The 71,158-nt window shown below is 34.8% G+C and overlaps 7 protein-coding genes and 1 pseudogene across 19 annotated transcripts in view; 5 read left to right on the top strand and 3 right to left on the bottom strand.

Annotated features, from left to right (window-relative positions):
- The window catches only part of LOC126698304 (DIS3-like exonuclease 2), a 7,593-nt gene extending 3,498 nt beyond the window's left edge, over positions 1-4,095 (top strand). For both annotated transcript variants that reach the window (XM_050395444.1, XM_050395443.1), the window contains 3 exons: positions 1-1,151; positions 2,822-2,893; positions 3,017-4,095. The exon at positions 1-1,151 is cut by the window's left edge. In XM_050395444.1, coding sequence (XP_050251401.1) covers positions 1-1,151; positions 2,822-2,893; positions 3,017-3,430 — 1,637 coding nt within the window. In that variant the 3' untranslated portion in view covers positions 3,431-4,095. The remainder of the gene's footprint in view (positions 1,152-2,821; positions 2,894-3,016) is intronic.
- Positions 4,096-15,654: 11,559 nt separating this feature from the next.
- On the top strand, positions 15,655-19,979 carry LOC126698302 (uncharacterized). 2 transcript variants are annotated; one of them, XM_050395442.1, is made up of 8 exons: positions 15,655-15,873; positions 15,959-16,112; positions 16,655-16,756; positions 16,904-17,028; positions 17,822-18,108; positions 18,184-18,277; positions 18,952-18,997; positions 19,452-19,617. In XM_050395442.1, the coding sequence occupies exons 1-7, from the start codon at positions 15,757-15,759 to the stop codon at positions 18,958-18,960; spliced, it is 888 nt and encodes a 295-aa protein (XP_050251399.1). In that variant the 5' UTR covers positions 15,655-15,756; the 3' UTR covers positions 18,961-18,997; positions 19,452-19,617. The 2 variants fall into 2 exon arrangements, with proteins under 2 accessions (XP_050251399.1, XP_050251398.1); XM_050395441.1 differs by lacking the exon at positions 18,952-18,997 and having other exon boundaries at positions 15,658-15,873; positions 19,452-19,979.
- A 1,406-nt stretch (positions 19,980-21,385) lies between these two features.
- LOC126701030 (uncharacterized) lies at positions 21,386-26,163 on the bottom strand. The gene is made up of 4 exons (XM_050399177.1): positions 26,159-26,163; positions 25,007-25,244; positions 24,892-24,935; positions 21,386-21,849 (listed from the first exon to the last, which is right to left on the bottom strand). Exons 1-4 carry the CDS (start codon positions 26,161-26,163, stop codon positions 21,615-21,617), a joined length of 522 nt encoding a protein of 173 aa, XP_050255134.1. The 3' UTR covers positions 21,386-21,614.
- A 5,437-nt stretch (positions 26,164-31,600) lies between these two features.
- On the top strand, positions 31,601-41,381 carry LOC126698301 (kinesin-like protein KIN-4C). Of its 11 annotated transcripts, XM_050395440.1 has the most exons (17): positions 31,601-31,933; positions 32,017-32,166; positions 32,257-32,409; positions 32,490-32,692; positions 32,866-33,044; positions 33,254-33,366; positions 33,641-33,677; positions 33,776-33,867; positions 34,340-34,435; positions 34,508-34,582; positions 34,670-35,050; positions 35,715-35,810; positions 35,912-35,957; positions 37,080-37,133; positions 37,246-37,314; positions 39,972-40,067; positions 40,888-41,381. In XM_050395440.1, the coding sequence occupies exons 4-11, from the start codon at positions 32,622-32,624 to the stop codon at positions 34,997-34,999; spliced, it is 993 nt and encodes a 330-aa protein (XP_050251397.1). In that variant the 5' UTR covers positions 31,601-31,933; positions 32,017-32,166; positions 32,257-32,409; positions 32,490-32,621; the 3' UTR covers positions 35,000-35,050; positions 35,715-35,810; positions 35,912-35,957; positions 37,080-37,133; positions 37,246-37,314; positions 39,972-40,067; positions 40,888-41,381. The 11 variants fall into 11 exon arrangements, with proteins under 11 accessions (XP_050251397.1, XP_050251391.1, XP_050251393.1 ...); XM_050395434.1 differs by having other exon boundaries at positions 31,602-31,933; positions 34,340-34,582; positions 35,788-35,810; XM_050395436.1 differs by having other exon boundaries at positions 31,602-31,933; positions 34,340-34,582; positions 35,788-35,810; positions 35,893-35,957.
- LOC126701028 (general transcription and DNA repair factor IIH subunit TFB4-like) lies at positions 35,731-40,960 on the top strand. The gene is made up of 6 exons (XM_050399176.1): positions 35,731-35,810; positions 35,912-35,957; positions 37,080-37,133; positions 37,246-37,314; positions 40,484-40,509; positions 40,864-40,960. Exons 1-6 carry the CDS (start codon positions 35,731-35,733, stop codon positions 40,958-40,960), a joined length of 372 nt encoding a protein of 123 aa, XP_050255133.1.
- A 1,096-nt stretch (positions 41,382-42,477) lies between the features above and the next one.
- LOC126701027 (zinc finger CCCH domain-containing protein 57) lies at positions 42,478-43,287 on the bottom strand (the record flags this gene model as incomplete). The annotated part of the gene is made up of 2 exons (XM_050399175.1): positions 42,478-42,861; positions 43,087-43,287. Coding segments are annotated over 2 exons (414 nt in total), but the record flags the coding sequence as incomplete, so codon positions are not given.
- A 945-nt stretch (positions 43,288-44,232) lies between these two features.
- LOC126698300 (uncharacterized) lies at positions 44,233-49,084 on the bottom strand (annotated as a pseudogene).
- Positions 49,085-61,835: 12,751 nt separating this feature from the next.
- LOC126698299 (cold shock protein 2-like) lies at positions 61,836-62,836 on the top strand. Its single transcript, XM_050395429.1, has one exon. It carries the CDS (start codon positions 62,002-62,004, stop codon positions 62,557-62,559), a length of 558 nt encoding a protein of 185 aa, XP_050251386.1. The 5' UTR covers positions 61,836-62,001; the 3' UTR covers positions 62,560-62,836.
- The last annotated feature ends 8,322 nt before the right edge of the window (positions 62,837-71,158 follow it).

Raw genomic sequence — 71,158 nt, 5'->3', positions numbered from 1 at the left:
ATCTGTCACAATACAAATTACCAATGTTGCCCCCAATGTTTTCAGAGAATCTGTGTTCTCTTAACCCTGGAGTAGATAGACTTGCATTTTCTATTTTTATGGACATCAACTATGCTGGGGATGTTGTTGACCATTGGATTGGCCGCTCTGTGATACAATCTTGTTGCAAGCTTTCATACAAACAGGCTCAGGACATTATTGATGAAATAAGTAATGTGGATGGTTCTAATATCACTGAAAATGGGAATCCCCAGTTGTATGGCCATTTCAAGTGGCCTGATGTTGTTAGATCTGTTAAAAGCCTTCATGAAATCTCCAAAATTTTGAAGGAGAAGAGATTTAGTGATGGGGCTTTACGTCTGGAGAGCTCCAAAGTTGTTTATCTATTTGATGATCATGGTATTCCATATGATAGCATGCTTTGTGGACAGAAGGAGTCAAACTTTTTGGTTGAGGAGTTTATGCTTTTGGCAAATAGGACAGCTGCGGAAATCATATCTAGAGCTTTTCCTGATAGTGCATTACTGCGGAGGCATCCTGAACCAAATATGCGAAAGCTCAGAGAGTTTGAAGCATTTTGTTGCAAACATGGTTTGGAATTGGACACTTCTTCTTCTGGTCGGTTTAATCAATCGCTGGAGCAAATCAGGGAAAAGCTCAAGGATGATACTGTGCTGTTTGACATTCTGATCTCATATGCTTCGAGACCAATGCAAGTGGCTACTTACTTTTGTAGTGGAGATCAGAAAAACGGTGAAAATGATTGGGGTCATTATGCACTGGCTGTTCCTCACTACACTCATTTTACTTCACCACTGCGTCGGTATCCTGATATTATAGTGCACCGGACACTGGCTGCAGCCATAGAGGCTGAGGAGTTGTACTTGAAGTATCGAGGATCTTTGCCAAAAGTTAGCAGGGGAGAGAAAGTAGCAAGAAGATGTTTCACTTGTATTCATTTTGATAGAGATGCTGCGGAATCCCTGGAAGGTAAGAAAGCACTGTCAGCTGCAGCAGTAAAGCATGGAGTTCCCTGCTCTGAATCACTTGCAGATGTTGCTGCTTATTGCAATGAAAGAAAGCAGGCTAGCGGGCATGTGAAGGATGCCTGTGACAAGCTCTACATGTGGGTTCTGCTAAAGAAAAAAAAGGTATTTTTTATTCTTCCTTCAGCGCAATTTTAATTTGCAGTCCTCTTTCGTTAACCTTTAAAAACAAATTATTACCACTGGTGGATTGTGATTGTGGAAAGATATTAGTGCATCACTAAGGTGCTACATTGTCCTACATTAAATGCCGCATTCACTTTGGGATTTGTTATCTATGTCTGCTTTTGTCATACCTCCTGCCACCATACTCTGTATATTACATATTTCATATCATATACTTGCATCATGATTTTTGTTATCTTTAACTTGAATTCCAGTGTGTGTGTATATATATATAGATCCTTAGTATTTGGCAGGAATGCTACAACCAAGTACCCTCACTATGTGAAATGTGTTCACCCTCATTCTCTTCATGAGTAGCTTTCTATCAGACTTGATAGTTTAATAATTCAAAGCATTGTACTGTAACTACTGTTCCAATCTTGAAGTGTGCATTCTTAATTAGAAGCTTAATGTAAAATCTAAGAAGCACAGACACTGACATGACATGAGACAAGGCAACATTGCAATTCTTAAAAAACTAGGACATGACATTGTAGGGACATGGTAACTAATTAATTATTTTTAGGTATTTTAGGGTGTAATTTATTAGTAGCAATCACATTTTTATTAATTTTATCTACAAATAATTCAACTTCAAACATAAATAAAAAATGCAACTAAATGATAATTTTTGACAATAAAATATTGTATTTTTAACAGTAAATTGACCATAATGTACTAATAAATAATAATTTTAACGGAAGATTTATATTTTATAACAATTAATAATAAAAAATGAATAAAATCCAAAAACTTAACCAGACTATAATTTATTGGTAACTAACAATCTTAAGGATTTAACCAAAAAAGAAATTACAATTTAAAACCCCTTGTCTTGATAGATACGAGAGAATAGAACTCTCTAGAAACAAAAACAAAAATAAAATAAAATATATATATTTTTTTTTTAAAAGTCAAAAACATTAGAGTAGAGAACAAGGCCAGGTGGGCAAGACCGCAAGAGAGATGTAAAGTTGGTGGTGAGGAGTGATCTGCAACAACTTTGAGAAATCTGATGGAGGTGCAATGGTCCTTTTGGGTCACCGATCTGACACTGAGGATGGCCAACAAGGTGTGATGCTGCTGTTTGGATGATCTGGCAGTGAGAAAGCCAAGGATGGCTGGTAGCGCAACACAGAGAGAGTGTGTGAGAGAACTGGGGAGCTGTTTGAGAGTGTGAAAGAGAGGGAAGTTTGTTTTGAAAAGTTTTTTTCTACAGATCGATGATTGTTTTCATGGTAGACTGGTAGGGAAGAAAATCATTGATTTTTTAGTTATTTATTTTTTTAATTGTCAGCTGTGTTGAGAGTGGGCTGCAACCATGTCAAGCCCGTGTCCCAATTAAAAAATAATTTTTTTGGTCGGACACTCCACAGGCGGGCATGTAAAGCAGCCATGTCTGACACACATACACACTACCATTTTCGTCACGTCCATGCGTCCTAGTATAAAATAACCAGTAAAATTTTATCAGTCTGATTGAGCCAAATACTTTGAATTCGAGTTGGTATTATGGTTGTTTAGGCATTGCTCTCTTTGTTATGTTCATCCTGAGTGTTTCAGTGTTTGGATTGTGCTTCATGTTTGGCCTATCTATTGTCCTACTGCAGATTTTATTTTCAGAAGCAAGAGTATTGGGTCTTGGGCCAAGATTCATGTCCATTTATATTCAAAAGCTAGCTGTAAGTTGTTTCTGACTTCTATCTTCCTTAATTAAAAACCCTCTCTCTCTCACTCTCCCCCTTTTTTTTTCCCATTTGTTTTTCTCTGTGCTGCCCTTAATTTTTATCCTGTCATTCTATCAGATTGAGCGTCGGATATATTATGATGAAGTAGAAGGCTTGACTGTAGAATGGCTGGAGACTACTTCCACATTGGTGCTTAGTTTAGCTAACAAACGCTCTTCTAGGAGAGGTGGCCCTGGTAAATGGAGGGCACTTGAAGACATTGCATTTGTTGTAAGTCCATGTGATGTGAAAATTGAACGGTGGGTGTTTGGAGGGAGTTCTAGTGAACAGGTAGGTGATACTGGTGTTGCTGCTCAGGCTTCAGAGCCCATTTGCAAATCTGTCATTTCAAATACTGAAGTTGATCCTGGAGTTTTCCCCCTCACAGTGCATCTCCTTTCAACCATTCCTGTAGTACTTCATGCAGTAGGTGGGGATGATGGTCCCCTTGATATTGGGGCAAGGCTTTACCTGAGCTCATATCTAAGGTAACTTGGGTGTTTGGTAGTGTCAAACTACTGCAACTGAAGGAGACTCTGGAGATGAAGATAACAGAGCTTTGTATGGAATGGGCAAGCTCTGTTGTAGATATGAATTAGTGTATAGTTCACAAGAGTTTTAGAAGAGTGAAAAATTTGTGGTTCAAGTCTGGTGATGCTCTATGAATCTATGATGCTAAAATGGTGGCGTAGCTGTAGATAATGGTGGAGGTTTTCGTTGTGGCTTTAACTTAAGTGGTTTTTCTGTTTTTTTAACAGATGCAGCTTGCTGGAATAGGCCCTTGTTTTTGTAGGCCAGTTCCATCCAATATTTTACTTATTGAAAATCTACCTTCAACTTGGGATTTGAGCTTCGAAGCCAAATTCATGCTGTATTTTTCCCCTTCTGACTGCAGCCCAATATATTTTTTGATTTTGGGTGGTCGGATCTAGTAACTTCAATTTGGTATGTTATTGCCTTTATTGTATTTTGAACTGTTAAAACTGGGTGACTGGCAGTAGCTCCCAGTCAGAATAATGTGTTGTCATCTTTCCCTAGGTGAAAACTTGAACTGGAACTGTAATCATCTTTTGAAGTGCTGCTTGGCTTGTATTTCAGCTCAAGCGTGCAGCAGCACATAGATCTCTTATTAATGGATATTTTTTGTTGGGTATTAATTTAACAGTTTCTTTGAAATAGTAGGGGTGACAAATGGGCAGGTTGGGTCATAAATGGTTTGAGTGTATAATTATCTATTTATTCATTTATGACTCGTTTATATATAAATTAATTATCCATTACTAACCCAATTCATTTAATTAGTAGTAATCCACCTACTTAACCTAATATGACCCAAATATCTCTTAAACTACTTGAATACCCTCTTGACCTCCAAAATTACCAAAATACTCATAAATACCCAAAATGACACAAATATCCTTACGAGCTTCCAAAATTACCAATATACCTTTGGACATCCAAAATTATCTCCAAAGTCTCTAAAATGAGCAAAATATTGTCAAAATCTTTAAAATGAGTAAAATACCTATGAAATATCTAAAATAATCAAAATACCCTTGATATCTCTAAAATTACCAAATATGCTCAAAAACCACTAAAATAATCAAAATACTCTCAAAATCTCTAAAATGAGCAAAATACTTATAAAACTTCTAAAATGATTAAAATGCTCCCGATATCTCTAAAATTACCAAATATAGTTAAAAACCACTAAAATGACCAAAATATCTCCAAAATCTTTAAAATGAGCAAAATGCCCTCTAAAATCTCTAAAATGTCCAAAATATCCCCAAAACTTAAAAAATTACCAAAATACCTCAAAAACCTGAAAATGACCAAAATACCCCTTAAACCTAAAAAAAGATCGAAATACCCCCTAAACCTAGAAAATGACCGAAGTACCTTTGAAACCTTAATATTACGAAAAATACCCGTAAAATCTAAAAGATGACCAAAATACCTCCGATACCTAGAAAATGACTAAAATACCCCCGAAACTTGAGAAAATTACCAAATTACCTGTAACCTAAAAAATGACCGAAAAACCCCCGAAATCTATAAAATGACCAAAATACCCCCTAAACTTAAAAATGACCAAAATGCCCTAAAAACTAAAAAATGACTAAAATGCCCCCTAAAATCTAAAAATGACCAAAATACCCTAAAAATAATCGAAATATCCCTAAAACTTAAAAATTAGCAAAATACACCCTAAAACTAAAAATTACCAAAATCCTCCCTAAACCTAAAAAATGACCGAAATACCTTCGAAACCTAAAAAATGACTGAAATACTTTCAAAACCTAAAAAATTTCCAAAATACCCTGAAACCTAAAAAATGATCGAAATACTCCAAAAACTAAAAAATGACCAAAATAACCCTAAAACCTAAAAAATCGATCGATAAAAACCCCTGAAACCTAAATTATGACCAAAATACCCCTAAACATGTAAGATGACCAAAATACACCTGAAACATCTAAAACTACCAAAATAGAGGTTTGGGGTATTTTGGATGTTTTGAGAATATGTTCGACAAATTAAAGGTTCTAAGAGTATTTCAATCATTTTATAGGTTTCGAGGGAATTTCGGTAATTTTTTAGGTTACAAGGGAATTTCAATAATTTTTTAGGTTTTGGGGTTATTTTGATCATTTTTTCGATTTTAAGGGTATTTCAATAATTTTTTTAGGTTATGAGGGTATTTCTGTCATCTTTTAGGGTTTTAGGGGTATTTCAATAATTTTTAGATTTTTTTGGTTATTTCGGTAAATTTCTAGGTTTCAGAAGTATTTTGGTAATTTTTAGGTTTTGGGGTATTTCAGTAATTTTTTAGGGTTCAAGGGTATTTTGGTCATTTTCTTGGATTTTGGATTTTGTGGGTATTTTGGTAATTTTTAAGTTTTGGGGGTATTTTGGTAATTTCTAGGTTTTGGGGGGGATTTTGGTCATTTTTTGGGTTTCAGGAGTATTTTGGTCAATTTTTAGGTTTTGGGGGGGTACTTTTGTAATTTTTAGGTTTCGAGGGGGTATTTTGGTCACTTTTTAGGTTTTAGGGGTATTTTTGTCATTTTTTGGGGTTTGGGGTATCTTGGTAATTTTAGGTTTCAGGATATTTTGGTCATTTTTTAGGTTTCGAGGGTATTTTGGTCATTTTTTTAGGTTTTGGGGGGGTACTTTGGTTAATTTTTAGGTTTTGAGGGGGTATTTTGGTCACTTTCTAGGTTTTAGGGGTATTTTTGTCATTTTTTGGGGTTTGGGGTATCTTGGTAATTTTAGGTTTCAGGATATTTTGGTCATTTTTTAGGTTTCGAGGGTATTTTGGTCATTTTTTTGGGTTTTTAGAGTATTTTGGTAATTTTTAGGTTTTGAGGGTATTTTGGTCATTTTCTAGGTTCCAAGAGTATTTTGATCATTTTCAAGAAATTTAGATTTTATGTTGTTTATTTTAAATTTTAGATGGGTTTTAGTGGGTATTGGTGGGCTTATCCATTAAGATCTATATAATTAAATAACCTAATGGGTCTGTACCAATTTAGCCCAAATATTCAAATGCATTGGGTTAAGACTTATCCAAATTAGGTGAGTAATGATGGGTGGGTTCATGGATATGGATAAAAATTACCACCTCTACTGAATAGTGATTCACTATTACCTTGTATGACATTGTACCAAAGATAAAAAGCAATTCTAATTAGTTTTTTATGCCAAGTTTTTGAAGAAGATACTTGTAGGTTGTAGTTTCCACCTCAAGCTTCTTGTTTATGAGGTCCTACAAAGCTTGGGGTATTATTTGGACACCCCCCCCCCCCCCCCTTTTCTCAAAAGAGATAGATGAACGAAAACTCAAATATTTTACTCTCCTTAATCGTAAGTTGTGTAATATGAAATTTATAGAAGGCATGAATTAATCAATATCAAATGGATATGTGGAGAACCCCCCACCCCTACTCTCCAAAACTCCTAGCCTCCAAAAGAGGTGGAAAAAAGAGAGAATATTATTTCAAAATATCTAAAGGTTTTTGCTGAGTTGGGGGCACTAGTTAAGTATGAATAATCTTGTTTTTTGGTTTCGTGCTTGTATATTAATGTGGTAATAAATATGAGAATAAATTAGAACGTGTAAATACACTGGTTTACACCCTCTAATAATAATGTGACATGTCATATTTTTACTATATAAAATATAGAGCACGACGCACACAAATACACAATTACACCCTCAAAAATACATAATATAATAAAAATTAAAACCCACATGACCAGAAAATCAAAACTCAAACTCATTGTGTGGACAACCAGCCCAACAATGAGCCGTTGGTGATGATGACGGTGACGCTGCCAAGCTTTGCTTACTTTGGAGAGTCATAAGAACCTAGGTACTGGCATTGGGGGGGGGGGGGGGGGGGGGGTGTAAACACCCTTCAGTTGCTATTTTACAACTCAAGACATTAAAAACACACTCCATCTGGGTTTTATACTTTAAAAAAATTGCAACCTATGAATAATAAGGTTGCAACAATGAATGTTCTAAATTGCGTCCCCAAAGTAATCAGGTGATGGAAAGAGACGGAAGCACAGTAATATTGTAAATAAAATAATGTACGTAACTTGAAAAGTAAAATAGCTTGAAAGTAAGAACAATAAATAGCTTGAATATAAGAACAATAATAAGGCGGTAGAACCAGCCAAGCAGTATGTCAAAATAATTCAAAGTAAATGAAAGTAATTTAGAACCGTCCGGTATGGCAGTAATCCATCCAAGGTGGCGGTAGCAACAAGTAAAATAATGAACATAAAACTTAAAATACTTGTTATTGAAAGTAGGATAAACACTTACAGTAGTAGTAGTGAATATAAGATTTCAACAGTTACAGGTTAACAGTTACAAAGCTTGAACTAGTCCTAGTTACAAGATTTGTAGGATTACAAGGCTTGTAGTGAACAAAGGTGAACAAGGTAGTAGAAGTAGAAGTAAGGTGGGTTCTCTCTCTAAGAAGGCTAGTTCTAAGGGAAGAGAAATCAGAACTAAAACTTAACTTGAAAAGCCCTTAAACATAAGGGACAACCCCCCTTAAATAGGCATTCAGAGTGAACAGTGTCATGAACAGTAACGGATGAATAGTGACAGTGAATAGTGACAGATGAATAGTGACAGGTGAATAGTGATTGAATAGTAAAATAGAATTTCTCCTCTTTTTTGACTCAAGATTGTAGGGAACCCAAAAGATTATGGGAATCCTCTGTAGAGATCAGCAATAGGCCTATAAGTATAGGGACAAGTTCTCATTATTGGTGTCCTTTAGTGACAAAAGAAACCAATAAGAAAAAAAAACCAACAAAAGGAACCAACAAGCATGCACTTCCATTGTCTTCACGTGAACAATAATCGTTGGGATTCTTTAGAAGCATCATATTGGTGGGAAACAAGCTTCTAGTAGTAGTAAATATTGAAGCATTGGCCATTGTGCAGGCCAGACAAATAAGAGAATCAAAATCTCCCGCAAAATCCGAAGAATCATGAAACAGTTCCAGATTTTCAGCAACATATTCGCTCAAGGACAGAGAAATATTTTGGCTTTTGTGCAAGCCAAACAAATAAAATAGCATCTTACAACAGTAGTGACCTCATCAATCAGTAGAGGGAAACATAGGGAAACATACTCATCAATCAGTAGAGGGAGCATCGGATGGATAACCATTAAAAGGATCAAAAGGACCTTGCGGAGAATCACATTCATGCTCATGGTAAATAGAATACTTATTACAAAATCCGCAATATAAAATTGGCTCAAACTTTGAAGTTTTCCCTGGAATGAGAAGACTTTTTAGGTTAGGATGATCTTCTGTTTGTAGGTGAACAAGGGCATCAGCGTAGGATTTAGGACCAAAAACAACAATTCTATCTGTGCTTCTTATGAAATGATAGTTTTTCCATAGATTATGAGCAACTTCATGAATTTTATTATTAAAATAATTTCTCCAACAATTTGCAAGACCAATAGGATCTTTAAAGGATAATTAAGAATTTCCTTTAAACCATGGCCATTGGTGAGTGTAACCATTAATGAGAATGAGATGCTTTGAGGGTTTAACATTCATCCAGTTATTCCTTTCCCATTTTGGCAGAGTGCTCCAGCATCTAATAGTAACAAAAGATCTAGTGGAAGAGTTTTCAAACCCTTTAATAGCATTCTGAATGATCTATGGAAGTTGAACTAGTCCTAGTTACAAGGTTTGTATGATTACAAGGCTTGTAGTGAACAAAGGTGAACAAGGTAGTAGTAGTAGAAGCAAGGTGGGTTCTCTCTCTAAGAAGGCTAGTTCTAAGGGAAAAGAAATCAGAACTAAAATTTGACTTGAAAAGCTCCTTAAATATAAGGGACAACCCCCCTTAAATAGGCAAAATTCGGAGTGAATAGTGTTATGAACAGTAACAGTGAATAGTGACAGATGAATAGTGACAGGTGAATAGTGACTGAATAGTAAAATAGAATTTTTCTTCTCTTTTTGACCTAAGATTGTGGGGAATCTTCAAGATTGCAAGAATCCACCGTAGAGATCAGCAATAGACTTATAAGTTTAGGGACAAGTCCTCATTATTGGTGTCCTTTAGTGACAAAAGAGACCAATAAGAAAGAAACCAATAAAAGGAACTAACAAGCATGCTCTTACATTGTCTTCACATGAGCACTAGTCTTTAGTAACCTTTAAAAGCATCATATTGGTGGGAAACAAGCTTCTAATAGTAGAAAATATCGGAGCATTGGCCATTGTGCAGGCCAGACAAACACAAGAATCAAAATCTTCCACAAAATCCAGAGTATCTTGAAACAGTTCCAGATTTTCATATCCGTCATGGACAATGAAATATTTTGGTTTTTGTGCAAGCCAAACAAATAAAGTAGTATCAGTCTTGTAACAGTAGTGACCTCATCAATCAGTAGAGGAGCATCGAATGGATAACCATCAAAAGGATTAAAAGGACCTTGTGGAGAATCACATTCATGCTCATGGTAAATAGCATACTTATTACAGAATCCTCAATATAAAATTGGCTCAAACTTTGGAGTTTTCCCTGGAATGAGAAGACTTTTTAGATTAGGATGATCTTCTGTTTGTAGGTGAACAAGGGCATCAGCATAGGGTTTGGGACCAAAAACAGCAATTTTATCTATGCTTCCTATGAAATGATAGTTTTTCCATAGATTATGAGCAACTTCACGAATTTGATTATTAAAATAATTTCTCCAACAATTTGCAAGATCAAAAGGGTCTTTAAAGGATAATTGAGAATTTCCCTCAAACCATGGCCCTTGGTGAGTGTAGCCATTAATGAGAATGAGATGCTTTGAGGGTTTAACATTCATCCAATTATTTCTTTCCCATTTTTGCAGAGTGCTCCAGCATCTAATAGTAACAAAAGCTCTAGTGGAAGAGCTTTCAAACCCCTTAATAGCATTTTGAATGATCTGTGGAAGTTGACTGGCCTGTTTATGGCTTGTTAACTTTACGAACCTAATAAAGCCATATTCGAACATTTAGGAAAGCCAGCTAGGATTAGGATCATCATCATCACCATCATCTGAATCTTCATCAGTGAAATATGAACCATCATCAAAATCAATAAGGAGACCAGGAAATGGATGTTTCTTTTCATATACTCTGAGACTACTCCCAAAGTGATCTTCCCATTCAAGCTGAATAAAGACATTATCACCTTCGTCTAATTCATTAGGGTTAGGAATAGTGGCAGTAACAAGTTTCCTGAAATACTTGGACCATAGGTCAAAAGACCTAAACATAGCCTTGCTATCCAGAATACGATATTGTAAATCTGAAGGCAAGTTGACAACAGCACTTCTTAACATGGATTGGGTCTTAAGACTCAATCTAGCATAATCAGTGCCCATAATAGTCGCTTTATCTATTGAATGGATTTCCTCTTTGCCAAAGAGTTGACTAGTGTAGTCTTTAAGACGGCTCACAAGAGCCTCATTTTTTGAAACAAGGTTATTTTCTGGAACAAAGTCAATATTTGAAGCAAGGTCATTGTCTGGAATAAGGTTACCATAATGGCTCATATAAACCTCATTTTGAGCAGCAAGGTTAACAAGGTGGATTTCAAGGGCTCTGAGGGTTTTTTGGAAAACATTACGGTGGTTTTTGGTAAAAGCAAACTGAAGGTTGTCAAAAATGAATTTAATAGAATCTGGTAATTCTGAGTAGGTTCCATTGTGGAATTGTAAATTTTTTGACAAAACTTCCTGTAAAGCAATTAATATATCACCATTAGAGTATGTCACCTCTGCCGGGACATCTCCTTGAAGGGATGTTGACCCACTGGGTTTTACCCCAGAAGATGCGCCTTCATGCCTTTTAAAAGGTTGTCCCGCTGAGAACCCTTTGTTTTGAGAATAATCCTGTGCAGGAGCTTTTCCCTTGTTTTTCTTTTCCATAATAATCCACTTACTAGTGGTATAAATGTGAATATTATTATTATCCCACTTATTAGTGGTATTTATCCACGCATCATTGTCCGATTTCTGCAAAGAACCATTGATAATGTTAGGATAATGGATAGTATTTAACATTTTGGTACTATGAAAATTACCTTTAAAATCATCAGTGAAAGATTGGGAAGAATTCATCACTAGTTCTTGAATAATTTCATTCATGGGAGAATCTTTCTTATAAGACAGATTATCAATATCAATTTCAAACTTTGAAGCAAATTTAAATTTTACTTTCTGTCCAAATGGATTAGTAGTAATTCTATCATGTTCAACAAGAAAGGGATACAAAGCATTAATAAATGGCAAACCAAGAATCACTTTATCAGTCATATTTTTGACAAGAACAGAAGGAATCTTGAAACAAACATTATCATGGCACACATGAGCATTATTCAATTCATACTTAATCTTCATTTGAGAACCATTAGCAGAAACCAATCTTTCAGTAGATTTTTCAAAATATTTTGAAGGAATTAATCCTTCTTGGATACAGTTCATATCTGCACCAGAATCAATCATAGCAATAACAATGAAATGATAATCAGGAGAAACAACAATTTTAACTTTTGTAAACCATTTTGGAGGAAGTAATTTATTAACAAAAGCAAGTTGGGGATCAGTGAAAGTATCAGGAGTACCTTTATTAGAAAGAAGAGCCTGTTGACTGGATTCATCTCCATCACTGTGCTCATTTTGTTCATTACTGGATTTATTAAGATCTTTATCAATTTTTAACATTGTCAATTCTTGTTTGAGATTATTGTTATCACTTTTCATGCTTTTAAATTCATGTTTTAATTCATTTATCTCTTGTTTAACAATATGAATTTCATTTTGGAGATCATTAACAGTTAGTTCTTTAGATTTCTTTTTATTAAATCTTTCCAAAGTTTCTTCAAAACTTATGGTTGATTTTGGTTTTTTACCAATTTCATCTCTTATCAAATTTTTCTTAAATCTATCCAAATATTCTTTTTGCAATTCAGGATTTTGAATTTGAATTATTAGTTGAATTATTAATTTTTCATCTTCTTCAGTCTTGGTGAGGGCATTAACAACATTGCAACAAGAATCTCTACAACCAATTTTAATATTAGGAGAATCAGAAGAATCATCAACGGATTGATAGCAAGAATCAGATGAAGAAGAAAAATCATCTTCCAAAGAATCAGACGAGTTGTTTGATTCAAGGATTCTGAATAATTTTTCTTGCTCTTTATCATCAATATTTAGCATGTTAAATTTGTTTTTTAACTTACCAGGTTTTTCCTTACAGTCTTTGCTAACGTGTCCAGGTTTACCATAGTTAAAACATTTACCTTTACTTGATCTCTGTTTAACATGTTTTTTAGAAACATTTTTCTTCTTATCATAGAAATCATTAGGTTTAACAAAGTTATTTCTGTATTTTTTATATTTTTTATGGCTTTTATCATGTTTTTTACCTTTTTGCCTAGAAGGAGCAATAGGAGGCAAACCATATTGTTCACAGAAATTTCCTATTTCATATTTAGCTTTTCTTTTATTTTTTAATTGATGTTTTAGCAATTTTTCATCATTACACATATTGATACCAAGTTTTTTAATAGTACTGAAAATATCACCATAGGTTAAATTATCATAATCAATAGAATCATTTTTACCCATTAATTCTTGTTTTACCTTATGAGCAACGATAGGAAGCAGACTGTCAATAAACTTTTCTTTCCAATAAGGCTTATGGCAATCTTTCCGAAGCATCACTCTGGAAGTAAAAACATCTTGATACCATCTGTAATCAGACATAGTTGGACAACTCAAATTATTCAAATAATCAGAAACACAAGATGAAATATTGGATGGAGTACCAACAAAATGTTTGAGAATAGTATAGATCAAGATATTAATACCATCAAGAATACCACGACCAATACTTTCATAAAAAACAGGCAAACCTTCATCATTCTTTTTAACAGCATGTTTAATAGACTCTTTGGATTCTTTAGTGATGTATGAATCCCACCACCCACGAAGAGTACCAGAAAAACCAGTAGCAAGTAAATTAACAATTTCAGGTTGATCAAGATCATGGTTATTTTGATAAGTAATACCAACCATAGACATGTGACTCATTTTATTAATAATTTCCTGTTCAGACAAACCATCAATATTCCATTCATAAAGCCTATCAGCAGAAACAGAAAACTGTGTTTGAAAAGATCTCTCTTTAAACTGCATATCAGGAGGAGTAGGTTTTGAATACCAGTTTTTAGTAAATGACATGGGTTTGGAGTTCCCAACAAATCTTTTAATTTCTGGGAAATCATCATCAAAGATTCATTTTGCAGAAACAGAAGAAACAGTATCAGAATCCGAATTTTCTTCAGAAACAATTTCTTTTTTGGAAATAGTTCGAGCAATTGGAGTACTTGTAGAAGTACCCTCAGTTTTAACCTTTAAGTCAGAAAGCATTTTTTCAACAATTTCAAGAGTCTTGGACTGAGAAGTTTTGAACATAACTTTTTCTCTTTGACTGGGTAAATCAATCAAAGGTTTCTCAGTTTTAACAGGAACAGGTTTTTCAGAAACAGAAACAGATTTTTCAACAATTTTTTCTTCAATACGGACAAGCTGTTGACCAATAATATGCAAAGATTGATTAGTAAAATTGTTTTGTTCAATAAGACTAACAATAGGAGTTTGATCATCAGCAATTTTGAAAGGAGAGGCCTTCACTTCCTCTTTTGTCACTTCATCTTTCTTAGTAGTTATCAAAATTGAGTCAAGAGGAGGATGACTAGATCTAATAATGGTTTTATCTATCTTAACAAAATTTGATTTTTTTATCACATTTAAATGTTGTTTTGAAACCTCATCTTCTGAAATATAATGGTTTTCAAGAAAATCAAAAAACAAAACATGTTTTTTCAATTGATTCATTTTTCCCAACCAATTTCTTTTAACACGGTCTTTTTCAGACTGAGCAAAATTATTTTGAAAATATTTTCTTTTGGTCATGTTTTTTGCAAGCATAAACTCATTGTACAAAGAATCCCAATCAATTTCAAAATCATCATTTAAAACAGTCAAAACTCTTAATTGATTTTGGTAAACAGGAGGATTTTCAATAGGGGGAGAATCAAAGTCAGATGGAGTAACAGAAACAGTGTCTTCCTCATCTTCATTAGCAATTTTATTAAATGGAGAGGAAGTTTCAGGTTTAGTAGAATAATAAACAGAGCTAACTTGAGATTTATCACTCGAAATAACTTTTAGCTTTAAATCAGAGGATGTTTCCAAATTCCTTTTCAAAAATTCATTGATCTCTCGATCTCTTTTTGAAATACTTTCAGATCCAGCGAAGGCATGTCTTCCTTCGTTGATCCTCAAAGGTGGATTGTTTTGAAAACTTATTTTAACAGTACCATCAAGATATTGTTGAATATGGGTGAGATTAAGTTTATCAAAAATGGGTTTAGCAGGAGGGGTTTCTTGTTCTAACAACCAATCATTAGGGAGTTTAACATCTTGCCATTGAATCATTTTTGGAACTTGAATTTTAGCATCAGGAGTTGAACATTGAATTAACATGGTTTTACCCGAAGGTTCTTTAGGAATCATAGCACAAGGATTCATTTGGGTACCCATTAGTTTATAATAAATGCGATAGATCAAAGCAAAAGGTTTACTTACAACCTTACTATTCATAGGTTGTAAAGAAAAAAAAATAATATTTAAGTGATAAGTTTTTGTTTTTTTGTTTTAATTATATTTTTAAGAAGGAAAAGAGAGAGAGAGAGAGAGAGAAAGAAGCAATAAGCTAGAGGGTGATTCGAGGAAGGTGGATTGAGCTAATCCATAAATTGAGTGTGCTACTATTTATTTGCATTTTAATTATAAGGCAATTTATTGCTTTTTTATTTATTTATTTATTATTGAGATTCAACGTAATTACAATATGCAATTGTACTGTGTAATTAAACCCCCTCTCTCTCTACTAACACTTTAAATCCTAACCATTTATCACAATTGCATCAGGTTCAATAATTTTTTTTCCCTACCATTTGCAGGTCCCTTGTAAGTTTCTGACTAATTTTTTTTAGATTTTTACCTTTTTATTATCTACAATATTTTCAAACAAAAAATTATATAAGTTGTTTTCAAAATATAAAAAAAACAACGGATTAAAAAAAAAAAAAAAATCCTCAAATTAAAGGCGCCAAAAAGGGTGGAAAGTCTCTCACTCTCTCTAGTCTGATAGTCTCTACTCTACTCTCTACAGTAAACCTAATAATAAGTAAGAAAGTAAGTGGGAAGAGAGAGATGACATCAGCAATAGGATGGTACGGACCCCTCATCGATCTCACCGAAGCCTCTCTCCACGTGGGCGACTTCGTTCAGCTCCTCGTTTTCGTTCACCGATCAACTCCTACTGTTCAGGTCGAATGTTATTCATTTGGATGTTATTCATTTTTTGTTTGTTTGATAGTTTATTAATTGAATTTTGGTATTGCAATTAACGCAGTACAAGTTATCAAAAGGCGGAGGAGGAGGAGGAGGAGATCAGGTAATAAGGACAGAAATTCAAGTGGGTGACAACACACGACCATTTTTTCCTGTCTCCCTATGGCACAAGCAAATGCAATTATCTACACCTGGTGATGTCATTTTGTTACAAAGTCAGTTCTATACTCTAATTTGCTTTTTAAGATTGCAACATTTGTTTCGTTACTCATTATAAATAAATAAATAAATTATATCCAAATTAGTTTCTAACGTGCCCCAATTTAATTATTACAATTTTTGGTGTTAACTGTTAAAGTGACTCATTCATAATACTCAGCTCCAAAAGTAAGACCACTTCATCATGCACAATATCACATTTTTCTTTTCTTTTTGGTTGGGTAGAAATTCCAGCTTCATTTTATTTACAACTTTTTCAGGATCAAAGACCATAAAAGCTTGATGTTTTTAAAAGCTTAATAGATTCTACATTTCCATTTTCTCCAAAGGGCTGCGCTGCACTGAAATATCTAATTCTATTTTACATTATCTCTAGGATACAATTACTCACATTGGATTCTTCTACTTCAGAATGCATTCTGTTGAACGTGTTATTTCGGTTTTAAATTTTGGTTTGATTTCTGACATAATCTACTGTTAGAGTTCTGTTAAATAATATTATTAAGTTTACCTTTTTAACATCTTTTTTTGAACTCAGATGTAAAGATTGCAAAATTTGGAGATTTTGTTGAGGCCAGAACTGTCCAATGCTCATCGTTGCAATGTTTAATCCACCCTCATGAATCACTTTTGTCAAAGGGTATAGCACTACTACTACGATATGTTATTCTTCTACTTAAATTTCAACTGATTTTAGATCTTTACAGCTAGGAATCAGCATGTAATTAGTATTAAGTTAATTGAGATTAAAAGAAAGACATGTAAAATATTATGTTTATATTTGTAGGCGTTGATGATTTAATAGCAAATTGCCGAGTTGGGACAACAACAAAGGAAAAGCTTACGAGAGTAATAGAATGGTTACAGCGGTCTGGATCCACTCTTTGCAATCTTAACGTGCACAGTGATCAAGTATTCTATTTACCCTTTTATGTTTACCTCTATTTTCAAATTTGATATAATCTATTAATGTGGCTAATAATACGAATCTGTTGCTTATGGAGCATGGATGCAATTTTCTTTTAAATGAATCAATTTGTGGAAAATGTTATCTTCTTCTTTTTTGGTGGTTATGAATCTGTGTTGAGTTGTGTCCAAGTCATTTTATTGCATGCATATAAATTTGGCCATCGTTGCTACTTTGTTTTTTGGTAAATGCTTCTTCACTTTGTGGTTCTGTTGTCTATACTTGGCTTCTTTTTGTAGTCCCACTGGTCACTCTAATTCACATAAAATGAACAGTGAGTAAAGTCACATGTTCTGCCTTTGGCTTCTTGATTTCATGTTTACTCTGTGGTATATATTATGCATCTTATGATATCATATTTTGAACCCATTTTGGTTTTCTAGGTAACCACAGATTCCTGCATGAAGATACATTCTTACCCTGATAAAATATCTCACAGTTTGTGTTAAGCTCAAAACCGTGTGGGATATCAGTAGCATTTCTGCAATTGACAGATACTACTTTCATTTGGAGAATTATATTACCATATATGATATGCTTATGCTTATAAAGCTTTGATGCCCCCAAGTGTTCTCATTGCTTTTCTATTGCTTGTGACCCTGGGTGATAAATGGGTTGTTTGTTTGTGTTGGTTTTTCAATATTCAATCATATCTGCATCTTCAGTTCTTGTCTGGCCTTCATGTTAGACTGCATCATTTAACTTTTTGGAGGAAATTACTGATAACAACTTGTGCAGAAAAAGGGGCATTTTTTAAGAAACTGGAAAGTGCTGGAAGAGACGAAATCTAGGGACTGTTATTCCCTTTCCGAAGTAACTCATCTATCCAACTCCTGCAAGGCAGTTTTCCATGCATTGGTTGGTGAAATTTTTCTGCCATATACTCAGAAACCTCTGGGTGATTCCGAGAAGGAAAAGATGTTTATCAGCAGGAGATTATATAAAACAGGAGACACTAGTTTAGTAGAGGATCTCATTTGCACAGGCTGCCAGCTTTGTGGTTCCCCTTTGGATTTGGAGTACAGGTATAAAACATTATATTTTATGCTTTGTTGCAGTGGCACTCTATAACATTGAATATCTTTTGCCTTTCATTGTAGCAAGTCCATGTTTGAACAAAATTCCATTCCACGATATTGCTCAGAAAGTTCAAACCGCCTTCATGCAGTGAGCTTGATATATAGGCCCCTTATGGTATGGTTTTGTTCTTGTACCATTTTGATTTACATATTATTTTCCTCATTAAAACAGTAAAGTTCCACACCTTTTTTCCTTGATGGAAAACCATGTGTTCACTGAGGTTACCCGCGATTATTCTTTGCTCTGACTTCAATTCTCCAATGTTTCTTCAGAGTATATGGTCATTTTCACATGACCAACATCATTTAGCAGTAATTCACATGCTTTAATTAAAATGATGAAAAACTCGGAAAAAAGCCCCAAAAAAAAAAAACACTGAAATGATGAAAAGGGAAGTACTAATCATTTTGGATTCATTCAGTAGAGCTAGACAAGGACTAATTGATATTAATATATTATCTATTGGAGAACTGCAGAATACAAAGCCAACAAAAGTATGAGCTTGTATTTCTCATATGGATACCTAATTCTTGAAATATAAGGTGTATGCCAAGCAGAAGAGGATGGGATCAACCATCACTTGGTATAGAAGACGAATGATTTATGAACCAAAAACCTTCTAAAATATGTTTTAAAAAAATGGACTTGCACCATTTCTATGAATATAAACAATGGACAGACTAATTTATTATTACTGATAGGATGAAGATTGCCTGATAAACTAGTGTGCAGGCAGAATTTCTGGTTTGATGCCCAATCCTAATGTTATTACATTTTGTCCTTTTCAGAGTACTTGAAACCAATAAACTCAAACTCAAATGGCATTTTCACTAGGTGGGTGTGAAATTACCCCCCCAAAAAACCATGGAATACAGTGTATGAAATCTCAACAATCTGGTGACTTAGAAAGCCAAAGCTTTCATGGAGATGGACCTTAATGGTGGTTTATATCTTATTAGAAAAACTCAACAATGGCTAATCAATCATCCACCAAAGGATTTGATAGGGGGACCTTTTATGTGGTTGCGGATTCCTTTTATTTGTAAATTAAATTGTCCTCCTGTCACTGTTTCAGCAAGGAAATCATTGCAGAGGCTGGATAAAATATATATCTCATTATCAAAAACTGAACGAACATCCAAATGAACTTATAATAATTTTATTTTAGATTCTTATTCATTATCAACATTAATCATCTTGCGATTGGTAACTACTTTAGATTCTGTTAGTTTTTGCATGTTCTTATATGTTTTCAACGTGTTAAGCTAATCTTTGCATTCAACTGCAGTTGTATGTATGGGATGAATCAGAATACTTGCCCTTACTTGTCAGGAACAAGGCTGCAGAAATCTTGTTTGGAAACATTAGGGCTGAAAGGGTCTACTTATGCTATAGAGAGGAAAAGCACGATTGGCAGCCTGATCCAAAAGATGTTCACAAGGACAGGCATTTTTGCACTAGAGTCTCAAATCACCCCAAAGCTGCTGCTGGATTTCCAGGTTCTTTTTCATCAGATCCAGAGATGAGTCTCAAAGGGAAGGGAAAACAAAGTTGTGACAAAAAGATGAAGCTGTATTTCATTTGGTTATTTTTTCTAAAATTGTTGCTACAACAAGGAAAGAACAGTCCTTTGAAGTTTGAAGTCACTGTAAATGCCAGCTTAGATAGGGAAAATGGGAGGTTTCAAATGGTTTCCATGTCGATGCCATGCTTCAGAGCAAAATGATCCAAAGTACATTTCATTCCTGGAATCTGTGGAATTTATGTTACAGTATCTTCTTATATGGATAACCGTTCAAAAAAATCCATTATAACATACACGTGCGAGTCATGCGACAGACCAGTTTAATTACCTCGACAAATTAAGAATATGAACACAGGGAAGTACTTGGAGATGTTTAGCCAATGCTCTCTTTAAGCGAGTAAAAATCATTGTAAATATAAGATGGTCAACTTGGCAACTAAGCATTTCAATGACCTCCTCTTCCAAATTAAAATATGATCACAGGGCAGTACTTGGAGATCTTTAGTCAATGTATACAGCTCACTTTAAGCAAATTATAGTTATCATGAAATGTAAGATGGTCAACTTTACGTTTATTTGTAACTAAATAACTTGCAAGTCCTAGTAGGGCCATTTTTTCTATGTATTAGCTATTCTTTGACAAAACGCACTTCACTTATAATTGAGTAGATCTAAGATGAGTTTAATATATCAAGAAGTATGCTACTTAGAGACATCAAGTGATATCATTAAAAACATGAAGATTGATTCAAGAAATAAGTGAAGAAAAGCCGTTTCATTAAGTCTTGACACAAGCTCAATTTGTCGAGAACTACAAATTCAAAATTCTCAAATCTGAATTTCGGCCCAGGATGATTTAAATGATTAGGGTTTCTCTCTCTATAACCCTATTCATATATATAAGGTTTATTTTAAAAGTCATCAAGTATGGAAACAGAAACCTAAAACTCATATACTCTATGTGAAGCTACTGCATTTGTTGGCCTTAGGGTTTTGTAACCAAGTGCTTCCTGATCTTCATCGTTTATGAAGTAAAGAACTTTGCAACCAACAACAATCAATTAAGTTGCTAAAATTAGTCACATACTAGGATCCGTGCAAAGGAATAATTACAGATTGGAGATTTGTGCAAAGCAAAGAAGTCTGCTATAAGATCAAGTTTAATTGGGTATTGCGACCAACAACAATCAATTAAGTTGCTAAAATTAGTCATGTACTAGGATCTATGCAAATGAATAGTTACAGATTGGAGATTTGTGCAAAGCAAAGAAGTTTGTTACAAGATCAAGTTTAATTGGGTACTAAAGCGAAAGTTCAACTGTAAGTCAGTATTTTAAGATAGGCCAAGATAATGGTAAAATTCCTCATACTTATTACCGCTTGATTATTGATTAATAGATTCTTAGAGTGATAGCATTAAATTCACCCTATGAGATTTTTGTCTTACAAGAGATTTTCCCGATTCATCAACTAATCACCGAGTTATTTATTTTCTACTGCATATTAGTTATTTGGTGATTTATTAGTGCCTCTTTGATTTATTGGTGATCTATTTTAACCCAACAAATCCACTTATTTTTCAAGTGATTTAGAGATTTTTCATGGTGAACTAAATGTGTAGAGATCACCTGCAGAAGCATATTCTCAGCTAAACAAACCAGGGCCTTTCTCCCGTCCCCAAATAAATCAACATAAAGTGACACAAAAACTAAAGTATTATTAGCTGAATAGTTTTGCAGCTGATTATTTGGAGTTTACCGCCAACAAACTCTAGAGTGATTTTTAATGCAATGAACAAGTGAACATAGAAATCATGGGAAAAGAAATTTTTTTCACTTATCAAAGAAATATTCATCTTTTACAGCAAAGCAAGTTGAAACAAACTGAAAGCTTCCAAACATGAGGCATCTGACTATAAGCTTGACATCAAGACTCTGCAACAGTCTCAGCAAGAGAAGCATCAGCTGCAGAATTTTGAGCTTCTAACAGCTGCATCTGGCGTTCTGCATGTTCTCTTTCGCAGGCAGTGATTCCCATGATAATATCAAGCATCGTACCAGTTGTGCCGAAGAACACAAGGGGTGCTAGAGATTTCCGTTTTATACCCACTGGAATTGCTAGCAAAGCCCCTGCTACTGAAAATACCCATGTGCCCAGAGCGCTGCGAACATTTGACACTCAGTAACAACCATCACATTTTTATTTATAACACTCAATATATTAAAAATAGAAAAGGACATTTATCTACCATGTCAAGCAAACACCTGAGATATGACCCCATAAAATGAAAACAAGATAATGGTTTTTTGCTTTTCATTTCATAAATAAAGGATAGCAAGGGTTGGGAAATAAACATTTTGATAGAATTTCTAGTTTTTCTTCCCTTAAAGTAATAGATCGATGAAACTAGCAAAGCAATTGAAATGAGAAGCACAAAGCTAACTCCAGAAAATTATTATGCCAATTGGCCATTTAAAGTTAGAAAGGTAGGACTGGGAGGTGAGGATCAAAGAGGTTCAAGATATCAAACTTTTAATCACACAAACACACCCATTTCACTGTACTCTTGGTTCAACACAATAACATAGCAAGAAAGATAAAAACGAATATAATATATATATATATAGACACACTGACTTGGAGACTGAGCAGTCCTCAAGATGCTTCTCTTGGCCTGACATTTCTCACTCTCAGCTACTTCTACTTATTGGTCCACTTCAACCTGTTTCATTCTTTCATGTAATTAAGATCAACCATTAAAATGGATAGCATATGTAAAATTGTCTGTGTGTGTGTGTTTGTTTTGATTGTGAATTATGAAAATTTGAAGTGAATGTAGAAAAGCAAAGATAATTTTATTTGTGAAAGCTTTTAAGCAATACCCAAAACCCTAAAAATCTATCAACGCCCAAGAATTTTAAACAGTTATTAAAAAATAAAAACTTTAGCATTAAGGCTGTAAAGAAACGTTTGAAGCTCACCTGATCAAAAACCCAGGTCAGGAAGAAGAAGAAGCCAGTTACTCTCTAGTTTTGCTGTGATTTTTTTCTATAATTTATTAAGAATCATGTAATGCAGCTTACAGTCCCAAAAGAAAATTACTATAATTTTAATACTATTCCAAAAGCTTTGAGACTTGATTAACCTTAAAGCTACCTTTGTTAACACACATAAACAACTAGGATTACAACCCATAACCTAATATAACAATTATCACAACACAAGTCAAGAAATTCAATCCTATAACTCATATAGGCAATTTATCAAACACTTGGTAAGCAAAAGACACATGCTCACATTACTTGCACAAATTTATAGTTAACACCACAATCACAACTACATTTGTCAAAGACATTTCAAAATGCAAGGAAACCCTCTTTCAAAAATTAACCCCAATCTCCCATATAAATCAAAAACCCAAATGATTTTTCAAGAAACCCAACTCACATGGTTGCCGAACATTAAATCCATATCACCCCATTAAATTAAAAACCTCAAATCAGGTCTTAAATGTCCCAACAAACACAGCAATACAACCCCTAAAACGAAACCCACACAACAAAGAGCAATCTTAACAATATAGGATAAAAACCCAAAGATATTAGAAGGTGGATCATGGAGATTTTACCTTACATTCATGTTGGGAGAAGTCAAACCATGGAGAAGAGTTTGATGACCGAAAATTTAGAAGCTAACTGAGAGACCAAGAGGGAGGAGAGATTCGGGAGAGAAAGGTAGAGGGATGTGTGTGTGTGTGTTTGTGTTTGAGTGTGAAAGAAGAAGGGCACCCGGTCAAGAGGGAGAGAGATATTTGTGAGGTTGTGTGGTCGAGAAGGAGTTAGTGGGGGTGTCACATGTGGGTCTAAAAATCTGACCCTTGTTTTTTTGTGTGTGTGGTAAAGGTTGGGGTGTTATATTCTTCCCCCTTAAAAGAATTTCGTCCCGAAATTAAACCCATAATATTTCAAATTATAACCATGCTTAAAACCTAGAGTACAGATGGGATCAAAATAATAATCCTTGAAAAAATAGGTTTTGCTTCCAACTAGTTTCAAGCACCGATGAATGATAAAACCTTGAGGCCAAGAACTTGAGTTAAGAGTTTAAAACCATACCAGTCACATGAAATTTTCTCATTCACAAGGTTTCAATTTTGAAACTGGGTTCAGAGTTGTCTTTTCTAAATACAAGTCACATACATCCCACCAAACTTAAATACTTTTCAAAGTGATAAGAAAATACTAGTAGTTAAAACTGAAGCCTTGAATTTATAAATATAAAATCAATTATAGGACAAAAGTACATCCATAGTAAACAAAAGGTTCGCCCAATGGACTTTAAAATGGCTTTCAAAATCCATCCTAAGTATACAAGTATTCTTCGATAACAAACCAATGCTACTATTATCAAACATGAAAACAGCTTTAAGGAAAGCATGTCCAACTTACAACAACAAAAGTTGTGAACTATTATTCCAGCTATTACAACGGCTGGAATTTACTCAGAAGTGAACAATGGTTCTGTCATATTCATTATTTTGATGTAGTCAATAGTTTTCACACCCTCGTGCATACATTCTGGAAATTAAATAAATAAAACTAAACAAAAATAATTGACCAAGATAAGAACTATTAGTATTTTTTACATAAACTGATTAACATGATTATGATCTCATATACAAATATACGGTGCTTCAGGGCCATTAGTTAAACATGGTTGTGGGGAATTGTTTTAAACAATCATTGAGTCCGTGTCCCACAATTCTAATCAGCATTTTTTTTTTTGCTTATGTTGAAGTCACAGCTACCAATGAATAGGCCAAGTATACGAGAACTCCTATCAATACATATAAACCACATTGTGAGACAAAGTGCAAACATGGCCTCAAAGGGAATCAAACATTGAATTCATATCAGATCTGCTACTTCAAATTCTAACAAGGAATCTTGGATCTCAAACATATATCATAAACTAGTATACAATAAGTTCACCACAAATTATCATAATGCCACACATAAATAAAACCCACAAAAAAAACCCAGATCTGAAAATCATAAACCCTAACTCATATCAAACAACCAATGTCAAAATCATCAAAAAAATAAATAAATCTCACACAACCAAATCAACACCGAAAAACCCATATGAAAAATGACAAGAAATCAAATATGTGTAAAAAATTATGATTCATCAAAAATAAAACCTGAAACTTTGAGTTGTTTTTCCAGCAAGGAGCAGAAATCGAACCTAAGAAAAACCAGAGAAGGGTTAGAGATGAAGAAAAAGGAGAAATCTAATCTAAAAGGGCAGAAAAGTACCTGATTTTGCCGGCGATGGGCGGCGCCGGCGGAAGCTGTAGCTGGCCGGTGGTGCCTTGGACCTTGGAGCCCGATATTGACGGGAAAGGGGACCGGAGGTGGCTGGGTTTTTTTGGAGAGATATCTGAGAGGGTGGCTGGATTTTTTTGGAGAGATATACGAGTGGAAGAGTCTTGGAGTGATAAGTATCGGGGCGTGAGGACCGAGCAAATGTTTTACATAAATTTGATTTGATTGACTAAAAATATTTTACTGTAAAATAAATATTGTAAAATTGAAAAATATTTTTCTGAAAATAATTTTTTATTGAAACAATCAGAACGTATGTCTCATACGCAAATCTTAGGTAAACAAATCTTTTTAAGCGTAAAGGTAGGAAATCCAAATTATAATTCTCTAAGGCCAACCGTGCCTTAATGATTAGTTTTGCTGTGATTATTTTCTCTAAAAAAAAAAAAAAAAAGTTTTGCTGTGATTAATGTTAATTAGGAAGGCAAACCCATGGTCTAATCGATATCTATGGGTCGGGCAGTCGGGTTGTTTTAATAAAATATTTTAATTAATTAATCTATATTATATATAAAAGGATTTCTTTCTTTTAACTAAACTTTTATATGGTTTAAAAATATCTTCATTAATAAAGGGTAATAAAAAATATTTCGCTATAATATTTTCAGTAATAATTTTTAATTTTTAGTAAAATAAACAGTATCCACATGCATACGATGTGTTTAATATCAAAGAGCGCTTACAATAATGAAGCTAAAATAGTTATCACCAAAACACAAAAAAAAAAAAAAAATACTCTACATTAATGTGTGCAAAGCCAAAATTGTACGAAGCTGCTTTTGGTTTCGGCTTCGCTAAAAGTTTAAAATAAATTTTTAATTCCTACCCGTATTAAAATAACACTTCTTTTTATTTTTTATTCTTACACTGTGTTTGGTTGGAGAGAATTTAGAAATGATGGAAAACATAGGGAGGAAAATAGAGTGGAAAACAGTGTTTTCCATTGTTTGACAAAGGATGGAAAACTCGGGAGAAAATTTTCTCTCCCGGGTCCGCAAATCTCATCCTCCCAAATCGGGAGGAAAAGTTATGAGAGAAAAGTGCTCTCATAAGTCTTTTACCATACTGCCCTCTCCCACTAACCTCATTCATGACTTTTTCTTGTTTTTTTGGTAAAACACTCATGACAGGATTCTAACAAATACCCCACTTGATGTCTTTTGCCCACAAATACTTATCACTTTTTTGCCTCTTATTATTGTATTGACTCCTTATTACATTGAGATTGTTAAATCTAAGGCTAAAAAAAAAAAAAAAAAAAAGAGATTGTTAAATCTAAATGTTTTCATTTTTATCCCCTTCATATATATCCTCTTATTATTGTATTGACTCTTTATAATTCAAATATATATATATATATATATATATTTTTTTTTTTTTTTTTTTCTATATTATAACTTAATTTTGGTTGTATTTTTTTTAGTTGTAGTCTTACTTTTTATGTTCTTTTTCAATATAAATAATAAATAGTTTGTCATTTAAAAGGATAGATTTCACTATAGTTTATCATATTATACTCGGAATCCCTTTTCATTAATGGAATTATGATGTATATGAAGGAGTGCGGTTTATTCAATAAATTTCTACCTCTTTATCTATCTATGGGAAGTTTGAATATTTGAAAAATCTATATTCATGTAGAAGAGAAATGATATATCTTTTTAGACTAAAACATAACCTTTTTTTTTAATGAACATATATACTAAAAGATTTGTATTAATTAAGAAATGGATGGTAGATCCTATTGCATTTGAGCAACTATCAGGTCATATAGTTTCACTCAACCATATTTGTCATCTATAGTACAAGCATGATTTGCAAAGAAGTGGGCTACAGCCCATTGCCTTCTGTCAGAAGTTTCACCCCACAGGTACTTCCTATCTATATGATGGAGTCATCAAGTAAGTGGTAACTTTAGTGGTAATATTTTTGTATCATATAGCCTCTTCCGGTAAGATAGTTTTGCATTGCCTTGCTATCTCCTAGTTTCTTCCTCAATAAGGTGGGTCACGATTGGTCCATCCGTAAACTCAACTTTTAGAGACATCACTTTGATAAATTACGGATTGTCGCAAAAACTTAAGAAGTCAGAAAATGATGAATTTAATCATTTAACCATAATTTTAACACTCTTTTTCACATGTGGGCCCAAACTTCTCTTAATAAGTGGAGCTCAACACATGAGACTTTTAGTATTTTAAATAGGAGGTAAAGCAAAGATTGAAGTTGAATAGAAATTGTGAGGTTTTTTTATTTAACCATAATTAACCATTTCCCCTCACGTGTGTATCTAAATTTCTCATCATGTGTGGGGCCCAACACATGGGATTTTTAACATTTTAAATGGGAGGTAGAGTGGAGACAATGATCAAATTCGAGATCTTTTGCTCTAAATATATCATGATAAATTACAATTATCCTAAAATGTTAAGCTATTAGGAAGTGGTAAATTTAATCATTTAGCTATAATTCTAACACATTTTTACAATGACGCATCAACTTTCATCCTTTCTTTGCTAGCATAGCTAAATTAATTAATTGAAAGTTGTGAAAGCCCGGACACCATGTAGTTTCAATTCATATAGCTTTACAAAGCTTATCCATGCTATCTTTTTTTCCTCTCTTTGGTTAACCTCACCATAATTTTTGACATTGAGAATCTAGTTCTCCACACAAAGACAACAAAATTTTAAAGCAACTCATAACAAAAATGGGAACAACTTAAGCAACTACTTTTATAAAGATTTTTCTACCAAACATAAACAACAAATTCTCCTTACACGGATACTTTCCTTGACACTCATTCCTTGATATCTTTGAACACACAAAATTTGATCTTCTAATGAAAGAGGGCATGCCAAGAAATTTCTAATGGGAATTTTTCCTAACCCTTAACATACCTTTGGGAATTTCCAATGTATAAAACATGTTATTTAATCTTATACTTTGGGAATTTCTTTTATAATATATATATATATATAGAGAGAGAGAGAGAGAGAGAGAGAGAGAGAGAGAGAGAGAGAGAGAGAGAGAGAGAGAGAGAGAGAGAGAGAGAGAGAGAGAGAGAGAGAGAGAATCTAGCCATTTTTGCAAGTCACATACCTAATCCAAAAAAAGCAGCAACACATTAACAAATCTTATCATGACCATTTGGGGAGCCTAGATAGTACTCAAGTCTCCATTGGCTACCAAGTGGATACCTCCTCCTTTAGGCTGGGTTAAGGTTAACTTTGATGTGGCTATCATACCCCATCTCTCTATGGTTGTAGCTGTTGGTAGGAATGACCTTGGTGAGGTTCTTTTTGCCCATACATCCTTATTTCCTCCATCTTTGCCACTTCAAGAAGAAATTAATGATGCACTCCTAGCTTTGAACCTATTTGCTCTCCATAATCTATCATATGTTCAATTCGAAGGAGATTCTAAAGTTGTCATATTCTTCAATTCCTCCAGGTAATTTAGTGATTGTAATGCCTATTATTAACTCCATTTTGAGATCCATTTCTTATTGGGATTTTTGCTTTGTACCCAAGAACTCTAATTTTTGGCCCATAAGAGCATAGACAGCAGATTACCTAAAATAGGGTAAGAGGTGAATATAGTTAACCAAAACCAAAAAACACCCAAAAACCTACCCGCATTAGCTTACCCATTTCCCTCCCTACAATTGCTCCCTATCTTTAGGGAGCACTATTCATTCCCTAAATATCTGTTTATTATTTTCTTATTGTTAGAGATATATTAGCCCAATAGTATAAGCCAAGGTTTTGAATTCCGTTTCGGAGACCGTTCTGGATTGATAATTGGAATGGAATATTCTGATACCAATGTATTTCGGTGCATCGTTTTAGGATCACGCACTGGATACACACACACACACACACACACACATCTACATAATTTATATATTTTTAACTTCATATTTCATTATATCTAATTAACCAAAACAAAATTTAAAATATTATATGGGAATAAAATGAGTCAAATGATGAATTTTGGGCTTCAAAGTTTAAAAAAATCCAACATAATCTAGAATAGGCCGAAATTTAGAAACCAGAATAACCTGAATTCATTCGGTATACTGGAATATTCCGGAACAACTCGAAATTTAGACCGAATGGAATAAGGGGGTATGTGCACCGGATTAAACATCGGAATGGAATGGAATGGAATTTAAAACATTGGTATAAGCCCCAATCCAATTCTATTTTGTGTGCAAGCTAAGTCTTCTACTTATACTACAAGTTTATTAATCATAGTTAATGTGTAGTTAGTCTAGAGTTTAGCCTACTATATATAGCCATGTTGGGTTCATTGTAACACAAGATTTGTACTACATTATCATATAATAAAGATGTAGCCCTTAAGGTTTTTTTTTTGAGGACATAGCTCGTAAAGTTGAACCACATAACTCTCATGTTCTTGTGTTCTTTATTTTATGTTTCCGCTTCCGTATCTTTTCTAGCATATATATAACATAGTATTAGAGCTATTCAACACATGTCTTGGTAACCATGATAAAGTAAAGTGAATGTTTTAAAAAGTGAGGGGAATAATAAAAATAAATGAAGAAACAACATTTAGTTTAGAATAGGGTTAATAATAAGGAATTTGACGTGTATGAAAAAGAAAGATTAGCTAGAATAGGAAAAGTAGGTTCTTATCCTAAAATTGAGGGGAATTTTAATAACATGCTAAGTACTAACAATGCTCTAATATTGAGAGTTGGATTGCTTATTGTAGCTGTGATGGGCCATTAACCATCTCCTCTGTTCTTGATTGGATATTTTGTCCTAAAGGTAAAGATGAGTTCGAGCCTTCCTCCTTTTTTTTCTTGAATACAATTATTTTTAATTATATATATAAAAGTATTAATTATAGGTCATACACTTCTACGCAACATGCATTTTAAAGTCTTTGTTTTGCATCATTCCCAAAAAAAAAAAAAAAAAAAAAAGTCTTTGTTTTCTGTTTGTCTTTTGATTAAGGAGGAAATCAGGAAATATATTATAAATGAAGTCTTTGTTGCTTCCTAAAGTGAAGCACCCGTGTAGTGTGAATGCTGTGTTTACAATTACCGACAAAACTTAATTAAGAGGTGGATAAAATAAAGACTGGCGGTTATATATTAGTTACCCTTGAACTTAAAACTTAAAAGCCCGTTTACCTAGATTTTAGTTTTGATAATTCGTTTACTTTAGATTTTAGTTTGGTAATGTTGTTCTAGTAACATTGTTTGTATTTTTTAAAAATATGTATGGATGAAAAAGTGAGTAGAAATATGTATAATGTTGTTTAAACACTGAAAACCATTGTATAAAATACCTTATCAAACACCTCCTAAGTTGTCGGAAACATCCATGGATTGGTAGTGGAAGTTTGAGGAAGGTTGAGATTTGACTTTAATTTTCAACGTTTTTGATGGCTCCACTTCAGAGAATATGGGAAAATTCCTCATTTTTTTTTTTTTTTTAAAAATTTTGTAATTCATCCATCATCGTGTGGGGGACACTGCAATGTTTCTCTTTGTTGATTCTAATTGGTTGTATTTCCGCGGTTATGGTTTATTTATGCATAGTGGAGGTTTATTAATCTTAAGGAGAGACTCATTAAGGAGAATTTATATTGACTGAAACGGTGATAATCATCATTATATTAACTTTTGTTGCCCATTTAATTTCGGCATAACCTTAGGTGATTGAAATTTATGAGAAATGTACATTTTACAATATTTTTACAATAAATTTTAAATGACAAATTATTGTTTGTTGTTACAAGTGAGAAAAAAAAATTTTTAAGTTGTGAATTCAAATTAGAATTAATAATAACTTACCACCTATAATTTGTTGTGAAAGTATTGTAAAAATGTTTTAGACATAACACTTTTCTTAATTTATATTAAGGTAAAAGAAAAAAGGAAAATTTATATGAGAGGTGTTTGGTACTTTTTTTTTCTTTTTTCCTTTTTCCTTTTTCTCATTTTACCAAGGTAATAGATTAATAAATTCTCAAAAAAAAAAGAAAAAAAAAAGAAAAGTGATAGATTAATAATATCTGTCTTATAATTACAAATTTTCACTTATAAGAGCACGTTTGATAGACTGCAATGGTAATTATATAAGAATGAGAATAAGTATTAAAGGATAAAAAATGACATAATATAATACTTATTATTATTTATTTGTTTTTATTTTTCAAAAAAAATTATTCAAGTGCTAAAAACGGATAACCACTAATTTGTAGTAATAAAAAATATTTTACTACAGTATTTTCAATAATAATTTTTAATTTTCAATAAAATAATCAGTATCTAAATACATATGATGTGTTTAATATCAAAGAAGCTAAAATAGTTATCAAGAAAACACGAAAAAAAAAAAGTAAATAAATAAATAAATACATTATCTACATTAATGTATGTAAAGCCAAAATGGTACGAAGCTACTTTTGGCTTCAGCGCTAAAAGTTTAAAATAATTTTTTAATTCCTACCCGTATTAAAAGAACACTTCTATTTTTTTTTAGTCTTATTCTTTTCTCTTTCCCGTTGCTCTCCTTCTCTAGCTCTCTCCTCAGATCAGCTCTCAAGACTCTGAAACTCTCGAGCCCCTCTCGAACCCTCTCAAACTCATTCTCAAAGTAATAGCAACAGTAACATTGTATTTATCTCTCTCTGTTTCGTTTCGAAAAAAAAACCCAAACAAAACCAAAAGCCCGTCGATCTCTCGCAATCTCTCTGGTTTTGGAGATGGAGAATTCGGAAGCGAGGAGTTCCCAACGCGTCCGAGTCGCGGTTAGTATCAGGCCAGATGACGGTACGGATTGCATTTCAGTGGTTCATGGTGAACCTCTGCCTCAGGTACTTGATTTTTTAAAAATTAGTTTTAATCTAATTTGATGATATGTGTATGATTGAGCTTGAAATTTGGTGTTCAAAATTAGGTGCAAATTGGTTCGGAGTCCTTCACCTTCGACTATGTTTATGGTGGTAGTACTGGCTCGCCTGCTTCTGCATTATACGGTGATTGTGTTTCTCCTCTTGTGGATGCACTATTCGATGGTCGTAATGCCACTCTTATTGCATATGGCTAGGTATAACTTTTTATTTTATCTTATAGAGTTAGAACACTCGAAAATATGTTTTGATACATTGCTGAGTTTACTCTGTTTGTGTTTTTTAAGACGGGGTCGGTGAAGACGTACACCATGGGGACTAACTATTCAGGGAAGGGAAGTAATGTAGGAGTCATACCTAAAGTAATGGAAGACATATTCCAGAGAGTCGAAGTGATGAAAGATTCAAGAGAATTTGTTATTAGAGTCTCATTTATTGAGGTAAAAGAAATACTTCTACTTAGCTTGTTTCGTTTTGTTTCCTTCGCCTCACTACTTGATGTGGTATGATGTGATGACAGGTACTCATGAATAAAGTGTATGATTTGCTGGATCCAAATTTGCATGCAAGGGTTTCCTTACAAATTAGAGAAATTGATTGAGGAACAACAGTTGCTGGAGTCATTGAGGCAGAAGTTAGGACAAAAGATGAGATGGCAACACATCTATCTTGCGGTTCCCACTCTCGTGCCACTGAGAGTACTGATATGAATGACCAATCAAGGTGAAAATTTCATAGTGATATATATTTTTGAAAAGTGTTGCCAATGAAAATCTCTAGCTTTGTAGTTTTGAATGAACATTTCATAATTTGAACTGTTGCCATACTTCATTATGTTGAAAGTTATATAATTTATAATGTTGAACTTCATGTTAACTTTTTGTATCGTTTTCCAGTTGCTCACATGCTATCTTTACAATTACTATGGAGCAAAAGAAAGTTGCACCCTTCGTAGCCGGAGTAACTAATGAAGACATTGGTGATGACAACATATGTGCAAAACTGCTTCTACGGGATCTCGCTGGTTCTGAATGTGCAAAACGAACGGTTGCAGATAGCAAGTTTCTTGTAGAAGGTAGTACGGTAGAGACTTGGTCTTGGGGTTTCAATTTGTTACAATATGGTTAATAATATAGTGGCAAGATGAACATCTATAGCTTTGTAGTTTTAAATTCTAAAATAGCCATTTGTTGTGAATGTGATATATGGAATGATAAGTATGTTACATCATTTAAATTGGAGTTTTTCCCATTTGTGTTTGTTTTAATAGTTTATTTGATGTAGGAAAACATATCAAAAAGGGTTTATTGGCACTTGGCAAAGTGATAAATGCCTTGGGAGAAAAAAACAGAGATCACATTCTGTATCGTGAGAGCAATTTAACCCGCTTGTTACAGGCAAGTGAATAAATATTTATTTTTCTTACTTAAATTGTAAGTATAATTTCTCAGAATTTGCTTGTACCAATGAAATTGGATCTGGTCATGGATTAATACATTATATTTTACATAACACAAGAACACATAGTAAGAAGTTGTAATATGGAGACTGCCATAAGTACCAAAATAATGGAATAAGGGTTATTATTTACATTTTTTGGTATTTAAAGTGAAAATTTGACTGATTGTAAAAAATTCTCTCATGATTGTTTATTGAAATTTGAATCTGGAGGATTCTCTTAGAGGAAACAGCAAAACGGTTATGATTGGTATGTGTCAATATACTTATTCAAGCATCTTAGATCTTTCTTTCTTGTAATTCCTCCTTTTTATTTTTAACGTTAACAATGTTTTGTATTGATTGAAGCTTGTGTACGTCCTGCCATCGCAAATCGTAAGGAAACCCTGAGCACATTGAAGTATGCAAATCATGATCGCAACATTCAGAACAAGGCAGTTGTAAGTATTCTCTCAACATACTTTATTGGTTCAATCTACTGTTGAACTGTGTTTGTGGGCCTCTTAGATCCCATCTTTCTTAGGGTCTGGTCATGGAAATGGTAGAGTGTAACTATACATACATATATCAATCTATGTATGTATACATAGATTGATAACTATACATACATATTCTTTCCTAGAAAGAGATTTTTCTCCATTATTAATTTGCTGTCCAAGAACTGTTTTGGTAACCACATTATCATTGAGTGCAGCATACTGAAACCAGGTAATTTCTCTCTAGTTGATTGCTTAAAAAATCAAAACAATATAAATTGAAGATATTAAATATAATAAAAAAGCAGATATTTGTGTAACAAAGTTGCCTGTGTGTAGTTGGCTGTTGTTTTTATCATATTTGTATGTTACCTTTAATGTGCTTAGGTGTAGGGCTTTAACTGTTATTTCATACTTCTTTTTTATTACATACAAGGTTTTGCAACGAAAAACAGAAAAAGCTTCTATGTCTACAAAAAGTTGCATTGACTATAGAGAAAAGGACTCAGAAATAAGAGATTTGAAGGAAAAGGTTGTGAAGTTGGAGATGGAAAAAGCAGACTGTAGAGAAAAGGACTCAGAAATAAGAGATTTGAAGGAAAAGGTTGCGACACTCAGTAAATATGCCAGCAAGTTGGAGATGGAAAAGGCAAAACTTATACATCAAGAGGAGTCACTGGTAAATATTGCTGTTCTTTTTTTACCATCAGCCAAAACTGTTTGCTTTTTTTTTTTTTTGGCTGAATTATTCTATACTTGATTTTAGGGCTACAGGAGCTCCTCTAGATTGGAAGACATGGATACATCTGAATCAGAATATTTGGATGATTCGGATGATGATGATTGGGTGCCAAAGTCAGAAGAAGAAGAAGAAAAACCTGTTAAGAAAAGGATTTGTAGAACAAGTGTAGCATTCAATCCGTTAGATACATTAGTTTGCAGCTCTTGCAGTAAAAACTCTTCTTGCAAAACAATCAGATGCCCATGCCATGCTTCTGGACGTAGTTGTGGGACTTCGTGTGCTTGTAAGTGTGCCAACCGCAGAACTGTCAAGGGTGGCTCACCAGAGTTCCAAATTCATGAGTCCATTCCATGAATAGATATACAGAGAGTTTTTCGTTCAGGACCACTCCATCCACATCCTCGAGTGAGTATTCATATTTTTAATTCTTATGGTTTTTGCTAAGTTGGGATACTGATATTTTATTTTGTTCATTTAACTGCCCATGTATCGTAGAGCTGTGGGATTTTTTTTTCCAAGATGATATGCATGTGCTATAATAATCTTGTTATTTGACAAAACAACTTTAGAAAATATGTGATATGTTAATAGCTACTACAGCCTTTTTCAGGTTTGTAAAAACTAAAAACTACAGTTATCTGTTAGTGATTCCTGTAGTGTTTTTGTTATGTTTCCTTCTTTACTGCCTTTGCAAAAATTTATATAAAGATGATGCTGGTCATTGATGCACTAAAAAGTGTAATTATTGAAAATGAATGCAAGCGCCATTAAGACCTTAAACGGAATTTTTTCTTTTTTGGTTGTAAAAACTCTTGATTTATTATGAATGTTGACCTGTGGTGATGTTCTTGTTGATATGATACTTAAACAGCTTTTGTTATCATCCAAACTCATGTGAATTATCATCCAGATTGATTTATGTGGCTGGCCTGATCAGAGCAATTGGCAAGGCCAATTTATATATGCATGTGCATTGCTTCTGTTTCTTAGAGCCAACCTTCTGTGGGTTTTTTTGTATTTCTATTTTTATCTTTATTTGATGTTTCATCATTTTATCACATTCTTATAGGATTTTCATGAACTTAATGGTATATTTCTCTGGTAAAGTTACTAACATATGGGAGCAAATTTTATGTGTGCAGGGATCGTCAGATGGGCCAGAACAGTATGTTCTTTATAATCTTTAGAAGTATTTTATTATTATGTTATATTTTTTGTACTGCTTGGTTGAGCTTTTTCTCTGAAAGTTTTTCTCCCCTTCTCCAGATATGTTGCAATCATGAATTCAATATTCTCAGCACAGCGTTCAATGGTGTGCAGTTTAAGCTTTTAACATGTCTTATTAACAATCTCTTTACAACAAACTAATTTTTGGATTGCAAATGGCTGGATCAGTAATTAGAAGTAGTCCGGTGTCTTTCATTCAATTTCCCTTCAATTCCAATGAAGGTTGAGAATGATTCTAGGAATTCTAGTTTGATATCTTATTATGTTAACTTGTACCATAAATGGCTCTGGTTTTGTGTCCCCAAACATTTAGTATGAAAAATTGGCTATTATATGTGGAGCATATTCAGGAATAATCAAAATCAAAGTCCCTAAGTTGTTATTATTGTTTGGTTGTTAAGCATGAAAGCTATACTATGCATTTTGCTATAGATAGACAAGAATTAGGTGGCAAATGTAGTTCATTTTGCCATAGTTCTATAAAATAATTGTGATTTACCATCCTATGTAAATCTTACTTTGGAATGAGAATTGTGGCTGATTACCAGGCATTTGAATTTGATTTAGGCATTTGAGACGGGATAATCTTGACACATAACAATGTTCTCTTGGGTCCATGTGAAATATTGGGTTTATCAAATACGATTGTACCCCATGGTTGAGACATCCCCTTATAAATATACACTTGCAATATGGCTGTGTGAACCAGGAGTCTAAAAGACGAAAAGTGGGCCTATTGATTGTTAAACATTCAGCTTCTTTGTCTGTCAATTTAGCCTTTAAAGGAAAATGTTGGTCATCATTCGGTTTTGTTAAACTGTTTTTGACATGTTCTAACACTCTGAGTGGGAAAAAAACTACTATCAGCGAGTGCTGAAATGTGTCAACAACATTAGGGTATGTAATTTCATGTTTTTTCAATGCTGTGTGAGATATATGATGGCTTATTAAATTGTCTGTGTATCAAAGTAACTCAAGCTTTGTTGAACAGGTTACTGCCATGCCAATTGGATGTCGAGTTAGATATCTTTTTTAAACTGTATGCATACTAGTAGCATGTAGATTATGATTGCTTTAGGTACATTGGGAGAGTACAAAGGTCCTCTTATAAGATTTTTGATCCTTAACATCTTTTAATAGATTGAATTATCATTTTTGTTTTCAAGTTAAAGATGTCTCATGTGAAATCAATGTGCTCCTTTTGCAGGTTCCTATAGATTCTTGTTATATAGGTTCTAACAATTCTGCCTTCCTACAGCAGGTACTTTGTCTTTAGCACGCATTCTTAATGAATTTTTTGCCAGACATGAGTTATTATTAGCATCAGCCCTCTGTTTACTTCAGTGATTGCTTTTAATGTTTGTGAACAACAGGCTTCTTACATAACTGGTGGTGTGTATCAGAAACCCCAGCAACTGGATGGGCTCTTTCAATACCTCTCGGTAGGTTGTGTATAATTTTGGCAAAGTTCTTTCAATTTGTAGCCCTGTATCTTGTTCTCTGCTGATTGAGCTGGCTTGTCCTGTACGAACTTCATAATTTATTTTAAAATATTATGTGATATGCGTGGCAAATTTTAAGACTATTTGGACTATAACATGAAATATATAAAGGGGAAGCTCAAATTGCATTATCTTCAAGATAAACACTACAATTCTGTCTGTCCGTTGCTAAATTTTCCAATAATCTGATGAACATTTGAAAGAGCTTACTTTCCTGATTATGTATATTGCTGATTACAACTCAGAAAAGTCACTGCAAATGCAAATTAGACTCCATTGATTGAGAGGCACGACATATGACAAATATACAGTGTTCTTTACAACTCTGTTACCTTGCTTATGTCGATTTTCCTGTCTGTCAAAACGGGGCTACACAATCTACACATCGTTAACTGGTCGTAGGATAAAATTGGCATTAGTTATAATGTTCTGTGATGCTCTGAAAAAAATTCCTTGTTTATGTTGATTTCCTGTCTATCAAAAACCAGGGCTACACGATCTATGCATGGGTAATTGGTCATAGGTTAACTTAAAATCGGCATTGGTTATAATGTTCTGTGATGCTTTGTATTGTTGAGAGAGCATTTCAAAAGAACCATTGCATTGTCAAATAACTTGGTTCATGAAACCTGAAACAAAATCTAATACTGGTGCCGAATTAGTGAGTTTACTATCATATCACTTGGCCTGTGCATATCTTAAGCTCAGGTTGGCCAAACTTGTGTAGCTCCAATGGGTAAGACTTGGACATGGTTTGTTTAGATTATGTTTCAAAATAGACATTGTTTCTTGTTCAATGTGGCCTGCTCTTTTTTTGGTTCTTCATAGGTTGTTTGGATCATTGATATTTGAATTCTAGGTAATTTCTCATATCTGGCTCAATAACAATGGGGTATGAAGCCTGCCCAAGAGTGAGTTCTTGAGATTTTTGTTGCTGTTGAAGGATAATGGTGTCATGACAATGAACTCTCAAAAAGGGACTCGTGTTTGTGGAAACAAAAACAAGAACAAAAAGATAGGACCTAGGAATCACCGCCAAGTAATGAAAAAAGAAAATATAACCTACAAATCACCACCTATGGTTGATTGGAATCACTACCAAGCACTGGAAGAAAACTTCCAACCCAAGTTGTATAAATCAATATATCAACTATTTACTATAGTGAGTCCAAGGGATTTTTAATAAACCCTTAAAGTTACATTCAACATGGAAAGAAAATAAACTCAAAATACATAAGATATGAAAATAAAAATCAAATCCCTCTACTAGCATCAATCAATGTCAATGACAATCAATCAGGTCCAACAAAATCAGTTAGAATTAATATGTCCAATTCATTGTTTGCACCAACTCTCCCTAGGTGGGAACCTTGTCAAGAGTAGCTCATGGTGGCACAAGATGGATTGTGAACCTTGGACTGGCTGGGACTTCCTTCTTCTTCTCTCTTTTAATAGTAAAGGTGTCGGGTTGAAGAGCTTGTAGGGGTTCTTTAATGGGTTGGGTTGTAATCCTTAGAAAACCAAGTGGTGTTGTTTTAAACTTTAGAAAACCAGGTTGAAGGGCTTGGTGGTGGCAGCAGCAAGTTGGCCTCTACTGCAGGCTTTGTTGGCGCCACCAGCTTGTCTCAGCAGCGCTTGGAGATGTTTGGGCTGTGTGACAAAAAGACCCTTTGTGGTCAAAGTTGATGGCAGAGCGATGGGTTGATGACAGAGCTTCAAGCTGGTTTGGGATGTGTAACGAAAAGACCCTTTGTGGTCAAAGTTGATGGCAGAGTGATGGGTTGATGACAGAGCTTCAAGCTGGTGGTTTGGTGAGCATTTTCACGGCTAGGGAGGTTTGGCAGCAACAGTGTGGACTGAATAAACATGGCAACTGTGATTATCCCTTGAATATACTGCCTGTGCTACAACTGACCTTAATTTGATAAATCTAGTGTATGTTTTTTTTTTTTGTTTTTGAGGGGTGAGGGGCTAGAAAATACAAACTAATTAGAAATATATTGTTTCTATGTGCAATGAATTGATTATCTGTATTATTTTTACATAAAGCTAAACATTAGAGGGTAGTTCTCAACTTTTCTTTTGGATCCAGATTGATGAGTTTGTTTGGGTGCCTAATAATAGTGGATACAGCTAACGCACTAGAATGTCACAATGTGTATTGTCACAATATAACATCTTCCATAAGACGATAGGAAGTGATGAAACAACCCTTGGGTTCCTAATATCAGTTAGAATGTCACAATGTGTATTGTCACAATATAACATCTTCCATAAGACGATAGGAAGTGATGAAACAACCCTTGGGTTCCTAATATCAGTTAGAATGTCACAATGTGTATTGTCACAATATAACATCTTCCATAAGACCATAGGAAGTGATGAAACAACCCTTGGGTTACTAATATCAGTCATGATAGTCTGTTTTCTTAATCAAAGCAAAGCCTTCAATCTCATTTTCTATCACTTTGAAGCAGTAAAAATCTTAATTTGTTTCCCCATATGTAATATGTATTAGCAATAATTTAGCATACATGCACACTCACACACCCACCTTTTGAATTCCTTGCACCTTATTGAGACTATGAAACTTGCAGGTGCCTTTGCCATAAAAAGATGATAGACATGGGCTACATATGTTCTGTATGCTTGTCCATATTCTGTAAGCACCACAAGAAATGTTCAACCTGTGGGTGAGTAGATATATCATCTTTAAGTTGTATTATGATGTTTATGACATGTTGCTTACAATAGTGTCACCGCTCATAATCAAACTAAACCCATTGGTAGTTGTTAGAATAATGGTTAAGTAATTAAATTCACTATTTCCTAACAATCTAAACTTTTCGGACAAGTGATAGTTTACCAGACTAAGTATAAAATCACAAAGAAACTAAAAGAATTTTTTGCTTTGAGGATATCCTTAATCCTATTGCAAAAGGCTATCTTTCTGATTAAACCTGAGATGTGGTCTTGAATCATCAGACTTGAGGGTTCAAGGGAGTGAGAAATCTTTTCTGCTCTCCAAATAGGATATGGGGGTTGCCAGTAGCTGGATGGTGAAGCCTAATACAGTTTGTGATGAATTTCTACGCTGAGCTTTTTTCAGGAGTTTGAGAGGGGACAGGAGAATTTGTTAGTATATTATTTAGTTAGGCATTGTGGAACTGCATGATAAAGTGAGTAAGGTAGACAACAACATGAATGGAAAAACTCATTGCAGGAAGAAATGCTTTACAACCTGAAGTTAAGTTAAAATGAATTAGTGGTTAGGTTTCTGGTGCAAACTAAGCCAAAAATAAAAAGAAAGAAATGAGAAAACAGTCACTGTAGATTGCTACTCTTGATCTTTGGTGTCACAAAAATAGTTCTCTAGATGAATCAAATTACTTCTGCCTTGGACATCATTAATTTGCCAAATAGTTATTTTGGGAAAAACAAATAACAATTGCTCTGCATTTCTGATTGATTTGCCTCTCTTGATTATAGCTATGGCTTTTGGACATCATGCAGGTCAGTATTTGGTCAGGCTCAGTCAGATGTTACCTCAGCTTCCAATCTTAAGCGAAAGACTCCAGAAACATAATCTTACTCTTCTACAAGCAGATGTATTTTTAATTATTCATTTTAGGTGATTCATTAGAAGTAAAATGATCTGTTTTTGATGCTCTTCCATATATTACAGTCCAATTATTTGTGTTGTTGAACTGGTATGTCTAGTTCGAATTTCCTAGCAATTGGTTTTTTTCAATTGAGCTGTTTGGGAACCAGAAAATATTTGCTGGGACAATTTTGGTATACTGTATACATTACAATTTTGGCCCCTATCATATCAGAATTTTGTTTTGAGATGTAGCAATGCTTAATTTTGCATTCAACAAATTGTGCTAAAAGCTAGCGGTTGTACCAAAAGGTACTTGACAATGTTGCACTTGTCTTTTATTTTAATCTTGGCAAGTATGTTGCCGCATATGAACATTTGTATGAATTCTACATCTTTTTCTCAATGGATTTTTCCGAACCTTATCAATAACGCAATATTTATACTTAGTTAATGTCGTTAGTGTGGGATGCAATTTATAGTTAAGGAAACGTTATTATCAAGTTTGCAGGAGCGACTGACTTGTATTTTTTATTTTTATTTTTCCATTTCTTGGGAATGACTTGTGCGTATTCATGTCAATCAAAAGGAAAAGCAAAAAAAAAAAAATAAAAAGCATGAGAAATTGAGAGATGGTCGCATGGCTTCTATCTAGCCTTTACAATCATTTAGGAAAAACATCGGAAGTGGAGCAGTTGAGCTAACTTGACTTCACAAATACAAGAAATCACATTAGAATAACTCTTGGCACGTTGCAATGTGTTGCAGGAAAGAAAGAAATAACAGACATAATGAATCTTTATGGATGCCAATACGTAGATGGCAATTATATATATATATATATATATATATATATTTTTTTTTTGTTGTGGGGGGGAGGGGGGCAGGGCAGCGGCGGGGGGGCGCTAGAGATCCGCGCTAGAGATCAATCGAAACAGCAAGTCATTGAAGGAGTACACCGGTTTCAAAGGCAAATGCTATTCACAATTATGTACAAGCAAAATAACCACAGTTGACAGGAAGTGTTGAATCATAAAATTGATTTTTCTATATACACGAAAGAGTAGGAATGGCAACAAGTCGGGGTTGGGTTGGGTTTTTTCATACCCAGACCCGACTCACGGGCCTAGACTAGCAGCCCAAACCCGGCACCAGGCTCCATGGGCCCGTTTAGGCCAACCAGATTTCAGCCCAAATCATGGCCCAATTGAAAAAAAAAAAAATTGAAGCCCAAATTCATTTTTGCCTAGATTCAAGCCCTATAACTTGTAGATTCAAGCCCATATATCGTGGCCCAAATGCCAAATCAGTTCAAATCATAGACTATTAATCATAAATCAATAAATCATTTGTTAATTATAAATTTATAAATCAATAAATCATAGCTAATATCATAAATCAATAAATAACCTATTAATTATAAATCAATAAATCATAACTAAGATTATAAATCAATAAATCACCTAGCTAAGATAACCATTTAATCATAATCCAATAAATCATTGCTAAAATCACCTGCTAAACATAAAAATAAAATAAATCTAATAAGTCCAAGAAATTAAAAAGCTACAAAATAAATCCCACAAGTTTTTTTTGGTTATATTAATAAATATAAAATTACAAATCCTTGGTTCTGTGATTCCTAAAAGCTAGGGCCTTTAATACAAAAATTTTTACTCAGGCTGCTGCAGGGTAGCATCACTTCCACTTCCACTTCCACTCCCAGCCACTCCAGCATTTTCTGTAGTTACAGAGATACCATAGGAAGAATGCTGATCAACTCCAGTCATAGGTGAAGAAGGTGGATCTATCGGATGGTCAAATTTACAAGCCAGCCCGAACTTGCAAATGCCATATAGACTATAATGTGAACATATATTCTGCTCCTGGATTTCAAAGAAAAAAAAATTCATTATAGGAACTAATTAGGGAATAGAAATTATATGAGAAACTTTCCAGAAGAGACAAGTATTAAAAACAGTATGAAACTTCCTGTCATTTTTTCAAAATCATACTGGATTTTGGCTCCATTTAGTGGGGAGAGAAATTTGAAACTACTTCCCAGTTTTCAAATTCTTTCACAAAAGTACAGCCCAGAGGAATAAACTTACAGGTCTCAGAGGAAGGCCCTTGTCGCTGAGAGCACATGGGGGTGACTTCACATTCCGATTCTTAGGGTGGTGATATTTGCAATTAGATTTAAACTTACAATCCCCAAGGAAAATAAACACAATTAAAATAGCAATCAAATCCCTCCAGAACCTCAAAATAAAATAACAATCAAATGAATTAAAATTACATAGTCTGAACCAAATCAATCAGCATTAATCTGATATCCACACCAAGTTTAGACATAATAAATTTTACACAACGAGAAGACAGGCCCCTTGATGATTGAAACAGGAATGTTAATGGTAATGGCAAACTGCAAACTACAAACTGGTGGCAGTTGATTATATTGCTCAATTTCATCTAAATTGGTGGTAGACAATAGTTTCAATAAAAAAGAGAAGATGAAAGAGAATTCACTCTTGATCAAAGAAATAAGAAACAGCCACTATCATCTCTGATACCCCATCATTATAAATGTCTGCTATGACCCGACAGGAATAAAAAGAAATTTTTTTTGATAAGTTTACCTAAACCTACCAACAAGGCTTATCAGTAAAATTTAAAACAATAATAATCAAATTTTCAATTTTAGACTCACTGGAGTGCACAAGATGTGTGAGTCAATATGCACATAATCCTCCACTGTCTCATGTACCCTTTCAGTCCATTCCTCCTCTCCCCAGAAATGAAACTAAATCCAACCACATTTTCTTTGTTGTTGCTTTAGCAAACTAAACTAAAAGCTATGTTATCAAAACCAAATTATAGAATGCGAGAGAAAGAAAGAAAATAGCGGAGCTGAACAGAAAATACTCTTTTTCTCTCTCTCTCTGCAATTGCAAGAAATCTAAAATCCCAAGGAATTCAAAATCCTAATTAACAATAACAGTAATAATAACAGTTATGTCTCTTTCATTCTCTCTTCTCTCATCACCAACTCAGCCTTTTCCTTTTCCTTATAACAGTAATAATAACAGTTGTTTCTTTGTTCTCAATATCGACCCATTCAAAACTACTTGATAATAATCATTTTATAACACTTTATAAGATTTCATTTTGACCCTTTCTACATATTGATCATTTCAATGTCATTAGATTCTTAAAAACATTAGCATAGAAACTTAAAAAAAAAAAAATTGTAACTAAATCATAACCACATTTTCTCATTGTGGATGCATTAGCAAATGCATTATGATATTCAAATCTGCTCTACTCTGTTTCCAAACATTTAAACGTTAACCCCTAAAAACTCAAAGACATAACCATTAGATCATAGCAAAAAAAAACATAGTCAAGAGATTGAAATGAGAGAAAGAGAGAAAACGAACCTGATTGGAGGTGAAAGTGATGGCCGGCGGTGAAGGGCTTCAGGCTAAGGCTTGCGGTGACAGATGTTCAGGCCGGCGGTGACAGATCGGAGGTTGGGGGTGAGTGAGAGGGAGTGACCGAGTGAGAGTGGGAGAGGAGAAAGTGAGTAGGGGCGGCTGGGCTGAGTGATTGTGTTGTGTGAAATGGGATTTGGGTTTTTTTTTTTTAACTTCTATATAAATGGGGATATTTTAGTATTTTTAACATATATATATATATATATATAAACGGGTTGTGTCCGGGTCCGGTCCGGGTTTTTGCACTTCGGGTTTTTTTTTTAAAACTCATACCCGACTCTATAATTTATCGGGTCAGGTAAAATCCGACCCATTAAGATTGGGTTGGGCTGGGCTGGGCTGGGCTGGGTATCCGCGGGTCGGATATAAATGGCCATCCTTACGCCAGAGGCCAGCATTAATGTGTCCAACTGCAATCAAATGGTTCACAGCTATGGAATAACCATATTTAGAGAGCCCTCATAACCACTTTGCTGGTTGTGTGAACGCCCAGTGCTGCAAGTTTGAACACAGCACGAGTCTTATATAACCTGCAACACAAATCCCTTGTCAATGAAGAGATGTCACAAAGACAACACATACTCCAGTCCTTTTTGCTGAGTCAAAGGCTAAGAATTCTATTTAGAACACAGCTGAAAGCTATTGTTATTAGGACACATACGCAAAACCTTGCAACTTATCAAACACCGGCGCTATAAATACAGATATTTAACCTGCGGTACTAATAATAAACTTTGCCTCCTAACCACAACTTGGAATTCAGATCATGCAAGTTTCCAGGTTACACACGCACCCAGTATTGGAGGATGAAGTGCTCATTGGCTTTAAAAGGGTCTATTCATTAAAATTTAAATGATTAAATGTAAAGATGCCATAAAAATCATAATCACTGTCTACACATTGTAATGCATTCAAACATGTAACGAAAGATGAAAGTGATCTCTTGCCCCATTGGTTGATGGATTGTACAACTGTACGAAAAGGTCTTGCAAGTAATTGATTGCATACCTATAGGTACTTAGGAAGTTGGGTTGGTGCGGGTATTGGGGAAGAGGGAAGGACAGATGATTTCAGTATATATATATTTTTTGCTTGCCAATACTAGTCTTGTGTTTGATCTTCCATGAAATGTGATGCATAAGATGCATCTGTTGTAAAATATTTTAAATTATGTAACTACAGCAAATATGAGTGTAATACCATATCTGCATGTTGGAATAGGATCAAAAATAACATTCACCAAAGCATCCTTACTGTATACTTAAAAAATTAAACTCACCCTGCTAGAGCAAGTCCCCAGGTGGACAGGGTATAGAACAGAGTCCCAGCATGCCAAATGCCTAAAACCTTCTCTAGTTTGCTGACACCACCTACTGCCTTTGCAACAGCTGCAAGTTCATAATATCACAAAGATAAGTAACATTGACAATCACTCCTGGCTCACAAGACTACATGCCACGGGAGTAGCCAGAGCCAGGTCTGTCATTCACTATATCTCTGAGAAAAATGCGAAATGTTCCAAGTTACCCCATCAAACTCAGAAAGTGAGTAACTTGTACACAAGGTATAAGGAACGTTTCTATGGATTTGACATTTAACTAATCCATTAATTTAATGTTGTACAAAAACAAAGCACATACAAACATCTACCCAATTCATTTTCTTTTGTGGTTGTTAATAAATGCTAGAGATTCAGATAACAAAGTTGATTCCAATGAAAATTGGTTTCCTTATCCAGCAACAGAAGATGATTACAAGATAAATCAGTTATTACCAAAAAAACCTCACTCACTCCCTATACTACAAAATAAAAAGGTTACAATGATAACAGATTATATGAACTTTATGAAGTTTTGGATTAAGAAATAATGATGGAAAAAGCATGCTCAAAAATTTTAGACTGAAAACTTACTTTTTTGCAACTCTTCTGGTGTCAAATTCTGTAAGCACAAGGAAGCAAATGGTTTTAGATACAATATATTAAATAGTTAAATAGCAATAGGCTTTGGTTGCCATTTACCTGAGCTTTTGGGTTTGACATAATGCACCTAGCCATAAAGTTGGCAACCCCATCCACCACGTGCTCCTCACTAACAACTACATATTTTTCATCATCAATTCCACTCCATTCCTCAACATTGCTTGGGACCATTTCATCTGTGACCCATACCCACCAACTGGGTTCTTCACCGTCAACTTTGATTAAAATTTCAGCTGAACGCATATCAGCATCTAATCAAAGAACAAACCCAAGAAACCCGGGAAAGATGAAAATTGTGTTACTTATGGTATAGATAGGATGTGGCTTTGAAGTTTTCAAATCCATTAAATAAACTAAAAAACCTGTGGCCTCCTTGTAAGGAAACTCATAGCTAATTCCATTGACCGATGCTTGCTGAAGGGATTTGAGGCGAGCCAAGAAGTGTTCAGAATCCACAGTTGCTACAAGCCGAGCATACAACTGCAATTGGAAATTGAACACCGCACATCAATAAAAAATTGAATCTATCACGAGCGACCAATTTCATTACTTTTCAATATAAAGATATTTTAATTTTGAAATTTGAAATTATAACAACAACAACCAGGGGCAAAAAAGGGGCATAGTCAAGAATTTTTGCTTGGGAGGCCAAGGTAAAACTATCATTTTGATTTGCAATTCAACGAAAAACTCAAAGTACAGTATATTTATAACACAAGATTATTGATAGAACTTTTTTGTCGGTGTAATTCTATAGCACTCAAATATCAAAATACTAACAAGTTAATTGACCAATTGAGCATCTTAAGTCTTTTTTTCTTGAGTTTCTCCTGTTCTTTTGAAAAACCATAAGTCCATAACATTCATAGAAATCAAATATAAGTATACAACAAAATTGCAGAAGAAGAAGAAAAAGAAGAAGTTGGTATTTCTCAATATTTGCTTAGCTTTAAATAAGAAAACTATTTGTTAAGGAAGATGGAGAAACTAATGAAAATGTGATTATGTGAGAGCATCCCATGAAAGAGTTAATGAAGAGTAACTGAAGAGAGAGTACCAAGTGATGAGAGAGTCTTTTCAATGGTTTTTAAGTGGAAAGGGAAATTGCAATAGTTTTGAAAAAGGACAAAACTTAAGTACAATATCCTAAGTGTAATATATTAAGTTCTTCAATTAAATTCAAGCACATGTTTAACATGACCTATAAAATACAAATAATGTTATTATTTTTAAGGACAATAAAATTCAATACATATGATTTTAATCAGGTAATCCGATATACTACACCTCAGTTATATCCCTTCACAAAAATTGAATAACTAAAAACTAAAAAAATATGGATGTGGCTATCATGCTTTAGAGAAGAATGGAGAAGACAAAAGGAGTTAATTTTTATGATTGCACAGTTGGGATTTAGGGTGGGAAGAATTTTGTGAGTGACGTGTTGGAGGGAGGGCCAATCTTTTAATCTTGTGGGGGCCAACTCTTAACATGATTCTAGCCTAGTTTTACCTATAATTAGAGAGTTTTTAGAAAATTTTGGAGGGGCCATGGCCCCCCCAATGCATAAGGTGGCTCCGCCCCTGACAACAACCAAGTCTTAGCTCTAGAATTGTGGTGTCGGCTAGATCCTCAATAGACTAATTAGGGTTAGCCACAAGAATTATTTTTTGTTATTCTATTCTATCCCAAGTTATACTCTTCATTACCACCTTAATGGACATGTCCTTTTTTACTACTCCTAATAATGTTATTTTATGTCTTCTTCTACCTTTTCGATCCCTCGACCTAAATCAAATTACTCTTCTTCATTGGTGCATTAATCGCCCTCCTCCTCTATGACCAAAACCATCATAAGTGACTCTTTCTCATCTATTCATCAATATGGGCCACCCCTATATTTATGCAAATTTCCTCATTTCGAATCTTATTTTTCCTTGAATTTGTACCTATCCATCTTAACGGTCTCATTTCAACTACACTCATTTTTATGGATATGTTGCTTCTTAGCAGCCAAAATAATATAGCATTAGCTAGTCTTATGGCAAACTTATTAAATTTTCCCTCTAACTTAGTAGGCTCGAAATGATAAAGCCCAAAATTAAAACAAGTAGGAAGCAAAATTTAACAATGAATTTGGTAAGTCTTTAATGAAAAAAGCCAAAGACAACTAACTACATTTGATAAAATATTGGACCTTGGAAAAAGACAAGTAAAGGGTATGTGAAGGAAGCTAATTTCATAATAAAATTATCAACTTCCTCCAATTCCATAAAAACCCACACGAGGAATTCCACAAAATTCAACATCAAACGATAAAAACACACAAAATATACACACAACTAAAGAAATCAATCAAGCTTGAAAAGAACAAAGACGTACATTTGGAGGGCAGTCATGTGATAAAGAAGGGGATTCAGAGAGGTTCTGAAGGAGCTTGAGATTCTGCTCCAGCAAGTTCTTGAGACGACGATTCTCCGATCGCAGAGACTCCAATTCTTTGTTTGGAGTTGCGGTGTTCTATTCCTGGTGTTCGTGTTGGTGGTGGTGGGTTTTTTCCAAGGCCATCCAGGCCATGTCGGCAACCTCTATGATTGTCTTCGCCACCTCTACTATGCCATGGGCTCTCATGGTTGTGAGCGAAACCTTGGAACCAGCTCATCACCAGCTCTGGCCTCATCTAATCTATCGTTGTTGGGAAGATTGGAGAGGTTGTCGTTTGTGTGTTGGTAATGGTAATGGGAATGGTAACGGGATCTTAAAACACGTTTCTTGAAGTATTTAAACGCATCCTAAATCTACCCAAATATAAGTAAAATACGTTTTGTCAAAGGATAAGCTAATTACATAACATCATGACATATGTTCTTAACATGTGAAACACATATGTCTTAACAATCTCCTCCTTTGGTAATCCGTGACAAAACTACAACAAACAAATGAACATATGAGAGAAGTCATAAATCACTCAACTCATATTCACTTGATAAATACAATAAAATCTATCCTAACACAAACTCTTGAAAAACTTTACAAGAAGAGAGTTTATGGCAAGTAGACTTTGACAACCTGTATTTCTGAAACACTTTAAACAAAACTCATCAAGACATCTTTGTGTGAAACAGAAATAATAGATTGCATACAAGTATAAGAAACATGTGTATTAAGGGAGAAAAGAAGCAACACATGAAGGGGTAGGTGAAAGAAAGACATACATCAACATAAATAAGGAGATAAGTACAAAGTATGTCTATAAATGGTCACAAGACCTCATGTACAAAAATAATGTATCTAAAAAGAAAGAAGAGAAAAGAAAAGATACATACTATCCTCACTACATCCTTTAAAACATATCAACACTCCCCCTAACAAAATGGTCCTATATTAACTCTCCCCCTAAGAATGACTACTCTCATATTCAAAACTACTCCCTCTTTTTGTCACGAGTGACAAAGGGTAAGAGTGTCAAGTAGACATCTCATCAGTAGAGTTAGCATCTCCATCAGCATCATCCGAAGCATCATTGTCATCACCATCATCATCATCCTTATCCTCAAAAGCAGAAGCCACGGGAGTAGGTGGTGAAGGAGTAGCCTTAGGAGCAAAACCACCCATGGACGCCTGTCGCCGTGCAATACAACCGACACGAACATTCACCTGATACAACTCCGTAGAGAGTGTATTTAGGCGAGCATCCATGCGCTGCAGCTGTGCCATGATGTCTCCTAAAGTTACATTGCCCGAAGAAGAGGGAGGAGCGGATGTGGATAGAGCAGAATGGGATGGAGCTGAACGGGAGGGAGGAGCAGCTGAATTCGACTGCCACGATTGAAGCTAGGCCTTGCTACGTTTAACGGTAGCGTAACCTATGGCACACATGATGGTGAAATGGTCGAAAGAGGGAAAATGAACGGAAAAATGGCGTGAGATCCTCGTGATAGCGGAAGGAAAGATGAGCTTATCACGGGATGCCGAATCTAGATGAACATCTATAATAGATAGAATGAAATGAGAAGGGAAATCTATAGTAAGATGCTTAAGAAGAGATAACAAAAATCGAGCACGAGGCTCTGTAATGGAGTTACAGTGAGAGAGTGGATGCAAAACAAAGGTCATCACCATGTTCATGAATCTAGGACCTTTAGCAAAAGGTCGACATGGTGTAAACAGACGCTCACCCATACAGAAGGGCGCTTACAGAAAGCAGACATGAGCTCATCCCTGGACACAGTCCTCAGACGCTCACAACTAGGATAGTCAAGAAACTCTATCCTAGGGACTCGAAGCACATCCGCAACAAGTTGTGGTGTGATAGGAATGCACGTACCTCGAACGCGAGTGAAGAAAAGAGGTATTGAACGATCAATCTCGTGCATGTTGGAGTAAAACTCTTGGATAAGCATGAGAGGACAGGTGACTGGGATGTCACACAGTGACTCCCATCCCCTACTGTGAATGACAGAGGGAAGGTCGGTGTCGGCAAAGTCTGACAGAATGACTTGGCCTTTCGAATGAATGCCTCATCTAGAAAAGTTCTCCAAAAATGCCTTGAAGGCATCATCATCACAGAACCGAATATGAGATAGTGTAGGATCAGATGATAAAGAAGCTCTGGAACGAAGAGGGTTCCAAGCTGGAGTGGATTTACGCTTAGGTGCCATGGACACCACTAACGCAAACAGAAAGAGAGGGAGAGAAAAGAAAAACAATCAAAAAAGTCCCAAGCAATTTCAAATATAACAAGTATATTGAAAAAGAGTACGTATGCATGGGAAATGCATGAACATGTGACATGCAAAAGAAATTGCATCATGGGCTCAGCCCAATCCAACCTATCAGCACACAAACAAATAACACACATCTAAATGCATGACTATACCATTATAATGCTAATGTGATGCAATGTATGAGGTTTTAAACTCATTTAAGTGAAAACCCATCCTAAAATTTCAATAATAACTCATCAATTTTGAAAAACCCCAAATTTTTTCAAAAACCCCAAAACCCAGGTTTCAAAACATGAAATGCATGAATGTGAAAGGATTAGAAGCTTACCAAGTAAAGAAATTCTTGAAAAAGCTTGAAGAAACCTTGAGGAACAAAGATTGGAGTGAGATGAGAACGTTTGGGAGAGAAAAGAGAGAAGTATCGAGAGAGAGATCGAGTAAAATGAGTTCCGGATTGCATAAGGAGCTTAAATAGTGCTAGCAGTAAATCTCAACAGATGCAGGTATCAAGAGGTATCGAGATATCTGTCGAGGGAGGTGTCAAGAAAATGGTCGTCGACAGCTGAGGTAACGAGGAGGTGTCGAGGAACAACCCAATAGAACTAAGAATTGAAGCTCGATCGATCCACCAGGTGTCGAGAAGCTATCGAGGATGCAGAGCCATTCTTGATAGATCCACCAAGTATTGAGAAGCTGTCGGGATTGCGATTAGAAAAAGCTAAAGAAGCTTAACAGACAGCAAGGTATCGAGGAGGTGTCGAGCCAGCATTTAAAACCAGTTTTTCGAGATGTGAAAAACACAGACATGAATGCAATCCAACATGCAACTCAACCAATGATCCAATCAACATATTTAGCTCTCAAAATCATCTCTCAATAACAATTTTAAGCACATGGATCTTCAAAAAGAAACACACACACACACACTAAACAAGTCTAACGAATTTTATATTTCAAAAAACAAGTCAAGACAGTTTAGTGAGCATACATTAACACATGTAAAACCTTGTGATGGCTAAATCACATTGTACCTGCACATGTATCAAGAATGGCAAAGAATGTTGCATTTTTTGTGTGAAAAACATTGCAAGATTGCATAAGTGTATACATGTTATGACGATTTGAGATATGAAAAAATTACTTTAACTCACACACAATCATAATTGCTTGATGGGGACTATCACCTTCGAGGTACATCCTATAACTCCCACATCTCCTAGAATACATGCTTGCAATCATATTTAAAGCATTTTTGATCTTTTTGCTTTTGATTTTTTTGCTTTTGATTTCTCTTTGCATATTTTTCTTTTAAGCATATCATGCATGGACATATTAGAGAGAGAAAAAAAATACCCAATGATTTTTGACATTCCAATTTTGCTATGCCTAAGCACACAAATGTCATTGACACTGAACTTTTGCCATGCCGAAGCATACTTGTGTCATATTATGATTAGCGGGTAACCATGGTGAGATGGTTATTTATATGCCTTTCTCTTAGGATTTTCTAGTCCTTCCCGTAAAAAAGAGTGATATGAGTGTTAAGTATAAGAGACAACTTAATCTTACTCATCACAAACACGAGTCACAAAGTTCACTTTCTTAGTTGTGCATAGAGATGCTCATCTAAGTTACAAAAGATACAAAATTTAGAAGACTTTATTTCAATGGCCATCCAAGGTACACAAGTACCAATGTACACAAAACACACTGTTTTTGTATTTTTCTGATTTTTCAATTTTTATTTTTATTTTTATATGAAAAACAAAACAAAGCAAAACTGAAAAATAACCAAACAAAAATATGTTAAACAACCAAAGTATAAAAACTAGACTGATTCAAAACTTAAAAGCAAAACACATAAGTAATGCACAAACAAAAACAAAAAGAGAGAGAGAGAAAAGTGACAGAATCACTTGGAGCCCTTTTCCTTCCACATCCTGGAAGAACATTTCCTTTGATTAAACCCTTGAACCGGTGGTGAGGGAGAAAAACCATTCAAGTTTGAAAGAAACATGAGGGCTTTGAGAAGATCTCCAAGGGTAGCAAGAGAGAATTGAAACTGATTCTGGTTCTCAGATGCTATCATGCCGTTGCTCTGTTAAGTGGCACGTCACTTGTAGAAATTTGGTTGAGTATGACCTGCAGCTCTACAATGATGACAGAGATGTTGCTTCTTTTGTTTAGGCTTTTGAGAGTTAGCCTTCTTAGCCCTAGGGTTTTTAACATCTTTTTTCTCAAGCTTAAGGGGTGCTCCTAAGATATATTTACCCTTGTCTATGTTCTCACTAACTAATTTAGTTTTAATCTCATTGTTCTCAATTTTAACATTACTAGCAGGAGGAACAAAAACAGTAGTACTAGTAGAAGCAGTATTAGAGGAAGAAAGACCATACCCTAAATCTGTTCGATCTAAAACAAATTTCTGAATACTGAGCATATCATCAAGCTTTGCACTTGAAGTCCTCTCCAATTGAGCTTGGACTTGAAACAGCTCCACTTCAGGTTTCTTAGTCTTCTCAGCTAAGAAATTGTTCTCGAGCCTCAGTACTCCAATAGTCTGATTAGCTTCATCAAACTTTGTGGAAAGCTTCTCACAATCAAGTTCCACATCATTGAGTTTCTTGGTGGTTAGCCTATATAGTTTCTCATGCCTCTCAAAAAGCTTGTACAACTTCTTATAGGCTGTATGGATGTCATCTTGACCATCAATCTTCTCAAATTTGGATTGCACCAATTCCTCCTCTTCAACCACATCTTCAACAATCTCATCAGTAGGATCAACAGGGGCCATGAAGGCATTTAAGATTCCGTCATCCTCATTGTTGGAATCATCCTCAGGCTCGGTGTCACTTAGGGTAACAGCAAGTGCCTTGCTTTTCCCAATGCTCTTGAGATATGTAGGACACTCATTCTTCATGTGACCGAAACCTTGATAGCCAAAGCACTTAGGTCTTGCTGGAACAGTGTACTGACCACCTTCCTTAGCATCCTTCTTCCCTTTGTCTTGGCCTTTAAACTGAGAAGAACTGGATTGCTTGCGGTCCTTGTTGAAACCCTTTCCATTGGCGTTCTTCATAAACTTCTTGAACTGCCTAGTGATGTAGGACTTCATCTTGGAATCTTCATCATCAGAAGACTCATCTGTCTCACTGCTCTTGGCCTTCAGTGCTATGCTCTTGCCTTTACTCGTCTTGCCAATCCTTGTTAACCCTAGCTCGTAGGTCTGCAAGTTTCCAACCAGCTCATGCAAAGGAATCTTGTCAATATCCTTTGATTCCTCTATTGCCGTGATCTTGGCATGAAATCTCTCAGGTAGAGATCTGAGCACCTTCCTTACAATCTTGGATTCATGAATGGTTTCCCCAAGATTAAAGGCTGAGTTCACTATGTCCTTTAGCTTGGCATAGAACTCATCGAAAGACTCATCCTCCTCCATTTTTATCTCTTCAAAGTTTGTAGTGAGCCTCTGAAACTTTGAATCTTTTACAGCCTTTGTACCCTTAGAGGTTGTCTGGAGGATGGTCCAAGCCTCCTTGGTAGTTTCAGTTAAGGATATCTTCTTGAACTCCTCATTGGTGATTGCACTGAACAATGCATTCAATGTTCTGCTATTGAAGTTTGCCGCCTTAATCTTGGCATCATCCCAATCGGCTGGCGCTTCTGTAAACTTAGTCCAGCCTATCTCCACAGCTTGCCACACTTTCTCATCTAAAGACTGCAAGAAAACTCTCATGCATACTTTCCAGTATGCATAGTTAGTGCCATCAAATAAAGGAGGTATGATTAATGACTGTCCTCTATCCATGACAAACAGGGGTCAATGGATCAACACAACAAGGATTAAACCCTAATTAGAGTGTGCCTGCTCTGATACCACTTGATAGGCCACAAACTGAATGACCCCTTGTGATAGAATTTAATTAATTAATTAGCCAAGTTATTAATTAATCAACTTATCATGCAAAAACGTGGTAACACAAAAAAATCACCAATAAACTAATTATGCAGCAGAAAATAAATAATACGGTGATTTGTTTACGAATGGGGAAAATCTAACGGCAAAAACCCCACCGGGTAATTTTCAGGTCACCACTCCTGAAACTCCACTATTATCACAACAAGCGGTTACAAGTAAAGGAATACCAAGTACCTTACCAACCTACAGTTGAACCTTTACCCCAATACCCAATTGGACTTGTTCTGTAGTGACAGCTCCCCTTTTTGATGTACGACTCCCAAGTACATGACTAACCAATTGCGCGGATCCCAGTACGCGACTTCAATCACCAACTAAGAAGGTTATTGGTTGCAAAGTTTTTCAATTCATCCACACGATGAAGATCAAGAAGATGCTTGGTCACAAAACCCTACGGTGCACATATAGAGCAACTTCTTCAAGAGAAAGAGATGAACTAGGGCAAGAACTTCGTCTCCGGTCACAATTTGCTTGAACAGAGTTTGCTCAATGCTTGTACAACTTGTGAACTGTTTGACGACCCTTAAAACAATCCTTTTATATGTCTAGGGTTAGGAGAAAAGAAAGACTAAAGACAAATTCATGGATCCTAAGAAAATCAGATTTGAATTATAAAAGTCTTAAACCTCGACAAATAGGAGGTATCGAGCAGCTGTCGAGCAGGTGTCAAGCACACCGGGCTTTAAACAGCTTTCTTAAGCTTGATAGATGCAGCTGTCGAGCCAACTGTCGAGTTTTAATGAATTTGCACTATCAACTTGTTTTCTTGGATAGACTTGAAGGTTTCAACACTTGATCTTGAAACATGGTTTCTTGAAATATTTAAACACATCCTAAATCTATCCAAATACAAGTAAAATGCGTTTTGTCAAAGGATAAGCCAATTACATAACATTATGACATATGTTTTTAACATGTGAAACACATATGTCCTAACATCATGAATGACAAAGGGTACATGAAGCTTTAAAGCTTCACCCGAGAAACATAAAGATGATCAAAGGGGCACAAGGAATCCATATAGATGCATGAATGTAATGAAATAAGATGCTATAGATGATAAGATAATAGAAAGATACAAAACATGCGAGAAATGATGCATGCAAGAGGGTCCCAACAGAACTATAAGCTGTCGAGCTGCTATCAAGCAACTATTGGCCAGACAAAAACTTTCTCGATGGATCGAGAATCTTTGGAGAAGTTATCGAGACAAATTCCAGAAAGTTTCGATGGATCAAAAATGCAATAAGATTTGTCCAGAAAAGAAGTCCAAGGGTCTTGATAGATATCTATCTGTTGAGATTTGTCTAGAAGTTGTCGTGCTTGATAAAAAAAAAAATCAAAGAGAGGAAAAACACACAGAAGTGAATGCAATCAAGCAAGCTACTTAACCAAAGATCCAAGCAACATGTTATGCTCTCAAAACATCTCTCAATAAGAAAATGCAAAGCATTCATAGATCCAAAACACGCACACACTAAACAAGTCTAACCAATTTTATATTTTAAAAATAAGTTAAGACAGTTTAGTGAGCATACATTAACACATGTATCCCTTGTGATGGCCAAATTACATTGTACTTGCATATGTATCAAAAGTAGCAAAGAATTTGCATGTTGTGTATGAAAACATCACAGGATTGCATAAGTATCTCATGTTATGACGATTGAGATATGAGAAAATCAATTTAACTCATACACAATCATAACTGCTTGATGGGGACTATCACCTTCGAGGTACATTCTATAACTCCCACATCTCCTAGAAACACACTTGCAACCATATTTAAAAGTATTTTGATTCTTTTTGCTTTTATATTCTTTACATATTTTTTTTTCTTTTTGAGCATATCATGCATGAGCATATAAGAGAGAGAGAGAGAGAGAGAGAGAGAGAGAGAGAGAGAGAAGAAATACCCAATTATGTTAAACTTTAAACATCACAACTTTAAACTTTAATGGTGAGATAGTTATTTATGCATTTCTCTTTGGATTTTTTAGTCATTCCCATAAAAAAGAGTGATATAAGTGTTAAGTACAAGAGATTACTTAATTGTACTCATCACAAACACGAGTCACAAAGCTCACTTGCTTAGTTGTGCATAGAGATGCTCATCTAAGTTACAAAAGACACAAAGTTTAAAAATTTTTGTTTCAATGGTCATCCAAAGTACACAAATACTAATGTATACAAACACACACTGTTTTTGTATTTTTTTTTCTCTTTTTATTTTGAAAAAAAAAAAAAAAAAAAAAAAAAAAAAAACTAAACAACCAAACAAAAACAGACAAACAAAATGAAAGAATGAAGATAGATGCAAATGAATGGAAGCATGATTCCAAAAGTAGATAAGAAATCAAGCAAAGTGAGTCCTACTTTAAATAAAAAGAATTAATGCAGAGGACAACAAAAAAACAATTAAGTCTTAGGATCCTTTGTCATCCACATAGCACGAGTCTTTGGCTGTGAAGATGAAAATGCATGTGTTCTAGTATGACTACTAAAGGACATAGAGGAATTAGAATTCCCCTGAAATTGAGTTAAAAAGCTCAAAACTTTTAATAACTCACCAAGAATAGGTACAAAGCCTTTAGACAAAGAATGAGACCTATTGGACACTCGCTTATAAGGAAACAACTTGAAACAATTAGGACGAGTGTGACCTAAAGCACCACAATGGCAACAAACATGAGTAGTTTTAGAACTACTCGGTTTCCTAGAAGGAGATCTAACCTTGGGGGCTGACAAAGACCTTAATTTAAGACAATTTGGCCTAATATAACCAACAATATGACAATGATGACAAGTGGGGACAAAAACAGAATTTTTATTCAACCTAGGAAGAGTTTTAGACATAGATTTAGAAACTTCAGCGTTAACATCAGATATTTTACCTTTGTCTATCCTAGCAAAATTAGCCTTCAACTCTTCATTATTCCTTTTAAATGGAGGAATATAAAAATATTTTTTATTTTTGAGTTAGGCTCAACAACAAGTTTGACATTAGTTAATTTTTCAACTTCAGTTTTAAATTCAACTAGTTGCTCTTCCAAACTGTTAATTTTGTCCACCTGAGATGAAATTTGATTTTTAAAATTCTCATTCAAATTATTGACTTCATCCTATTTTGCAATCAAATCATCTTTTTCAAGTTTGACCTTTTTAAAATTTAGCTTTTAATTTTGTAGAACACTCAAGAGATTTCATAGAAAAATTATAAAACTTGCAATAGACATCTTGAATATCATCATCATCATCATTCAACATAAGATCATGTAAATAAAAACAATCAAGAGTTTCCATGACAATGGGGGTCAATGGATCACATAGCAAAGATTAAAACCTAATCAGAGTATGCCTGCTCTGATACCATTTGTTGGGAAATTTAGATCCCGGTTGATAGAATTAACAAATTTTAAACCTAAGTTGTTAATTGGATTTATTATGAATAAATCTTGTTAAAACAAACAAACATCAATATCATGCACATCGGAATAGTAAATAAGACAAGATATGATAACCCAAGAAAGCCAATAAAACAAACTAGTTTCATGGTAAAAAACCTAGGGGGAAACCTTCCTGAAAAGCAATTCACTATAGTAAAGAGAAGTTTCAGATCTAGTACAAAACCTTTGTCCCTAGACTCCACAATCCTCGTAGATGAACTTACAGCAAAAACCTTCTACTGCTTTAGAACCTCTGAACTCTTCAATATATGAACATCATCCTTTTACACATATCACAGTACGTGACTAACCAATGCACGACTCCCAGTACGTAACTAACTCACCAACTTAAGGAAGATTATTGGCTGCAAAATTCTTCACTTCATCAACAATGAAGATCAAGAAGTACTTGGTTACGAAACCCTAAGGCGCAAAAGACGTAATAACTTCTTTGAAAGAGAACAAGGCACTAGGGTCATGAGAAATAAGCCTTATATATGTCTAGGGTCATGAGAAAAGAAACCCTACACATACACATCAACTTGGGCTGAAAATCAGATTTAGAAATTCTGATTTATTAGATCTTGATAGATACAGCTTCTGTCGAGCTGCTATTAAGATCCATCATTAAATCTCAATAGATATTATCTGTCGAGCTATCTGTCAAGGTTTAATGAACAACACTTCTTCACTTGTTTCTTGGATAAACTTGCATAGCTTCAATACTAGACTTGAACTCTTGTTCCTTGAAGTACTAAACCCATCCTAGATCTACCTAATTACAATTAAAGTGCGTTTTGTCAAAGGATTATCCAATATACAATAACATATGTTCTAACAAGTTCCACATATGTCCTAACAAACTTGACCCATCGGAATAGTAGGCTAACGATGGCACTTGATAGGTATTGAGTTAAGTCGCTCAATAGCCTTGTTGGTAGGTGGGCATAGGCCTTTTTGATGACATTGTGATCTCAAAATATGTCCACAAATATGAGATAATTGTATTAATTTGATGCAAATTTTGGTGCAAATCTAGGGTTATTGCACCATACAATAGTGAATCAATAAATGAGATTGAAAGTTAAAAAATTTACTTTTAATCTCAACCTTTGGATCAAAAACACATGTAACCTTTGAACTTTTTACCTCTCCACTTAAAATTTTTATATATCTCTCAATTATATGGTAATTGTACTATGGAAATTATTGCATGAGATCCAAATTCAAGTTAATTAAGTTAACAAATTTTGACCAACTTACATTGAGGTTTGATCATCGAAGCTTTCAAATGTCTTGACTCCACATGTTTGATTTTTGATAAATCAATTATTTTATTGCAAAATTATAAATAATTAAAAAAAAAAACAAAAGTATATAAACTAAAAATATTGTCATTAGAAAAAGACAAAAAGTATACTGACAGAAGAGAAAAATAACAAGAGAAATGCTAGGGACATCAATTTTGGCACAACTTTGTACTACAACTCACCATATGGCGAGTTGTGATTGGTTAGAATGTGTTAGTGGCCATGTGGGGACACACTCTTATCAATTATAACTTGCTATGTGGCGAATTGTGACACAAAATTGTTCCAAAATTGATGTCACTAGCATTTCTCAAAATAACACGCCCCATGTCGTGAGGATAAGCCATAAAACATGCTTGTACTTTGGGGTATTCTAGCATTTTGCCCTTAATTTTAAAAAAATTTAGCAATATGTCCCTGTTTTGAAACTATTTAGGTATATGCTCCTGTTTTGAAACTCGATTTTGATAAAATTGAGTTTCGATTGGTTTAAAATCGAGTTATGTATGCCTGATCAAACTTAAAAAGGAAAAAAAAAAAAAATTCATGTAACTCAAGTTCATGGAGCTTGAGTTTCATACTTATAGCTGTGTTCAGGGAGACTTACAGTGGCGTTTTAAATGGAACTCGAGCTCCATGAACTCGAATTCCATGCAAATATTTATTTTTTTTATTTTTTATTTTTATGTTTGATCACCCTAAACCTATAACTGTGTTCAGGGAGTGCTATAAAGGCGTTTTAAATAGAACTTGAGCTTAATGAACTCGAGTTCCATGCAAGTTTTTTGTTTTTTGTTTGTTTGTTTGTTTTTTTTTTTTTTTTTTTTTTTTTTTTTTGTGTTTATTTTTTATTTGTTAATTTTTTGTTTATTTGTATGTTTGATTGCCCCATACCTATAGCTGCGTTCAGGGAGTCCTATAGTGGCGTTTTAAATGGAACTCGAGCATGGATGGAGCCAAGTTGTTGCCCCCCCCCCCCCCCCCCAAATTTTTTTTTTTAAAAAAATATTATTATATATATGGGTTCTAATTTTAGCAATTTTGTTTTAGAAAATTACACTTTTGCTCCCTTAAAAATATTATTGATTCTTTTAAGAGTATTGTTATACTCACAAATTTTTCTATAATATTTTTACAAACGGTTAAGGTAGCAAATTCTTATTGGTTCGTATTTGGGCTCACCACTTACATTATCAACAATTTGTAAAAAATTTTATAGATCAAACATTTTCCACATTTTAAAGACCATTAAAAAAATATTTATAAGTCTAAAATCTAAAAAAGAAATATGCAAGCCCAAAAAAATTAGTACAACAACAAAAATTATCAATAGTAAAACTAAAAAAATTAAGCCTAGTCAACCAATTTTACTTAAAACAAACAATCTGACCCTTTAAAAAATTTTAAACAACTAGTAGCTAAGTGACTAAGTAGCAACAAAGTCGAAAGCTGAAGTCACTGCACACAATCGACAGCAAGCTGCCCCCCCTAACTCTAAGTTCTAGCTCCGTCCCTGAACTCAAGCTTCATCAACTCGAGTTCTATGCAAGTTTTTTGTTTTTTTAAAATTTGATTACCCCATACCTATAGTTACGTTCAAGGAGTCTTATAGTGACGTTTTAAATGGAACTCGAGTTTTATGAACTCAAGTTCCATACAAGGTTTTTTTTTTTTTTTTTAAGTTTGATCGGGTATAACTCGATTTTCTCAAAATCAAGTTTGAAAACAGGACAATAAATCTAAATAGTTTCAAGAGAAGGACATATTACTAAATTTTTTAAAAAATAAAGGTAAAATGCTAGAATCCCAGTACTTTGCACCAATACGATCCAACAGTCCAGTATCCCCGTATCAACCGTCCGATCTTTACAAACCTGGTCCCACCTAATTATACCCTCAAAAAAAAAAAAAAAAACCATTGGATAATGCAATTCCAACTTCGATGCCACTCTATCACTCGTACTCGTACCCTCTCAGCCCTCGTCGACCCTTTCCTCTTTCCCCTATGGCCAATCACTACTGATTAAAAAAAAAAAAAAAAAAATCGAAGAAGAAAGTTCTAGAAGATTCGAAAAATTCTAGATCAATGGCGGAGACGAAGAGATCGACGGGCATAGTGAAGTGGTTCAGCGCGCAAAAGGGGTTTGGATTCATAACTCCAGACGATGAAGGCGAGGATCTCTTCGTGCACCAGACCTCGATCCAATCCGATGGGTTTCGGACTCTTTCGGAGGGTCAAGCCGTCGAGTTCTTCATCGATTTTGGAGACGATGGGCGCACCAAGGCCGTCGATGTGACTAGCCTCACCAGATCGCACCGCGGCGGTGGAAGAGGAGGTGGGAGGGGTAGAGCTGGTAATTTTGGCAGATTTGGTGGTGGAAGGAGTGGTTTTGGACTAAGAGGTGGAACTGGAAGAACTAGTGGCGGCGGTGAGTGTTACAATTGTGGGCGAATTGGTCATTTGGCTAGGGATTGTTATCAAGGCTACAGTGGTGGAGGCAGCGGCGGTGGTGGTGGTGTTGGGACTCGGAGATACGGCGGAGGCGGTGGTGGGCGTGGATATTATGGTGGCGGTGGCGGAGGAGGAGGGTGTTATAATTGTGGAGAAGAAGGACATTTTGCGAGGGATTGCCCTAACGCTTAAAATATTATTACACGTGGCGTGTCCTGATTGGTTAATTGGGCATATAAATTTTTTTTTTTTTTGGTTGGGTTTGTAATTTTCTTTTGTTGGGTGCTGGGAGATTGTTGTTGGGAATGGAATGCAAAGCGCGCTTGGTTTTGTCACCAAATTATTTCTGGTTGTTGGGTTTTTGCTGGGTAAGCTTGTTTTTAATTTTTTTTTCTTCTCCCCTAAGTTTCATAAATATTACATATATGGTCAATAATTGAATTAATGAAAAGGTATATTTGTTGATACATGTCTCTGCCTTTTGTTTTCTTGGGCCATTTCAATTTTCTTTTTCCATGTATGTCATGATATTGTCATCAAAGTTGAACCGCCATTGTTAATTTTTGAAGGTTTTAATTTGAGTTTCTGGAATTTGATATTAAAACCCAATATAATGTTTTTGTACTATTGGATAAATTTGGAATGACTTGTTGAGCTGTTTATGTGGATAGAATAGATAGGTACTAGTTTGCTTTTGTAATCCTTATCTTGAAAAATTTATTGTGGATGTTCTTTTTTTTGGTAGCTGATGAAAGTAGTGAGTAGTGACATTAGAATAAATAAGTGGGGTACAGTAGAGAATAATTTGGATGATGTAAGTTATCTTCAGACTCTATTCATTACCTTAGAAAGTTCGACCAAATACAATAACTTGTATGTATAACCAAATTAATCTATTTCTTGAAGAAAGAAGATGAAGAACCATGGGCCCTGGGAAAAGAGAGAATGTGTTAGTGTTTTCTAATCCATGCATGTTTAGAGGACCTTGCGATCTCATACACCTTATCCCTGTTTGTAGCCATTGAGAGGTTGATGTAGATGGTTTAAGATTGCGTTCTGCCCTTTGGATGCAATAGGACCTTGCGATCTCATACACCTTGTGATCTCATACACAAAATCTAAGTTGATGTATGCTTATCACAAAAAATTCAGCATAAATCATGTGTGGTATGTTGCAGTGATGGTTAGGATGTTAGCCTAGGCCTATCTTGCAAAATAGACAAAAATAATTGGAAAACTTAACTTTAATATTCTTGGGCAACCTTGACTGTATTTTTGTCTATATTCTGATTTTAAGGACTAAGGAGCCAACTTCACCAATTTTTATAATTGTGATCATTGTGCTCATGCTAACATGTGCACTGACTGATGGCTTTTAGTTTTTTTATTATGTCTTCAACACAGGGTCCTACAATGGAGTGGACATCTACTAACTCCTGCTTATGTATAAATTTGCTCAGTAACACTCTCAATAGCACTTGTCTTCTTGATCCTTTGGAATTTAATCAACAGGGGTGTGGGTGTTCACTTGGTGGTTTCTGAATCCATTGATCTTATTCATGCTACCATATATTACTTGACCATTTGAATTCTATCCATCTTCCTTTCTTATTGGGATGAACTACCTTAGTTCAATTGTTGAAAGTTATCTAGTCTTGTGATTCAATTTCCTTAGGCCTGTAATTAGTAGCGTAGAAGCCCCTCACATCCAATATCTCTCCTCATTTGGTGTACAAAGCAAACAGTTTCTTAAGCTTGCATGAGAAGTCAAAAATTTTGAAATACTACCGAGCAGCTCTATTCCCAATTCAATTTCAAAGGCACTTTCTTTTTGTAAAACTTATTCAAATCACCATTTGCTATCTTGTTTACAGGAAAAGCTGTAATGAAGGGTGTCTGAATGCTTAGACTCAATTTTGCAAGTCGGAGCATTTCTTTGAGTTCAACTTTTAATTTTGTCTTCATTTTTTTTCTGTTTATGCATCTGAGTGAATGCTCTGATCAAACAACTCTGAGAAATAGCCCATGCTTTTTAAGGAAATTGGCATTCTCTTCCCAGTTTCTCGTTTGAGTCAAAATATATTTGATACTCCAGCAATATTCTTTCCTTTCACATGATTGGTAAATCCAAATTTGAGTTTTGCCTATAGTGATTGATGCTTTAAATCTTGGGTGGAAATGTTTGAACAAACTAGGCTGACATTGTAGGCTTTGCAGGTATATTGAGCCCAAAACAATTTGCATTTTTCTTCAATTTGGACATGCTCAAGTGATCAGCAATTCGACACACATAAGGACAGCTGACTCTATTGTTTAAGCACCTATTTCCTAAATCAAAAGTATGATTTAATGCCCATTTCCAGTGTTTCTTTTAATGGTCAATTCACTTTGGTTCATGTTGATTTAGGGGAAAATATTGAGAACTTGCTTTTTGGTGCTAGCAAAAATTTATTTGAACTGGTGTCTGATGTCTTTCCTTACATAGGATGATGAACTTCAGGTTTTGTTTGCTGAGATCAATAGGGATGCATAATAAAAGGGAACGATGATGTAACTGAAAGAATTGTATTTGTTTTGACTGTGATGTGTTTCAAAAATTATGATGTATCTCTCCCACTGCAGGGTAGAGGTAGAGACTAGCCCATAAAAGCAAGGACCATGATTGTTACACCCATAACAAATTTTCATACTCCGTACACGTCATGTTTAAAATTTGGAGATTCTTGAAAAATTTAAACATTTGGTGCCTATATTTTACACATGGTATGTACGGAGTATATATGAATGTAATAATTTTCCTAAACTTTAATATCAACACTATTTGATTTCAAACTTATTTCTTACCTCTCTCTCTCTCTCTCACACACACACACACAAGTTTGCAATTCCTTGGTCAAGAGGTTTTTTTTCCCTCCGAAGTGAAGTTTTCACCTACAAGGAGCAGTCAGATATTAATTTAAAGACGATTTTTTTTCAATTTTCCAATGTTATTTTCAGAATTTGAAGCCATATAGATTTATCCCACTTTTGATTGCCAATGGAAGAGCAATAAGGTTATGGACAATTTTTTTTTTAAAATTTTATTTTTTAACTTGTTAATGAGATATTGTGAAAATTTTCGTGTCACTACAACTTTGATTGAAGAATGGTGAGTTTAAGCGAATTATGGTTAAAAATGAAAACGTATTAGAGAACAACTTAAGAATAATATTAGATGTTAGTATAATTAAAATGTTGGAAGAGAATTGAGGGTGCAAATTGGACGTTTTACAACTAGGATTTGGAAATTTAAATTAAAAAATAAAATAAAATAAAAAAGAGAAAAGAAAAAGAAGAAAAAGATATATGCTTCAAGATTTTTTTCTAGGAAAGTCAGCAATGACAGAGCTAAAAATTTGTCATTGGAGATAAGTAAAAATTAAAATGATATATTTATTTTTTGCACAACTTCCATATTATATATAATAATCTAAAATAGTATTCTAAATACAATTCAGTATACAATACAACTATATATAGTATGTATGTGGTACATGGAAGTGCTATTCTTTCCCCATGCTCCTGTAGCACCATATGCCTATTCCCTTCACCAGAGTTAGTCTCCCTAACACCCCCCACCCCCCCCCCCCCCCCTCTCTCATTACTAGCCTTAATCACACTCCATATCCACTACCCATAGCCATCTCTTCAAACCGCATCCAACCATTCTCATCCCCTAGCAGATTTCCCTAATCTCCTCATGGAGGTGTCCAATATAGTTAATCGAACCACTAAAGTCTCATGATATACACCTAGAACTCCCCCCAAACAAAGTCAATACCAATCTTTCCCAACACAATCTTCTGGGTGAACTCATTTCCTCTAAAGTAATAGGCTTCAACTCCATTAAAGATGTGGTCCTAAAAGCATGGAGGCCCACTTATGCATTAGAGGTGAAACGACTAGGAGGAAACGTTTACCTGATCAATTTCCAGCACAAAGCTGACCTTCATAAAGCTTTCCTCAGAAGGCTATGGTCAATTAGAGGCAGCCATCTGATCCTAAAGAAATGGAGCCTAGAACTTACCTGGCAAGAGATTGATTTCTCCCTCTCATCCTTTTGGGTTCAAGTTCACAGCCTCCCAAGACTATGGCAATTTGAAGACAACCTAAAAGCCATAGGTCGTAAGTTAGGAGCGGTCTTAGAGGTCGACTTCAATGGCAAAGGAGGTGGTGAATGGAGAAAATTCACTAGAGTCTGAGTAGGTTTGGATATCCAAACCTTTGATCCTAGGCTTCTTCCTCCCTCGTCACAATCTTAAGGACCTTTGGATTAGTCTGAAATACAAAATGTTGGTGAATATCTGCTACAACTGTGGCATTATAGGCCACGAGGAAAAAAATGTGTCAAGGAAATTTTTTGCCTCCAAAACTCCGTCCAAGCACCATTTAAGGCAGCTAGACCATGGCTTAGAACTGACTTCCACAACCTTCGAGATGGTTTGTTTGACATGCTCAACCTCGCTCAGCTAATGATTGAGGCAAGCATGGATGCAACTCCAATGCTCGCCACCGATTCAGAACAAACCCCCATGCCAATGTCTGACCTCACACCATTCAAGCCACTGTCCATCCATGAAATACAACAAAAGCCTTGATCCAATTCAGTCCCAAGATGGCCACTCCACAATGCCAGATACAAACAACTCTATGGTGGTAAAGAATGTGGCCGAGACTCCACAGTCCCACTTGGCTTCAACTGCTCCTTCTGACATGGGGTCCACCAAAGATGATGAGGTAATTCACAATAGCATTGCCAACCTGTGGACACAAGGGGTCATTTTTGGAGTCGCCACCTAATTTTTGCAAGGGTTTAGGAACTATATATATAGTGTTCCTTCGAGGAAGGACCTTTAATCTTACTACCAGAGTATGGATTCGAAGAATATGTACACTCTTGGGAAGGTGTTAGACAGCCAAGATCGCCCAACCTAAGGTTGGCCTCCCATCATTGTGTCATGTGTCTTAACCTTATTAAAAACAATCTCAACATTTGTATCCTAAACTCAAGGTTGGCCTCCCATCATTGTGTCATGTGTCTTAACCTTATTAAAAACAATCTCAACACTTGTATCCTAAACTCACACACACACTAGCATGCATCTAACATACAATTGTGGCATCTTTATCCCTAAACAAATATACTTATCTATCCATAAAGCAAAGAAAGCCAAACATGCAAAAGAAACCCTAACTTTCATCTAACATGTGAAAACCCTATCATACATCTAAACAAGGTAACAAGCATATCATCCAATAACACATATCAAAAACAAAGTATCAACACATTAGAAACCCTAATTATATATCTAAGCATGTTTCATCATATCATCAAAATAAAATCAAAACACAAATGCATGGACATTTCTAATGCATAACTTACCATTTACTTACCTCTCAACAACATAGCACCTATGGCATTGATGAATGGGCATGTGAATGAATGGCATAGTATAAGAAGAAAATCCTAATCTAGCATGTGATAGCTGAAAGTTCAATTAGTGTGTAAAACACCTATGAATGTTTAGACCCCCAAAATAAAAATACCAACACAAGCTTATAATCAAACAATATATGTGCGGAAAATGAAATATAAGCTATAAACAAATTGGTAACACACTCTAAACCATAATTAATAACCAACACAGCAGTAATTAAAAGGTAAAGAGAAAGGTAAGAGAGATGCAAACACAAAGATAACATAGCGATGTGTTATCGAAGAGTAAACCGAAGTACTCGAGGAAAAACCTTTCTACCGCCCTCCAAGCGGTCAATAATCCACTAGAGAATAAAGTTGGGATATATGAATAGCAAAAGATCCTCCAAGCCTAATCTACCTAGTGCACCTAAACCCTCTAAGCTTCTTGCTCCAACAGGGTTACATCAAACATTGTCTTCTCTAGTTTACTGGATCCCTCAATAGCCCATTGTATCAACCAAAATGAATTGGTCCCTTCTGAACTGCTTCCTAAGAACCAAAATACCTCCTCACAGATATGGGTATGGTGAGATAAGGATTTGGCTAAATGTATCTCTCAAGGATATGTCAATGGAGAGGATGAGAGTAGAGGAATTTGAAGAATCAAAGGATGAAGATTGTGGATAAGTCAATCTTGTTTTTTTCTAGGGTTTCTTTCTCAAAATTCTCTCTAGAAACTCTTAACATTTTGTGGGTATAAGGGTATTTATAGTAGGGTGTATAAAGGTTAAGGTTTCTAACAAACAGGGCATTCTGGCGACTCGGTCTCACGACTAGAACAAGTCGCGAGTTTGAGTCGTGAGCTAACTGCCAGTCAGACTAGAAGTTTTGTCCTGTAGTGCTACAGTTGGCGTGGCCTTTCAGCTCCCTCTGCATGCTTCACACGTATGTCATTCTAGCAACTTGCCAGTTACGAGATCCAGTCGCGAGACTCCCTAAAATTGCACACTTTTGATATTTCTTCACACTCTTTTGCACACTACCCTTACATAATTCCCACCTAAATACAGGGTATCTAATTGCTAAATTACAATCAAATTTGGCACAGAATAAAGCCAACACATGATTGAATAAATTCAACAATATCCCCCTTTGGCTATTTCGTGACAAAACTCCTAAAACAGACTCTAGATTTAACATGTGAATTAGGAATAGTTTCCAAAAACTCACTCACATCCTAATTCTAGAAACTGTGAAGCTCTTGAATCATACAAACAAGTATTTCCTGAAAACAACAACACAAGATGATCATTGTAAGCAGAAATCTTGAAATGCATATGGAGCAAGCACAATGCGATTAAGTAGTAAAGATTAAAGCAATAAAGCATGACTTGACCAAATAGGAACATTCACTATAAATAGTAATCACAATGAACATTCACACAAGGAATGAACATCCGGACATGCAAGCTAATAAGCTCAATGCAAAATATCATTTGCATGTCCAACACTCAACCGATACAAAAACTCAAGGTAATTGCATCAAGAATATAAAATCCAACAAGGACACAAGAGTGAAGTACTAAAGAAAATGCATAACATTAACTAAAAGTACTGAGCTACAAAGCAAAGGTACAAAAAAAAAAAAAGTTTAAACAGCTAAACATAATCATGAACTAAGAGCAAAGCAAAAACATAGTTAATATAACACAAAGCTTTTTCTCTCTTTCTCCCCCTATCATATCACTCCCCCTATCATGAATCATAGGAGCTGTGGTGAACTTGGAACACATATATACCTGTAACCTAAAACACTTGCACAAAACACATTAGACCCTCATGGTAAAGTAAGTAATAAAAGGACAAGTATAATGTAACAAGTAAATTGCGATCAAGTAAACATGATGTGAAACATGTGAGTAACTTGATCATACATCAAAACAGTCATAAAAAAGTGACTACAATGATCACATAGCAAAGCAAATGATCATCCGAACATGCATTCAATGAAGCACAATAGCATAAGGTTGTATGCATATCCAGCACACAAACATGATGCAATAAGAACAACAAAGCATAGATACTAAACATAACTCAAAGCACCATAAAGCAAACAAGAAAACAAACATAAAGAAACACAACCAAAACAAAGTTTTCTTATTAACACAATGTCTTCTCCCCCTTAGTATATGCATCTTCCCTATGGAATATCTCTTCCCCTACAAATGTGCACAAGAAATAGAATTCCTCCCCCCCTCCCCCCCAAGAACGTACACAAGAGTCATATAGAAATGAAAAAAATCTCTGGTATACTACTCTAGAGTGTATTCTCCCCCTTTTTGACACAAATAGACAAAGGGATCAAGGAGAAAAGAGGACAAGAGATGAAGGTATGAATAAGGAGAATGATGCATGAGGGGTGTAAGATGAATGAGAAATGAAACTCAAACTAAAGACAAAATAAAATGTTACAAAGTTTAAGGTAAATATGACATGCTAGGATGAAGAAATAAGGTATAGACCAATGTATGACAAGGGTAGCAAAGGTGTGTGCAAGAGGTGGCTATATGCAATGCATGACCAAAGCATGGAAAATGCACATGTGGGGCAAGGTGTGTTAAATATACAACCAATGATCCAAACATGTTCCAAATGAGGAAACATGAGGAACCCCAAAGTTTGGTACTCATCGGAGCCCAAACAAGTGAGAAAATGCTTAAGAGACATTTTATCAAACACCTAGCGTACACACTATGAACAACAATGTGAAACAGTGCATAAACATCATGAAATCCACTCTTAATACATGTTCTTCTTGCCACAAGGGGCCAACATCCAAAGCAAATCATCAAAAGAAACCAATCCCATACAAAAATTTGACAAAAAAAAAAAAAAAAAAAAGTTTTCCTAACCCCTATGATAAAAATCCCAGCCAAGAGCACATAAACTCTCCAAAGCATAATCTAAGGATCAAAATCAAAGAAAACAGTTTAGAATTGTTGGAAAATCTGGTTTTGTATCTCATACAAAACACACATAGCGGAAGCAACAAACATGGATCTATTTCATTCATGATTGATAACATGTACTATGTAAATTTCAGAATTTAAGAACAAGATAGCGTACCTTGGTGCGGTGAAATTCAAAAAAAAAAAAAGATTAGAAATACTTGGGAACACTTTTAATTTTCACTCCAATTCCACTTTATGCCTAAGAAGTGTGGTATCTCAATCAGTTTCCAAGGGAGAATACTTAAGTGGCTTCACTCACTCATACACACCATTTCACAATGATGTATCTCTTAAAATAAAATTATGTATGTTTCTCCCTTTA

The sequence above is a fragment of the Quercus robur genome, chromosome 9 (assembly GCF_932294415.1).
Source record: "Quercus robur chromosome 9, dhQueRobu3.1, whole genome shotgun sequence".
Classification (NCBI taxonomy): domain Eukaryota; kingdom Viridiplantae; phylum Streptophyta; class Magnoliopsida; order Fagales; family Fagaceae; genus Quercus; species Quercus robur.
Note: the sequence above shows the minus strand (reverse complement) of the source record. Positions and strands in the feature narration are given on the sequence as shown.

What these genes read in the sequence shown, in the direction of transcription:
- LOC126698302 (XM_050395441.1), top strand. Translation starts at nt 15,757, where the DNA reads ATGACATCAGCAATAGGATGGTACGGACCCCTCATCGATCTCACCGAA. An exon ending in CCTTTGGATTTGGAGTACAG is followed by an intron (nt 18,109 to 18,183) that starts GTATAAAACATT and finishes CTTTCATTGTAG; the next exon opens with CAAGTCCATGTTTGAACAAA. An exon ending in TGATATATAGGCCCCTTATG is followed by an intron (nt 18,278 to 19,451) that starts GTATGGTTTTGT and finishes ATTCAACTGCAG; the next exon opens with TTGTATGTATGGGATGAATC.
- LOC126701030 (XM_050399177.1), bottom strand. An exon ending in CCCATCGCCGGCAAAATCAG is followed by an intron (nt 24,936 to 25,006) that starts GTACTTTTCTGC and finishes GGTTTTTCTTAG; the next exon opens with GTTCGATTTCTGCTCCTTGC. An exon ending in AAAACAACTCAAAGTTTCAG is followed by an intron (nt 21,850 to 24,891) that starts GTTTTATTTTTG and finishes AAATGTTCGCAG; the next exon opens with CGCTCTGGGCACATGGGTAT.
- LOC126698301 (XM_050395438.1), top strand. Translation starts at nt 32,622, where the DNA reads ATGGCAACACATCTATCTTGCGGTTCCCACTCTCGTGCCACTGAGAGT. An exon ending in GATATGAATGACCAATCAAG is followed by an intron (nt 32,693 to 32,865) that starts GTGAAAATTTCA and finishes ATCGTTTTCCAG; the next exon opens with TTGCTCACATGCTATCTTTA. An exon ending in TACATCAAGAGGAGTCACTG is followed by an intron (nt 34,583 to 34,669) that starts GTAAATATTGCT and finishes ACTTGATTTTAG; the next exon opens with GGCTACAGGAGCTCCTCTAG.
- LOC126701028 (XM_050399176.1), top strand. Translation starts at nt 35,731, where the DNA reads ATGGTATATTTCTCTGGTAAAGTTACTAACATATGGGAGCAAATTTTA. An exon ending in TCTCAGCACAGCGTTCAATG is followed by an intron (nt 35,958 to 37,079) that starts GTGTGCAGTTTA and finishes CTCCTTTTGCAG; the next exon opens with GTTCCTATAGATTCTTGTTA. An exon ending in ATTCTGCCTTCCTACAGCAG is followed by an intron (nt 37,134 to 37,245) that starts GTACTTTGTCTT and finishes TGTGAACAACAG; the next exon opens with GCTTCTTACATAACTGGTGG.
- LOC126698299 (XM_050395429.1), top strand. Translation starts at nt 62,002, where the DNA reads ATGGCGGAGACGAAGAGATCGACGGGCATAGTGAAGTGGTTCAGCGCG.